Source organism: Taudactylus pleione, unplaced genomic scaffold (genome assembly GCF_031769625.1).
Source record: "Taudactylus pleione unplaced genomic scaffold, aTauple2 ptg000201l, whole genome shotgun sequence".
In the NCBI taxonomy this organism is placed as follows: Eukaryota; Metazoa; Chordata; class Amphibia; order Anura; family Myobatrachidae; genus Taudactylus; species Taudactylus pleione.
In genome coordinates this window covers 48,197,246-48,269,334 of record NW_028284603.1, presented here as the reverse complement: position 1 = coordinate 48,269,334, position 72,089 = coordinate 48,197,246, and the positions used below count along the sequence as shown (strand labels likewise).

Genomic DNA, 72,089 nt, shown 5'->3' with positions numbered 1-72,089 from the left:
ATTGCGTGTAAGGGGCACTACCACTACTGGGGGCATTGCGTGTAAGGGGCACTACTATTGTGGCCATTGTGTATAAGGGGCACAAATGGAAATAGCGGCTCCTACACTTCTGGAAGGAGTATTTAACTTTTTCCAGCAAAAGTTTATTTAAGGCAGAGCGAGTTTGAGTTAGAACATCAGGGGATAGGGAGGATTTATGAACAGATTCCAATTTGTGAATTTTTTGCAAAAGGGAGTCTATTTGGCCGAGACGTTGTTTCTTTAGGAAAGAGCCTAATTAAGTACATTTTCCCCTCAGGACACATTTGTGCGCCTCCCATATTGTAGGATTAGAGGTGTCAGGATTATCATTATACTCAATATAAACGTGTAATGCCTCTAAAAGCTGCACTCTACAATAGTCATCAGTCAGCAATGATTCATTAAAACACCACGATCTAAAGATAGGGCTAGAGGAAGTGAGAGAAAGGTCAACACTAATAGGGGCGTGATCTCTAGTAACACCAATCGAAGTAGCCTGGACCAGATGGAGGTGGCGATGGCTAATAAGTATATAGTCAATTCTAGAGTAGGATTGGTGGCAGCTAGTATAATGGGAGTAGTCCCTGTCAGAGGGGTGATACAACCTCCAGATATCGGACAGTTGGTGAGCATGCAGCAAGCGCCTTACCTTTCTCAGCGATCGATATGGGACGGAGGAGGAACCGGTTGAAGTATCTTGAGAGGGCCAAGTTGAAATCGCCTCCAACTATCAAAGTGCCCTGCTGAAGCTCATCCACCCTGTCCAGAACCCTCTCGAGGAAGAAGGGTTGACGATGATTAGGGGCGTAAATGTTGACAAAAGTAAAGAGATGATTGAAAATGGAACATTTGACCAATAAACCCCTCCCCTCCTCCAGGCAGTGTAATTCTGGGTTCACAATTGGCATATGTCTAGCAAACAAAATGGTGACACCTTTAGATTTAGACAAGGAGAAATTTTAATAAAATGCAGTAGGGTACCAGTGATTACTTAGCTTCATAGTAGTAGAAGAGTGATGAATGGGTCTCCTGTACAGGGCCCACATCTGCACCTTCAGAGTGAAAGGATCGAAGGGCTTTGGCCCATTTCTTGGGGACGTTGAATCAAACTATACGAATTAGAGCAGCCATGAGGGATGAGAACTATAGCATAGATTGTGTTCCAGAAGGCACTTAGATTGAAGCAGCAGAAACATTAATAGCAGAAAAGAAAAAGTAAGAAAAAGAGAAATGAAAAAAAGAGGAAATATAACAAGAGGAGAGAAGGGGGAAGTGTAATAGTAGGAGTATAAATCAATCACATACATAAACAATAATGTGGTAATATATAGAGCGAAAAAAACGCTACCGGACAAAAAAGAGAGCCACCAGGGCTCCCATGTCACAGGAAAAAATTTAGCGTCAGGGGGCACACAGGGGGGGGTAGTAACCCTAACATCCTATTTGAAAAAAAAGGAAAAAAATATACATTAAAATTAAAAAATAAACAAGGATATATACCATTCCGACATTATATGAAAATAGAGACATCTAACATAACATCTTCCAAAAAAAGGGAAGATATAAGGGAAAACCAATTACAAACTTCTTCCAGGGGAAGAGAAAAGAAACAGTGATGCTCGAATACACGGATAGAGGAGAACACCTAAAAAAAATAACCAGGTAAATACGGTCTTAGACATAAACAGACCTCAACTATGATATTCGTATATATATATATATATATATATATATATATAGAGAGAGAGAGAGAATTCATTTCAACATTAGAAATACAATAGTGAATAGGTAGAGCTGAGTAATATGATAATCCAGCTTCAGGTGGTATCAATGTCAGTAGTAGATTCATTTCTTTTTGGTTTCTTCTGTTGCTTCTGTATCGTATGCCATTGATCTCTCTTAGGCCGACCTTGAGTGATCAGAGATGGTGACAGAAAGGCTTGCCAATCCGGGAGAGCAACAGGATCCAGGCCCAAAGATAAACAAAAGTCTGGTAAATCTAATGGTGTTTGGAGAGATATAAGCTTGCCAGCATGAGATACTTGGAGAGAAAAAGGAAAACCCCATCTGTATTTGAGATCATGTTTGCGAAGAGATTCTGTTAAGGGCTTCACTAATCAAAATTGTTGAAGGGTACGCCAGGAGAGGTCTGGAAATATTTGCAGATTCGTTCCATTAAACTCCACTCCCTCCAGGGTAAGGACTTTGTGAAGTATATCCTCTTTTTGCGAAAAATAATGAAGTCTACATATAACATCTCTCGGGTATTTAGACGCTAGGCCCCTAGGACATAGTGCTCTATGTGCCCGGTCAAACTCGATGGGTTCACTGGGGTCCAGCTCGAGTAACTCTCCAAAGATTTTGTTCAAGGCGTCGAGCAGGCCAGAAGGTGGGACATCCTCTGAATGACCCTTATATATTGTTTCTATGCCCTCTGTTGTCAAGGTCATCGAGTTTAGATTGGAGGAGCTGCATGTTAGAGGACTGCTGGGAGACCAAGATGTGAAGGTGGGACAGTTGGTCGTTTACAGCATCCTTTTCCTCTTCGAGGACCACTACTCTGGATCCCAGCTGTTTGACATCTTCCTGCACTATAGAAATCTGGGATTGGAACGAGTATTGAATTCTTGACTCTAGAGCCTGAATGTCCTGTTTGGAGGGGAGTGAACTGACATGAGTCAGGACTTCTGTAATTTCGCTCCGTAGTTGTGACATCTGAACTTGAAAGTCACTGGGTGAGGGGGTTTGAGCCATATTAGTCGGAGTTGATGGGGGTCGAATCCAAGGTCAATGCAGAAGAGTCGGCAGACTGGGAAATAGAAAGATATGAATGGAGATTTGTTTGGGATGGAATAGGTTGTGGCGTCCTGGGGTTCTTTTTCTGGTTTTCCCATTAGGAAGAGATGGAAATGGATATTGCACGTTAATATATCATCATGAATGAGTGGATGGTAAGGGTCAAACTCCCCTGAGGATATGGTTACATAGCAAGCATGAAACAGAAGCTAGGAGTTAGCAGATTACATAGTGAAGTTATTCCTCTCCACCACCAGGGGGAGGCAGATCCACAGAGATGGAAATATAAGCCTTATAATTCAATAGCCGTTGCTAGGTACAGAAGGCTAGTTAGTAATAATTGCTGTACATATGAGCATAAGTGTTTGGGAGAGTGATAAAGAAACCCAGCAAACCAGGTATATATATATATATATTTCTACTTCAGGGTCCATAGGGGGTCCACAGGGTTGACCTTGGGGTATAGGTTGGGAACCAAATCCGGGCACCACGCAGTTAAAGCTTTTAGCTCCCAGGATGCACTGGGTCCACTCTCACTATAACCCCACCCCCAAGCCAGAGGCACCTCAGTTTAAGTTGGTGCCCGGCCGGAGTCGGGTCACCGTTAGCGCAGGGGGAGCTGATTAGCAGCCCCTAAGCTTATTTTATTTTTTTTAGGGACAAAGTTTTTTCATGGACTTTGGACTCTTCAGAGCGGCAGCGTCGGACTGTCCATAGGACGTCTAAGCTGCCGCTCCGTCACCCCGCTGGCGCTGAGACGCCAGTACAGATCTGGGGATCTCAGCGGGACCCCAGAGTCTGTACTAGCCGGACTCTGCGGGCGCCCAGGACTGCTGCCGGATCCACGGGGAGCAGGTAAGGTCGCGGATCACTGCTTGCGGTGATCCGCGCATTTCAAATGCAGTCCTGTGCCTCCGGTCTCAGGGGACAGACCGGAGGCGCCGGCAGTGGCGGCGGGCCCCCCATACCCCATGTGTCCACTAGACCACCAGGGACTTAACGATCGGTGCAGGGAGCCGGCGTCCCGGGGGTTAATAGCCGGCCAGGGGAGGCAGCCTTCCCTGTTACAGCGGCTCCTCCCCTCAGCTCAGCGCGCCTTTCAGTATCCATAGTCTGGCGTCGCTGAGCTGCTTCCTCCGCGGGCCACGCTTCCTCTGAGGTCTCCAGCGGCCATTTTATCTCTGTGGTGCAGCAGAAATCTCTCAGGATGGCAGTGAGTCCAGTCCCCCTGCGTACCTCACCATCAGGTCAGTGTACACAGCGCTGTAGCCTTCCCAGACACTGAATCTGGGCAGTTGAATGCAGTGTAATAGTGCAGTATATTATATGACATGTTTATGTATATATGTATATATCTGCATTGTATGTGACTTATGCTAGTGCTGACTGTACTTTATTCTCTCACCTGTCAGTGTATATCTATCCCTTTTCTTTATCTGCCCTAATACAGCTGTACTTAGGGTGGTTCTGAGACCTCACATTTATATACTTGTTAATATTTGTGTGGTTTGTCACATACTGTTGCGTGCTGCACGTTGCCATATTTTAGATGGAACTGTGTGTTGCATACGCTGAAAATGGGTCCCTGCAGCTAATTTTTGGCATCAGTCAGGACCAGTATAGTGCTGCTTAATATTTCCGCCAAGATTGGTCAGATATGTCTGACCAGGAGATAGAGCGTTATACTGCACCCATTTTTACTATCCTGCAAGTCATGTGCTGCAGGTGTTAGTGCGGAGGATTTGACTCATAAAGGGTTCTGTATGTGGCGTCATCTGGTGCCGGCCTCTTTCACGACCCCCTTGGGCGGTTTGTTTTCTCGGGATCCTCTCAATTGCGGATCGCCGGGCGGGCCCCATTGTTGTACCTCACTTGGGGTTACTTCACCATACTGCCCTTTTCATCTCAGGGTATCTCGCAGCTTCTTGCACTCTTCCCCTGTGACACAGACTACCGCTCCCTGCAGGGGTTTTTCGCAGTATATGAATTCCCCCTGGTGCCACAATAGTCTGTCATTCCCCTTGCAGGGATTACCACAACAGCCACCCTGGGTGGATGTCGTTTTCTACGAAACGCTAATTGGCGTGGTTGACACCCTGTGGTTACTTCCCAGTTGGCTCTGCCGTGAACTGGGTACTGTTCGGGGCTCTTTCCCTCTTACACGGGGGGAAGCCTATTTCAGGTATTATTATCCCTGCTTTAGGGCTGGTAGCAGGTCCATTCTGGTTAGAGTGAATGTTGACCTGCACCTGTATCATACACCCTCAGTATTGCGTGCCTTCGGGTTACCTGTTGCTGACTAGCGGGTGGATCGCATAGCGGGACTCTGGCTGTTGCCAGATAGGAGGTGTTACAACAGTGTTTGGCCTCCTGTCCCAAATTCCCTGAGGGTCATCACGAGCCCCTCCTGGGGGGGATGGGCGTGTTACTCGTCTGATTACAGACGTTACTACGCCTCCCATTCCTGCGTGGTCGGATTCTTCGGATCCGTAGGTGGTAACTCTGCCTGAAATCAGTATACTTGCTTTCAGGAGTTGTTACCCATCCTACCATGGCTATAGCATGGTTGGTTAATACTATTGCATATTGGGTTGATGCATTTGTAACGTTTTTTCCCCTCCAACACGTCGGGGGTTCAAATGTATTTGGTCGCTCACGTAATATATGCTGTTGTCATAGGTGGAAATGCCTATATTGGATACCAGTCTCCTAACTTTCAGAGTTCCGGCTGCGACTGTATCCTCCGTAATACCCTATGGCTGCGCTCTGGGAATGCAGAGGTGCAGATACCATCTTTAGGGTTGATATTGTTTGGTCCTGACCTTGACCAGATTGTAGTAACATTGGCAGTATTACTAACGACAAGTTTACTGCTTTCAGCTATGCCCACTACAAGGCCTCAGACTAAGTCTGTTAAGTCTTTTTTGTCCTCTGGGTCAGCCTAAAGGTCTGTTTCTTCGTAGACTGTCGGCATCTACAAGGGCCGACATATCCAGTACCGAGCAGGCCTGGACTGCCAGCCGATCCTGCTTCTGAACCTACGGATATCTCTTCAGTCTGACGGGACAGGCCTACAACTGGGAGATACCGATTTTCTCAGTTCGCCCGGTATTAGTGTCAAGTTGCCGCGGCTACGTGGGTAGGAGGGTACGCCCTCTTTACAAGGGCCTTACAGATCCAGAAAGCTATGCAGTTGTTGCGGTAAGCGGAGCTAATTAGGCCATCCCCACTATCTCAGTGAGGGACTGGTTGTTCTGTTTTCTTTCTGGTGCGGTGGCTGAATGGTCCTCTTTGGCCTATTCTCTGTCTCAATTCCCTGAACCAGTTCCTAAAGCTACCTGGGCTCAGGAGGAAATCCCTATGCTCCATCATACGATGTTTGGAACCTGGGGACTTTAGGGTATCACTGGATATACAGGACGCGTGCCTACGGGTACTTACAGAGACCTTTCCTCAGCATGGGCTGAGGTTTGCTGTATCACAGCAACACTTACAATTTTTCGGGCTCTGCCTGTTGGGACTGTCCTCAGCCCCACAGGGGTTTACCAGCGTTTTGGATTTTCTGACAGTTCTTCTGTTCAGTATATCCCAATGCTCCTGTACCTGGACGGCCTCCTGCTCTTAGCGGGATCACCGGGGTACTTTACGGCCAGGTCAGGATGACTGTGGATTCTTCAGGGTGCAGACGTTTAATCAACGGGGAAAAAGTCCTCCCTGCATCCCTCTCTGGGTATTCTTCATCTAGGATCCCTGCTGGATTCTCAGAATCTGAGAATTCTTCTGGCGTAAGACGGAATCTCCTCTCTTCCATTAGGAGTACATGGTTGTCTGCGCAGTCGACAGATGTCTTTACACTCTGGGATGCATGGTGGAATGGGCTCAGTTCCATTCCAGGCCTTTCCATAATTGGCTCATCTCCAGATGGAATGAGTTTTTTCTGTCGGATAACTGTTCAAACGATGATGCTCTCTCCGGAGGCAAGTCGGTCCCTGTCCGGGTGGCTATGGCCATCTCGTCCAGGGTTTTCTTTGCTAGGGACAGTGTCTGGATCGAATCCTTTTCAGTGCAGTTGGACGTCTGTCGATTCCACCCTGTCAATTAACTTACTCTGGCATAACTCTTGTTTCCCGGTGAACCTGAAAAGGTTCAGTCCGACAGGGTCAGGACAGTGGCTTCCTTTTTAGCAACACTGTTCGTTGGGTGGCAATGACAGGTATGTCACATATTCGGACATAGTCCGAGGGTCTCCTCCCGACCATCTCGGCAGCGTTCATTTCAGGAGCTCTCCATTGGGAAGCGGGAGTCCTCAGCCGTCACGACGTGCATCCCGGGGACTAGTCTCTTCCCCAAGAGAGGTTTCATCTCCTGGTGAGCAGGGGGGGCCCCCCTGAGGTGACCCTCATGGCCTTCTGACTTTATCACACTATGGTGTTACAGTTCAGCTCTGGGGATTCTGAAGCAAACTTCAGCGACTCTTTGTCGGTGAAGTGGTCCTTCCACTTTGTGTACCTGTGTTCTCCGGTCTCCCTTCTTCCTCGAGGTCTTTGGAAGTGTTTTCAATCGAGACGGAGATGCTTTCCTGCTGGTGGCTCCTGATTGCCCCAGATGTCAGGGGTACTTGGATCTTCGGAGTCTCTACATCGATACTCCATCCCTGATGCTTCACTGCCCGGACCTGTTGTCTCAGGGTCCTTGGTTTTGCCTTGGACCTGGGTCGTTTGTCTTTGACTGTGTCCTTACAGTGGTCTTACGGCTTCCCTGGCTTTGTCATCGTTGGAATGATTAGAGCACATGGATCAGCTTTTGCTGGGACCTACCACAAACTGTGGCAGCCATAAATCTTATGGTATTGTACCTGTCGATACAATCCTCCGGTGTCCAGGATTTCCAGATATTCTGGCATTCCTTCCGGCTGGCTTGGGTTTCACACTTGGCCTGGTCTTCCTGACAGTGCGGATCTCTACACTGTCAGTATGGTTAAGATATGGAATTGCTTCACTCTGGTATCCAGTTCATCCTTTGGAGTGTTTTCTTGATTATGCCTCCATTTGTCCTCCCTAGGGACTCCTTGGGAGTAAGTAGTGGTTCTTCGTTACCTCCGGGGACAGTCAATGGAACCGCTGGTTGTGATAGCCATTACATGGTCTATTGCTTAGGCTCTCTCTTTCTCTCAGGGTGTTTATATCAACCAGGAGAGTGTCTGAATTGGGAGTGTTCTCATGTGGCTCCCTCTTCTGGAGGGCATCATGTCAGGGTGGGAGTTGCTCTCGCCCTGTGTTTCTTCTTAGTGGTTTTCAGGTTCCATATTATTCTGGAACTTATGGTACGGCCATTTTGTCCCCAGTCCTCTCGGCTGGTGTGGCCTCATTGACTGTGGTCTGGCCTCTTTGGATTTATGTGATCCGTTCAGGTTCCTTACGGAAATCGGACTCCTTATTGGTGGTCTGAGATTTCTGGTTTTCACAGGAAAGGATGGCCGGCCTATAACCAAATGTTGGCTTGGATGGCCTCGTAGGTCTTCCTCAGGGGCCTACCCATGGGTAGGCCTTCCTGTTGTTGATGCTTGTTTTTTCTCGGGCCATGTGACCCTCGTGTGCGGCTCGCTGTGGCGCCTCGGCTGTTTTGCCTTACTAGGTGGCCACGTGGTCTTCTGTCCACACCTTTTTAAGGTTCTAGGCATTGGTTTCCTTTGCCTCTCAGGATGCTTCCTTTTTGGCGACGGATTCTCCTCTCAGCACAGGAGCGTCCCCACCCTTGGTTGAACTGCTTTGGGACATCCCCAAGGTCAACCCTGTGGACCCCCTATGGACCCTGAAGTAGAAAACAAGAGATATGGTAAGAACTTACCTTTGTTATCTCTGTTTCTACGAAGTCCATAGGGTTCACAGGGCGCCCGCCCTGACGCACCTGGCTTCATATGGGCTGTGTGGCTGGTCACCGGTTTTCCGTCTCCCATTTCGGTGAGTATGGTTATTGAGTGTTCCAGTTTTCTCTCTCTTTTTCTCTCCTCCTCCGGCCTTTGGCTACTTACAAACTGAGGTGCCTCTGGCTTGGGGGTGGGGTTATAGGGAGAGTGGACCCAGTGCATCCTGGGAGCTAAAAGCTTTAACTGCGTGGTGCCCGGATTTGGTTCCCAACCTATACCCCAAGGTCAACCCTGTGGACCCTATGGACTTCGTAGAAACAGAGATAACAAAGGTAAGTTCTTACCATATCTCTTGTTATATCACTGTAAATATAGCAAACTTGTCTGCAGATGAAACACAGGCCACCGAATCGCGCATGGGTCTTCTCACATGAGTCTGCTCTACAGGTGTCTAGGGAGTCCTCCAGGTATGGCTGTCTGGGCGGGAGGTCAGGGCCACGGCGCACCGCCAGAGAAGATCGGCGGCATCCGCCCCCGCAGGTGAAGTCAGCAGCGTCGGGCAGTCCCCAGTAGTAAGTGGCGTGGAGAGGGATCAGGCGGCAGCCACAGGGTAGGACTGTGCAGCTGTGGAGGGGAACGTCCGTCTCCGTCAGAAACGGCAAGGCGGGCGCTGCAATATATTGAGTCCCCGGCTTGTGGACAGGGGCTGGGCCGCAGCCTGCGGGGGCAACTATCGCGCACCCCCCAGCTCCGTGATCGCGTCTCCTCATCGGTAGAGGGTAACAGCAAGGGTGGGTAGGTATGTTAAGGTGCTTGGTGTCCTGCAAGGGGACAGAAAGCAGACTTTTTAGGGGTGGAAATACCGGTGCTTCCCCCAAAGATGTCTGCTTCGGCTGCTCGCTAGGCCACACCCCCTCATTTTTATACTTTTTTAAGAATAAGATTTACACAGCAAAGAACCTTTCCCTAATTGCTGGGAAACTAACTGTGAGAAAATATTTTGCAGCCCTCTGTTCATTTTCTTAATACAGCACTGCAAGAACAAATTTGGACACCCATGACCTAGAAACTTACCTCTAAAACGCATCTTTCCCTGAATATTGGAATACCAAGTTTCTGTATGTTATGTAATGTAATATCAGTATGGAGCCTAGAGTTAAAGGTAGATTTTGTCAAGTCAAAAAGGAAGATGGTAATGGAATCATTCAGACGTCTTCTTATTAATACTTTTTCAACAGAAATGACTCGACAATTTGAATATAGGCTGAAATACTTAAATTGATCATTTTGGGTGGGGGATTAAGTTGCCTATGTATTAATAATCGCGGCAGTGCTTCAATGATTATCAGTATGTATAGCGACAGACTTTTTAATTTTTAACAAAACTATCCCCTTATGCTCACAGTGTCAGTTTCCGGAGATAGGCTGAGGCTGCATAAGAGGGAATAGTAAAGCTGGCCACAGACATAGCGATGTGCTCACAGTCAGCCGATGTGTACGATTTCCCTTGAAACTCTCCCCGGCTGCTCTGCACATGATCTCCACACGTTCTGCACACAATTTGGTGTCCAGTGTTCTTATGATCTCTCTTGCATCCAGACTTTCACAGTGCATCGGGTCCTAGATTGTCAGTTCTGCCCTACTGCACGCCAGATCTGACGATGCGATGTGCGATCAGCGGGGACGCGCATCGTGATTGTGAGTGGGGACTCACAATTTACTCAGGATTTGGCCATATTTTGCACGATCTGTCATTCCAATGTGTCGGAATCAGCCAGATCGGGTAAAATATCGCTATGTGTGTGGCCAGCTTAAGATCCCTTGCCTGCAAGAATTTCTCCATAGGCATAAAGTGGTCTACACCAACTGAGGATAGCATAAACCAAGGTACATAGAGTTCAGACCATAGTGCTCTTTGATAATAATGGGGACTGCGGCCTACCGTGCTAATTAGCCTTTTGCAAGAGATCTCCTGCATTATGTTGTTAGAACATAGTGGAGATACATAAAATGATGCAGAGACTGCAGTTTCTGCATCATTTTATGAAACAAAAGCTTGATAAATACTGTAGGTCCTGAAATAGTTTCCAAATAAACTCAACATCCAGAAACATTTATTGAAGATAAAGTAATGAACACATCATAGCCCAGGCTTCAGTCACAATGCTGCTGATTTCTCTGGAGCTTGATGATCGAATGTCTTTCAAAATACTTCACTCGCTTGCTCCACAGTGGTCTCTACTGGACATGGGTTGGTCTATCTACTCTGCAGGACAATCCATGATTATATCAATGGAGTTTTGTGTTAAGTGGGGAATCTCTGAGAGCACAATGTACAGGACCTGTAAGTTATGGTTGCTGGTCACTTTGCTGGAACCCGTGCTTGTCACTGACAGCTGCTTTCTGCCCGCGGGGCTGTGCCCTGTAGCAAGCAATTGCCACTCACAGCTGAGCAGCACAAGGCCTGCCAGTGTATATTTATCCTCTGCCGCAGGTAACAAATTAAGGTTATGGTTTAGTACACTGTTCTGCTATTGGAAATACTTATCCTGATATGGCAAAAAAGGATGTGATATTTCTGGTTGTTTTCTCACAGTACTACTATCAGTATTTAAAGGTCTGAGCACTTATAACTACTAACTATAGCAATGTAAGAAATGGGAATCGGTATGAAATACAGATGGACAGGATGCCGGCTATCTGTACACTGACAGCGACATCCCGAAGGTTAGAATCCCGACAGAGGAATGGTGAGTACTGTTCCCCTGTTCTATTTACCCCCTAACCCTCCTTTCCTGTACCCTAATACTAACCCTCACTACCCTGCACCCTAACACTAACCCCCCTGGTAAGTGCCTAAACCTAACTCTCCCCCCTTAGTGCCTAACCCTAAACCCGCCAAGTGGTGCCCGAACCTAACCCCCCTGCCCGGCGCCTAAACTCCCCCCTCTCGCAGCCTAACGCTAACACCCCCGGGGTACCTAAACCTATGCCCCCCCTGCAGCTGATACTCACCTTTCCGCAGTGTCCTTACGATCGGGATACTCTGGTCGTCATCCCGAGTCTTGTCGGGATTTTGGCAGCGGTGTTGTCTCGGCGTTCGGTATTCCGATGCTGGGATTCCGGCAGACAGCATCTCTAAGAAATTAATTCTCTTTTGTACCACAGGCACATATTGGTGGTCTGCCATAGCTTTTGTAATGAAGATGCACCTACTCAAACCAAGTGGTGCTGATGAAGATAATGTAATGAATTGCCTGTGAGGATCATTGCTGCTTGGGAACACCCTTCCTAATTCAGCAAATTACATGCATGCCTTTACATAAAATGTATTGGACACTGAGAGAATATTAAATGCTGCTCCCATTAGAAGCTACCACAGCCTAGAATATCTGAGAAAACAACATTTTGTAAGTTGTGGTTGTGTTGTCTTGTAACTATATCATGTAACGGGCAATGCAGAAGGAATGCCATCTGGTGCACTTTGCACCTACAAAAGTAGGATTTTTACTCCAAACTTAGTAAATATCTGATGAAAATAGATGTTTATTAAACAACTGTTCAACAGTGGGACTGTAGCTCTTCTTAATAACTGTTAATGAAACGTTCACACAACAATCCTATAGCAATACTGGGGAACTACATTGATACACAATTTCACCAATTCCTGAGAACAAATACTGCTGACCTTTGTCTTTCATTCTGCTGGCAGTGATGTAGCCTAGTGTCAGCTGGCTTCTGGCAGGCACATAACAGCAACACAGGTTCCCAAAATCCACAGTTTGAAGAAGGAGCTCCTTTACCCACTGTATTGCCGCTTGTATGCCAGTATACAATAGTCCAGCTGCAGTGCCCAGTCAGTCCCATTGCTCAAAGGGCCTGATTCAGACCCGCTCGCGAGCGCTGAGCACTCGCAAGCGAGTCGATGGTGGCCCAGTGCGCATGCGCATGACGGAGCCGGCTCTGTCGTGCGCATGCGCGAGACCCAGATAGCGACGGGAAAGCCGTCGTTCCGGGTCTCGTACCAAAGGGGGCGTGCTGTCGATGGTGAGTGACAGCACGCCCCTTTGGTGGGCGTGCCGGGGGCATGGCTGCCCAGACGGAGGCATTCCCATGGGAACGCCTACCGTCTGGGGCCGGCCCCACTGACATCACAAGTGATGTCAGTGGGAGTGCTTTCGGCTCTGTTTGAGCCGAAAGCACTCCAGGGCTTGCGGCAGCGAGACCCTACCACAATGGTCTCGTCGCAAGCCCGATGGTAGCGATGGTCTTGACCATCGCGACCATCTTCCTGGCCGCTCGCTTCCTGGTCACCCACAGCTATACGAGCGGCCAGGAGGCCGCTCTAAAAATCAAGACAGACAGTCCTGATTCAGAGCGAGCGCTCTATCAGAGCGTCCGGCTCTGAATCAGGGCCAAAGTCCCTTAGGCCCCCTCTTTCCCATGCTGTGGTTTACTGTGTAGTAAATGGGAGCCAGTCTCTGTCATTGTTCAACACAATGAACACAAGGGTAACATTACTATTAGATGTTACTGTACCCTGCCTGAGTCATCTGGTTGCTGATTTTTGGCTGTTTTGCCCCACTCCAGTTGAACAGTGCTTGATGAGCAGCATTTGGGACAGTTTACTTCCAACATAGAACATATCTCTAAAACCTGAGCTGTTGGGGTGCCTTGAGGACCGTGTTTGGGAACCTCTGGTCTAGGCTCTTATTTAAAGAGAAATTGTCATGGAATTTACAATTTGCAATTATATGGGAAAATTAAATTCAACGCGATATAGAATAGCCGGGGGAGCTCCCGCGGCTATTCAATACACCGCGCTGTTTGGGCCTCCCTCTGGGGATGCGAGGAGAAATCCGACCAAAGTGCCCAGCACTTTGGTTAGAGAATGCCGGTTAATGCGCCTTAACACCCTTGTTAAGGCGCGATAACCGGCAATTCTCCAACCACACAGCGCACTGAATTGAAAAGCTCGGGGAGCTCGCTCCCGGCGCTATTCAATTCGCGTTGAATTCGATCGCCCCCACAGAATAATAAAAATACTCTGTTTTGTGTATTATTAGAAAAAGTGTTATACAGTTTTCTCTGTAGATCTCGCACTTTAGCCTGTTTGTCGTCCTCCTGCTTGTTAGGAGGGTGTCCAGATAACTAGGTCAGAGACACCTTCAAGTGTAACACATGAGGGTATATGCCTTGTGACAGAGTATATAACAGCACATTCTCTACTGATCGACTGCTTCCCACAGAACCCACATTGTTATCATTGTAGATAATCTATTATATGTAGCTTCAGAAGTTCCTGGCCACCTTACACACACACACACACACAGGCGTTTCCGACAAGAATGTATCAATGTTTGCCACACAACCTTAGCCAGTGTAAAGTAGGCAAATGTTAAATAATAATGAACCATAAGATATGTGACCAGTTAAATGAGCAAAGGAAAATAATTACTTCCTGACAACACAAAGGTGGGAATGGTACCATAGAAAACTACTGTGCATAAAAACATATAAGGCCTAAAGATGTGAATGAGCCCCAAAAATGTGAGCTATTAAGGGGTATATTTACTAAAAGTGCTGTTTTTTAGAAGTGGAGATGTAAAGTGCTGTTTTTTAGAAGTGGAGATGTTGCCCATAGCAACCAATCAGTTTCTAGCTATTATCTTCTATAAGGTGCTAGAGAAATGATAAGTAGAATCTGATTGGTTACTATGGACAACATCTCCACTTCTGAAAACCAGCACTTTAGTAAATATAACCCTAGGTGTCATTTATGAATGTGTACATTTCAAATACTCAGTGCAAATGCTGTTTCTTTTGTATTCTCAGTGAAATGTGGTCATATATACTGTATACACATAAGCCAATGTAATTGAAATGAAACCATACAAATGAGAGACAAGTATTGGGAGACTTTGGGTTGTGTTGATTTTATGTGACTTAATAAGGCTCCAACAATCAGTGTTTTAGGAGAATAAAAGAAAGACTGTAATTAAGGGGTTGATCCAAAAGTATGCAGTACTTCTGTAATACAGTATTTTTCTTTTGCTAACACAATTTTTTCCTCATGGACCATAAGCCCACAAAATGTCACACAGTGTCTCTGTGCTTTTTACCACGGTCGGAGACCCAGCAATTTCTACCAGGGTTGACCCTTTCACAAAGAGAAAAACCCGCGTTGATCTGCAAATTACCGGATAAAAGTGCTTTATCCGGTAATTTTGTTCTCTGTGAAAGGGGGGTAAGTTTTTCACCGGCAAACCAACCCGGCATTTAAATGCCGGGATATTTCTCACATTCTGGGCGGGATGCATCAATGAGAAAAATGGGGTCAAACCCCCGAAAATGCAGGTTTGATCACATTTCTCATATGCACCAAGCATTGGTTGCAGTGGGTACCCATAGAAGCCTATGGGCTTCTATCGGGAGTGAGCTGAGAGAGGGATCCAATCGGATCCCTCCCAGCACACACCGCGGAAGACCCTCCAACGCAAAGGGGCGATCTTACCGAAAGAGTGGTCCTTTGTGGTGATCGTCATGCATACCAGCGTTACCTGCTGGCATGCATGCGATGACCGTCGCAATGCATCACATCGTGAGTATGATGCATCAGGCATCGCTCCCTCTGTGCGAAAGTGGCATAATACCACTTTCAGACATACGACCTGGGAATTTCCCTGCTCAGACCTGGGTTTTTCACCTCAGCAAAAATCTGGGTTTTTACTCGAGACCCCCTTTCACACTACACCTGAGACCCGGGAATTTCCCAGGTCGACTCCTTTCAGACTAAGGGGTCTATTTACTAAGCAGTGTTAGGAGACAGAGTGAAAAGTGGTAAGTAAGTGATAAGGTGCCAGCCAATCAGCTCCCAACTGTCATCTCACAAGCTGTGTTTGAAAAATGACAGTTGGGAGCTGATTGGCTGGTACCTTATCACTTTTCACTCTGTCTCCTAACACTGCTTAGTAAATAGACCCCATAAGCAGGGTTTTTCAGTGTTAAGCCGCGATTACAACATTGTAATTGTACAGTCGTTCCTCTTCCCCTGCAGTGCCTACACTGAACAATATGTCGTTCAGTCTAGGCACACTCCCGAACATGCCCAATCTGTCGTTATCGGCAGATTGACCGGCATGTTCAGGCGATGATTGATGTCGAAAATGACTAGCGGGAGCGTGCGTCGCTGGTCGCTTTGGACATTTTAATGCCAGATTTATGCACGATTAATGAGCGATTGAACGATAATGTCATTATCGTTCAATCGCTCATTTATATCTGCAAGTGGATACGCGGCTTAATACACGGTTTTTAAATGTTTTCACTTTACTGGTCCACAATAATGAAGTTATGCTATAAATATAATAAAAGGCAAGATCATACATGCCTATTCTCCCGAGATGGCCGGGAGTCTCCCGAAAATCGTGTGGCTGCTGTCACCCCCGTATCCCAATACATAGACCCCCATTAATCTCGGCATTATGAAGAGGGGGCGGGGCCGCAATCACGCGGTCACTTCCCTGGCCCCACACCTAATACTACATCATCACCGTGTTACGCCCCTTTCTGCCATGCAACCCCCCTCGCAGTATACGCCTCATTCAGGGGGAGCTGAATGTCGGTGGGTATGGGCAAGATATTTGTCGCTCCACAAACATTTCTATTTTATTTATTTTTTTAAATGTCAATGTCTGGCACTGTTCTCACCACTGGCACTTGGCAATGTTCATCTGTACATACTGCACCCACTGGCACTGTTCTCCTCTGCATGTGGCCTCACATGCTCTCTGGATGCCATTGATGATGTCATCAGCATGCAGCAGCCAGCCCTGGCTGGCCAATGAGATCTTCAATTCCTTGATTGGAGCCTTTCAGACATACGTAAGAGACACCTTCAAGTGACATACGTATACCCTTTCAGACATACGTATGTCTGAAAGGGTATAAGTGAAATGTAAGTTCTCATTTTTCAAAGTTGGTCTGTGACCCGAATTGTGTGAAATGCCTACCCTCACAGTTGCAAAGTAGGGGTGTGCACCGGCCACTTTTCGTGTTTTGGTTTTGGATCTTTCTTCGTGTTTTGGATCTGGATTGGTTTTGCCAAAACCACCCTTCAGTGTTTTGGGTTCTGGGTTTTGTGTTTTGGATCTGTATTTTTTTGAAAAAAAGCATAAAAGCAGCTAAAATCACAGAATTTGTGGGTTTTTCTGCTCCTATGCTATTATTAACCTCAATAACCTTAATTTCTAGTCATTTCCAGTCTATTCTGAACAGCTCACAATATTGTTTTTATGTCCAAAAGGTTGCACCGAGGTAGCTGGATGACTATGCTAAGCGACACGAGTGGGCGGCATAAACACGTGGCCCATCTAGGAGTGACACTGCAGTGGCAGACAGGATGGCAGTTTGAAAAACTAGGCCTCAAACAGTACATAATGCAAAGAAAAAAAAAGAGGTACAAGATGGAATTGCCCTTGGGCCCTCCCACCCACCCTTATGTTGTATAAACAGGACATGCACACTTTACATGACTGTGGCTGAAATGATTGGTTCGTTTGGGCCCCCACAAAACAAGCTGGCAATCAATCTGTCCCTGCACAAACTGGCCCTACGGAGGCAAGATGTTGTCCTCATCCTCCTCATTCACCGATTCCTCACCCTCTTCAGTGTTGTGTACATCCTCATCCTCACAGAGTATTAATTCGTCCCCGCTGGAATCCACCACCACAGGTCCCTCTGTACGTTCTGGAGGCTGGTCTCCCTGGAAGAGTTGATAATTCATTTTTATGAACATCATCTTCTCCACATTTTGTGAAAGCAACCTCCTATGCCTTTCGCTGACAAGGTTCCCGGCTGCACTAAACACTCTTTCGGCGTACACACTGGAGGGGGGGCAACTCAGGTAAAATAGAGCCAGTTTGTACAGGGGCCTCCAAATTGCCTCATTTTCCTGCCAGTACATGTACGGACTGTCTGACATGCCTACTTGGATGCTGTCACCGATGTAATCCTTTAACAGACAGACGCACGTTTGTCGCTGCTGCTTTGAGGATGCAGGTGCAGCTACAGCCCACACAATTCACACACAAACACAGACAAAAAGATTATTTTATTTAGGTTGGAGCGCACTTTGGGGGTTACACCGCCCTTTAACAGACAGATGCACGCTTGTCGCTGCTGCTTTGAGGATGCAGGTGGAATCTAGACGGGATTTGGAACAGGGGACACACTACCTCCATCAATTGTCTAAATCCCACTGCACTAATGGCGGATACCGGACGCACGTCTAACACCAACATAGCAGTCAAGGCCTCAGTTATACGTTTTGATTCAGGGTGACTGCTGTCGTACTTCATTCTCCTCGCTAAGGACTGTTGGAGGGTCAGTTGTTTAGTAAAAGTAGTGGTGTTCCTACTTCCTCTCTGGGATGATGAACAACTCCCAGCAGCAGCAACAGCACTAGGAGGAAGTGGTTCTTGATCTTTCCCTATTTTATTTTTATCGGAGAAAGTTTGGCCTCCATTTATGTAATATTGATATATACGTGCGGCTAAGGCACACACAAACACAGAAAATAATTTTTTATTTTTGTTGGAGACTAGTGCACTTTGTGGGTTACACCACCCTTTAAGAAATGAGCCAGCCGGCCCTTTACTTATGGGACACAGGCGCACGCTTGGCGCTGCTCCTTTGTTGATGCACGTGCGGCTACTGCGCACACAATTCACAAAAAAATATATTTTTTTAATTTTTTTGGAGTGCACTTTGGGGGTTACAGCACCCTTTAACGGACAAACCAGCCGGCCCTTTACCTATGGGACACAGGCGCACGCTTGGCGCTGCTCCTTTGTTGATGCCCGTGCAGCCACAGTGCACACAATTCACAAACACAGAAAATATTTTTTTATTTGGTTTGGAGTGCACTTTGGGGGTTACAGCACCCTTTAACGGTCAAGCCAGCCGGCCCTTTACTTATGACACAGGCGCACGCTTGGCACTACTTTGTTGATGCATGTGCGGCTACTGCGCACACAATTCACAAACACAGAAAAAATATTTATTTTTTTTGCACTTTGGGGGGAGCACCCCCTGGACAACACTACAGCACCCCTTTAGGACTGGGACACTGCACAGGACTTTGGAGTGGACAACAGCAGCACAGCACAACACAGCCAGTCCCTATGTAGGAGTGGACACAGTCCCTATGGACAACAGCAGCACAGCACTACACTGCACTGCACTGCACTGCACTACACTACACTACACAGCCCAGCCAGCCCTAACTCCCACAATCCCTCTTCACTGTCCACAGCCGAGTGAGAAAATGGCGCTGATGCGGGTACCTTATATAGGATCCAAAACCCGCGAGACCCGAAAGGCGGAATTATGATGTTTTGCCTCGATTTCAGATCAGAGTCAGGCGGGAAAAGTCGAGCCGGCCTCGGATTGGGGGGGCTCGGATTTCAGAAATCCGAACCCGCTCACCCCTATTGCAAAGTATTTATGATATCTATTTCAAGTGACAGAATAGCCTGATGCATACTTGACTACTCCCCTGGGACCTGCGGGAGGCTCACGATTTTTCGGGTAACCCCCCGCGCTTCAGGAAAAGTAGACAGACACTTCTCCCGCATCCTGCCCACTTCTTAGTAAAGTGGGCAGAATGTGGAGAATTTTCCTATATAAATATCAACAAGGTTGGGGTGTGGAAAGTTAGGCAAACCTGCTTTATGGCTTCAGTTAACAAAGGCACCAGCATCTTCATCACCTGTCTCAGAAGCTGGCACATGGTGTATACAGTATATTTTATGTTCATATGAAGTTGCATTTTCCCATAATATATATTTTTATGCATGTTGTTTATGCAATATTTATTTAAAATATCTGTTTTTACATCCTTCCTCTCCAAGTTGTCTTTGAGCAGGTTACAGCATAATCCGACAGCACTAAAGCAAACGTCTGTGGCCTTGAAGTCTTTGAATAACTGGATCTTGAGTGCACTCTAGGACTGACACTGCCTCCATATGCTGCCAGCTAATTTTCCACACTTCTGAGTAACATGTGAATATCTGCAAAGAGAAAGCACGGCACAGCTTAATGCTGAATTATGAAAGATATGGATTACAGTCTCAGCCATGGTTTTATATTCAAAATTGCCATAGTTGCTTTTTTGTTTTCACTGCATTCAGGAACGTCAGTTATTCATGATGGTTTGCTATAAACGGCAAACTCATGCGTCTATTTACCAAGCCTTGGATGGAGATAAAGTGAACGGAGCTAAAGTACCAGCCAATCGGCTCCTAACTGCCATATCACAGGCTGTATTGAAAAATGACAGTAAGGAGCTGATTGGTTGGGACTTTATGTTCGTTCATTTCATTTCCATCCAAGGCTTAGTAAATAGGCCCCTTAGTCATTAAGTTTGTGGATCGGACAAGTGCTTAGATTAGGAATACTAAGGTTACTACTTGGGGTAAATTTAGATTTAGGATTTAGATTAATATTGGTGCTAAAGTGTATAAGAATTAACATTTAGATGATGTTTCAGTTTAGTACATATTTTTACACAATTTTTATTTGACTCCAATGATATTAGGATTACCTTGGTCAGACTATACTCACCTCATAAAGGGTATGGGTTTCTTGTCTTCCTAGTACACCGGTAAACTGCAATATATTCAAGGCTTGATTAAGCCTTTGGCAGGGGACCTGCCCACACTCCTCCAGTCCTAACCGATTTGTCAGCACCGCACCCACTAGTCTACGGCCTACCCCCCACTCGTCATTCTCCCCACCGTCACTCACAGTCTGTCACGCACCCACTCGTCTGGCCCTTAGAAAATGCATGTCTCTGAATATATTATATTGCTTTAGTTCCACTATTTTATTATTAGAAAGTGTGAGGCCCATATCTCTGCTCAATTTAGAAGCACTGGGTGAAGTGAGTAGATACTGACTATTGTGGGGTTCTCAAGGGCAAATGGGGGTGTTACAGGGAGAGGGAATACAGAGAAAAAGCATTTCCTGTTTTACTTTACAAAAATGAAATACATGGCAGCTCCAGTTTGGAACATTCTGTTGAGAGTAACAGAGTAAGGAACTAATGGTTATTGCATACCCTCCAACTGTACCATTTTAGCCAATACAGTACCGTTTTTTAATGGTCTGTACTGGCAAACAGGGGCTGTACCGATTGTACCGGGTGGGTACAATCTCCTGATTTCTTAAGCAGCGCTGCTGAGTGACAGCAGGCTCTTCTCCGTCCTCTGTGGTTCTCCACAGTCTGTCTTGACACTTGTGCCGGTAAACAGAACTTGGAGTATAACACTTATACTGCAAGTTTGAAACCCGCCAGCTGCCTCAAGACCCCCGTGGACACGCCCCTTTATCTGTGACCATGCCCCTTGAATCTGTGGCCACTCCCCTGTACAGAGTTCTTGCTGAAAAATGTTGGAGGGTATGTTATTGTAGGTGTCTATGTTCTCTTGAGATCTATAGCTATTCCCTTTGTTTTTTAAGAACCAGTGAAGTGATTAGACACACCCAGCCCCGTTCTGCATCACATGATTAGTAATGTGCTGTCAATGTTTGAATGGCCACGCCTACTATGCCAGCAGTACCCGGTAGTACACAGTAATACATTGCAGTGATGTAAGGGTGTGTCTTGCCTGCTTATAACTGGCTGCCAGTCAGCTGTCTGTTAGAATCAGCACCAAGTATCAGACATAATGGAGTGCTGGACAGTAATTGTTATAAATCATCCTTCAGTGCAACTGTACTTTAACATTCTACAGACTGTTTTTTTTTTTTTCTACTTTACTACAGTATATACTGTATCTTCTATATGTTCACTCAGGGCTGTAACTAGGGTAGTGCGACCTGCTCTCTCTGGCACAGGGCACCAGAAAGTCTAGTTACAGCTCTGTGTTCACTGGCTCTGAAGGCACTTAACTGTATTCCAAGTTTGATAAATGTTCATAAGAAGCTAAACCAAATCTACTGGCAGGTGTAACACGATGACATATACCTGCTGCAAAGTATGTAAGTACATATCTGGTACCTAGTATAATATGCTCAGTTATTATAACCGGTGCCTAATACACAATGTTGGGCTACATTTACAGTCAAATCTATTGGCTGGTATTTGCTATTTGTGTGGAATGTAGAAATAAAGTATATATAACACCACAAAGGGATGTGACAGCATGTAAGATTCTGTATGTCCTGTCTCAGGGGGTCATTCAGACCCGCTCGTGAGCGGCAGTACGCTCGCAAGCGGGTCGATGTCCCCCACTGCGCATGCGCACGACGGAGGGAGCTCCGTCGTGCGCATGCGCGAGACCCGGAGAGAAACGGGCTCTCCATCGCTCTGGGTCTCGCACCAAAGGGGGCGTGCTGTCGATGTTGATTGACAGCACGCCCCCTTTGGTGGGCGTGCCTGCCAGACGGAGGTGTTCCCATGGGAACGCCTACCATCTCAAGCCGGCCCCACTGACATCACTAGTGATGTCAGTGGGAGTGATTTTGGCTCTGATAGAGCCAAAATCACTCCAGGGCTTGCGGCAGCGAGACCCTACCGCAGGGTCTCCATCGCAAGCCCGATGGTCGCGATGGTCAAGACCATCATCATGGACGCTCGCATAAGCTGTGGGTGGTAACCCACAGCTATGCGAGCGTCCATGAGGACACTCCTAAAACAGGTAGGAGGGCCCTGATTCAGAGCGAGCGCTCTGGTCAGAGCGATCAGCTCTGAATCAGGCCCTCAATCATCTCCCCTGTCTGAAGCAGCTGATCAGCTCATGATAGATGGCCCTGCAAATGGGATCATAAAATTGTATTTCTGGGCTATGCAAGGCAGGATATGGGATATGGCACAGCAATATGGGATCACTTGTAAAGTGTACCATCATTTTAGAGACAATGGCCCTCATTCAGACCCACTCGCAAGCGGGCGCACGTACGTTAGGCGTACGTACAAAAATATTTAAATTCAATGGCTCGCTCGTATTTTCGTTCGCATCTAAAATTCCTCCCTAAACTCTGACGACCCCTCCTCTAACGAGCGTACGAAATAGCGAGCGTACATCCCCGAAATGGCTTGAAAGGAACGCACGCACACGTATAAACAGGAAGTGGCCTTGTCAGATGTCGATTACCTGCTCCTTTATTATGCCTACCTCCATCAATCGTATCATGCCAATCAATGTATCAATTAGCTTAATTGTTTGTTTTTTTTCAACACAATGCAAGAAACTTTACTCTTGTCCGTGTTTGTGTTTACCCGCAGAATACGTACGGATGAAACATTCGCTTTTATTGTTCAAAAAACATGTGAACCACAATTAAACAATAGTTCTATTGCTGTGGATCCCCGCATATTTCCCTGGGTTCATTTCTTTATTTAAATTTGCTTACGCATGTCACTGCATCAAGCCTATCATAACTCTCCAGAGATTTCTGGCCCTGTCGAACACATGACTCATACACTAACCAATAAAATTGCTCCTGTTAATTTCCAAAATACATTAGCCAATCAGAAAATTTTTACACACTTTATCAAAAATGATTTTTAAGAAAAACACCATTGCCATCATGAGAGCCTCCGCATTCACCAGGCGCGAGCTGCTGGTGCTTACGGAGGTCATGGATCGCCGGATCACCAGCCAACCTCAACCCATCACCAACCCGGCAGAAGCGCTCCGCGTATGCGGAGGCACGGTCCCGCCTGCGGTCCTTCGGCTCACGCCGCAACATCGGGCAGCTGGAGCGCAGGTGGTCCGACCTGCAACGGCGAACGCCCCGCTTGCTGGCATGCTTTCGCATGCAGATCCTGGAAAGTAAGTGTTATGTATTGTGGTTTTAATGTTTGTGTTTGTGGGGCAAACTGCGTGTGCATGTTTTCCTGTCTGTCCTATTTATTATTTGTACTCATATCTGCGTGTGCATGTTTTCCTGTCTGTCCTATTTATTATTTGTACTCATATCTGCGTGTGCATGTTTTCCTGTCTGTCCTATTTATTATTTGTACTCATATCTGCGTGTGCATGTTTTCCTGTCTGTCCTATTTATTATTTGTACTCATATCTGCGTGTGCATGTTTTCCCTCTATTTCTGATTTATTCATTCTACTCCTATTTGGCTTATTTTTTGGGTTGTTTTTTTTTTTTTAGTTTTGGTCCCCGGATTTGTCCATAAACTAACCGCAATTTCTTTGACATATTTTAGGGGGACAGCCAAGACTCCGCCGTCACCGTCCGTCCAGACGGCGTTCCCGGCCACTATCCCCAACCCCCAGCCAACACTCCACCCCAAATCTTTCCCCTATTCCCCACTCCTCCCCATCCTTCCCAGACCCTCTCCCGGAAATGTCGGGCCTCCTTCCCCTCCGTCCCACTTCCCCCTCTCCTCCACCCACCCCTCTTCCAATTACCCCCTCCCCGGAGTCCATCATAACTCCTCCCCATTCTTTGGGGAATGACGGATCCTCCGAGGAGGATCATGGAGGCATTTCCGGAGCTCCCGTTTTGGCTCCCGGTATGTTTTTATTTTGTTTTTTTTTAAAGCACAAACTGTTTGAATGTAATCATGTGTCGTGCCTTTCTTCGTGTTTTTGTGGCTTGACTTTTGGTGATTTTGCAGTTTGCCTTTACCTCTTCCTGGTGATTTCAACATACACATATCACACCTGTGGGAATTTGTACATAGGCCTTGTATTTTTGGCAGCACCCCCTTTTTTTTTTTTTTTTTAGGTTTAGGAGTGATTTCGTTGTGTTTTTGTTTTTTTAATGTGGATTCCCTATTGTTGTATTAACCCACACACTTTTCTCACCCACAGAGGAACAGAGGCGTCGGCAAGAGGTGGCGGATTGTGTTGGCCAGATGCGCCAACATGTAATTGGCATTCTGGTGGCCCTCGACCGGCTGTCTGGCCTCCTTCGCCAGTAGTTTTTTTATTTTTGTTAACGTTTCAAAATAAATTTATTCAGACAAATATACGTTCTGGCTCATTTTTTTAATCCAAAACCAAGATAGTTTAGCATGACATAAGTAGACTGTTCCTGCAAGGATTTCCCTTTTTTAAAAGTTAGATTGTGTTTTGTCTTTGTATGTCAAACAGACACAAGAAACACATAACAGTAACAATGTCATTTCCCTTTTTGGGTGTAGTGTCAATTACATATTTCTACATTTTACAGGTTCCTAGTTGGTGCGCAAGCTGCTTAGGCCAATCTTACAAATCCCAAGGTTGGGCCAGGCTTCCTTTTGGTGTGGGTTGGGAAGCTGAAAACATATTTCAGTTTAGCTCAACTGGCGTCAGTACTGGATTACCCCTTAGTCAAATGTAACTTGTGTTAACCTGGTTACACTTGCTGTTAACGTCCCAAAAAAGGAAGACCATTTCACTCTCCAAACATTTATTCACAACATAACAGAGAAAACAAAGTGGTCACTCCCAAAAAAAGAACACAGTGATAAATTCAAATACAACACATACCAAGAAATAATTAAATAAAAACAAAAAATCAAGAACTGGTTGACGAAGGACCATGCCAACATGATTCCACAAACATGGCGTTGCAATATGGGTTCCAGAATATAAGGACCAGATCCAGGTTTGGTAAGGGTAGCAGCAAGTAGTGAGCGTTGGAGTGCCAAAGATTATGTGAACAAACAGAAGATGGTGAGAAAAAAAACACAAAATTAGATGTTCGCAAACAAACACAAACACATTAGGTATAAACACTGTAGTTTTGTTACAACTTACCTAAAAAATCTGGCCACCACATCATCGCGTATGGCCCCCCCACATACTGACCTCCGACCAACCTCGGGGGGGCCATCCTCAGGTAAGGCATCCTCTGGCTGCATTGGGACACCACTCCTTATGGCAATGTTGTGAAATATCCCACACAGGACCACAATTTTAGACACCATATCCGGCACATACATGAGCTCGCCACCAGAGCGGTGGAGGCATCTGAATCGGCCTTTTAAAAGGCCGATACAGCGCTCCACCACTTGCCTGGTGGCTGTAAGTGCGGAATTATACGCACTTTGTGGCCCTGGTGTGGGAGCCAAATAAGGAGTGAGCAGCCAGGACATGCAAGGGTATCCACTGTCTCCTGTGAAAAAAAATAGACAACATCAGGAACACTGTGTATCAAGCTTAACATTGTTATGTACTAAAGGTCTCCACTTACCCAGAAGCCACGCATCACCAGCTTGTAGGTTGGTTAATTTCTGCCATATCCCTGATTGCCGGATGACGAAGGAGTCATGAGCACTTCCTGGTAATTTAGCATTCAGGGACAGGATCTGGAGGGAGGCATCACATACCACCATTACATTCAGGGAGTGATAGTGTTTACGGTTTCTAAATATTGCCTCCAGCCGTGCTGGAGGCTGAAGTGGTATGTGAGTACCATCCACAACCCCTATGATGTGTGGGAAGCCAGCTATTTGGTAAAAATTGGCCTTGGCCACACTAAGGGCACCCATATCCAAAGGCATTTTAATAAAATGATGGAGGTGCTTGAAAAGTGCCTCCATCACTGCCCTCAGGATCCGGGAAAAGGAGGATTGGGAGATGCCCGCCACTATTCCCACCGTTGTTTGAAATGATCCTGAGGCACAGAAATGTAACACCGCCATAAATTGCGTCAGTGGTGGTATTGCTGTTGGACTGTCAATTTGCCGCTCAAGATCACTTTCTATTAATGAGAGAGTGTCTATGATGATTTTGGGAGGTAGACGGTAGCATCTTAAAACCTCATCATCGGGCATTCCAAAAAGGGTGACACGTGTTCGAAATATCTGGGGCCTTGCATGCCTACGCCTGGGACGAGTTTGAGGTTGGTCGTCTTCCGGGAGCAGGGCCAGAACAATTCGCCCCAAATCTACCTGAAATTCAAAGTTTACAATGTAAGGCTTTTGAGCCACCCCAAAAGTAACATAAAACAACTTAGCTTTATGATACCATCCATAGCTGCTTACATGCCGGGGTATTGTCATGATACGTATAAACTGTAAAAAAGCCAAAAATGAGACATCAAAAATTTAGAGGGTGATTTTATGTTTGTCAAATTGGTGCAAGCCAACACATAAAATAGGCGAAACACACATTTGGCCATCGATGAAAACGACATTGCACACCGTACCTCAAATAGGGGTCAAATGGACCCCAAAAATGGAAGAGGGAAAAGCAAAACTGGTTTACATGATGAATAAGCCTCGAAAAATGCGTTAATTAGTTCGCAAATGCAAGTCACTACACCAACAGTCAAAAATGCGTTAATTAGTTCGCAAATGCAAGTCACTACACCAACAGTCAAAAATGCGTTAATTAGTTCGCAAATGCAAGAAAAATAATGGACTTACCAAAATCGAATATATAAGATTTCCAACAAAAAGGTCTTTGGGTCCGAAAGCCAAAACAAACTAAAATAGATGAAATTAGTGTAAAAAAAAATATATAAAACAAAAAACCAGAAGTAGACACCAATTGGCCACAAATTAGACTGCACAAAACTTACCAAATCAGGAAACGATGGCAAAAAATAAACCAAAAAAATGCGAACGGAAAACCAAAACAACTGTAGCAAAACAAAAAAAATACAAACACCGCCAAATCCTCCAACCGCAAACAACCAAATCCAACCAACTTAACCGCCAACAATCCAACAACGCAACCTCGACTCCACACACACCAAGCCATAAATAGTGTTTATTTTCCCGCACAAATTAAGGATGAATCATAGGGACGCACAATCAATGATGCGGCCGCAAACTAAGGACGCATGTATAAATACGTCACGAAATCACATTTAATTTCTGGTTGATTTCATTCTGGAAGCAGAGACATGGCTTCAGACCAGGGAAACAATGGCCAAAATTCCGGCGGTAAGGCCTTCATGCATTTTGTCTCAATGATTCTTTTAAAACATAATATTGTGCAAGTTGTGAAGTGGCTAAATCTGCATATTTACCCAAATAGGTGAGGAGGATGACATGGAAGAGACTGCTGGCCCCAGTCAACCCGCCAAAGCTGCCAAAAAAAAAAGGCAGCCACATTTCACAAGCAAGGAGATGGAGGTTTTGATCCAGAAGTGCGTTGACATCCTGCCCCAGGCAGCCAGGAATATGAGCCAAAGCCAGAAGTGGAGAATGTGGGAGGAGGTCGCCGTTGCTGTCAATAGGGTGGGTGATTATGTCCGTCTAGCCCGGGATGTCAAACGGCGGTAAGTAAACACTTTCCCATCCTATAAACAAACCCCATTGTAAAAAAAAGGATAATGGTTCCAATTTCATTCCACAGATGGGCAGACTTCAAATATCGTCTCAAGCAAAAACTTGCCGACAGGGCTAGGCATGCAAGGGGGACAGGTGGGGGTCCCACCCCTGTGTCATTGGAGTTGACAGACTTAGAAGAGCTGGCACAGGGGTGTGTGCAGGCTGTGGAGGTGTTTGGCGTGTCCAACATGGATACGGACATGCCAGACTTTGCGGCTCCTCATGTTGGCCAAGGTAAGTCTTGTGATGTCACCAACTCTGAAATGCTATTGTGCCAATATGTAGATTCTAATGTGAGTCTTTTCGCATTTTTCCTAACAGAGACAGAGGCGGATGAGTCTGCTCCAGAGGGGAGCCTTGGCCGCAGAATTTCTGCTGGCTCTGCAGGGGAGGAACCAGTACATCCGGCTGAGGACCCTGCAGAAGCCAGTCCAGGGCGTGCCCCCTCGCAGGCAGTGGGCCTCCTCACAGAACTCAATTTTAAATCGGATTTCCATACGGAGATTCTGCAGAGGATGGACGCCAGTCTGATACGGGTGGCTGAGGCCCTGGAGCAAAATGCTGCGGCCAACGTGACCATTGCTCAGGCCCTGGCGGAAAATACCAGGGCCAACATCCGCATCGCCGATGCCCTGGAGCAGCTCGTTCGCCAGCACATGGTGGAGCCGACCTCCCTTCCTGCCGGAACATCCGGATCCTCCACCTCTGGCACAACATCAGCCAATCCTCCAAATGTGCCTAGCCCTGTGCCTAGTCCAGAGGCCACAACATCTGCCTCTGGACAGGCCAGCCCGATGGCATCCCGGACCCGGTCTGGCGCCCACCCTCACCCAGCCAAACGGGCGAGAAAACGGTGACAGCAATGGCGACTTTTCCCACACTCCTTCTGTGCTTGGCTCATATTCCTTTCTGGTCAAAACTTCCCTCTCCTTTCTTGTGAAATTTTTTTAAATTTGGTATTTACGTTTATGTTACCAGTTATGGCTTTTTTTTTTTTTTTAACAAATATCTTTGCCACAAAAAAAAGGCAACAAAATATTAGGCCAATTTGTTTGTGTTTAAACAATAAATTTAAAACAAAAAACTGACATTGTATTGTGACATTATTGTACAAATGGGTTACATTTAATCCTGGCCCTAAAGGCAAAAACTGACCCTCTTAAAAAAAAAAAAAGGCCTCTTTAAGGAACGTTTAAAAAAATCACATAGCGATGCAAATTCCACAGTAAACCAAAAAAAAGGGGAGCTAATTAAAACATGATGACATTATTGTTACAATAGGCCATAACCAACAAATTGTGGCCAAAATAAAACACCAAAAATGTACGCTAATTGATTGTGTAATCATGACATTAGCAGCTCTGATTTCCACCTGCGTACGCTTTTGTGCTATCCCAATAAACTGCTTTCCAAACACATACCTAGCCGGTTTTCAATCCAACACTAATTACTTTACTGACCAGCCGCGATTAATCGCAGCACCATCCTTGAGTCCCGGGACGGAGGAGAAGGCCATCGCCAATGTGGTCGAGTAATCCTGACCCTAAGCTGTGCGAGCATTTTGAAGGGAAAGCGGATGTTCCAGTGACGTATGAGACGGTCCGAACACATTTGACGTTCGCATCTGCTAATGTATGTACGCCCCAAAAACGCCTCGCCACGCCTGCGTTTTTTCATCTCCACCCCCGTCAACACCCAAAAACGCCCTGTTCTGTCAATCACATTTGACATGTCACTTCCTGTACGCTATTTTAGGAACGAGAGAAAAAAAACTCGCAATCTGCCGTACGCACATGCGCAGTGTAACACCGACGCATGCGCGGTTAGTCAACATCGGAACGCAACGAGCGTACTGTTGTTAACGTGCGGCTCTGAATGAGGGCCAATGTGCAGAAGTATTCACTTCTAAAAACAAATGTTATTTTGTGGGATGATATATTTATAAGGTTTGTTCGGGATGGAGGTTGCACATGTCTCAGGCACCATAAGTGTTTCTGCAAGTGGAAACAAAACTTGTAACTGACAGTGGAAAATCTTACAATGAATTTCAACTAAGGGGCATATGTATCAAAGCTTGATGTGAGATAAAATTGAGAGATATACAGTATATCACCAACTAATCAGCTTCTAACTTACATTTTGCAGGCTGTGTTTAAGAAATGATAGTTTGGAGCTGATTGGTTGGTGATATATATTTCACAATTTTATCTCACATCAAGCTTTGATGCATATGCCCTGTAAATCCCTTGCCTTCCATTGGTGCAACTAATATATTGTGCATAAACGTGTTATGTCTGTTGGATATATCACCCCTGTCTGTAAGTTTTAGTGTTCTGTAGTTGATGAATTAATGTTCTCCATGATGAGAGGGAACCAGTGCAGCAAATTTCATTTCTGTGTCGCCCGTTCTTCCATCAAACCTTAGAGATAAAGAGGAGAAATTGCCCATAGCAACCAATCAGCTTCAGTCTAGCACAGTCTATGAAATGACAGAATCTGATTGGTTGCTAATGAGTAACTTCTCCACTTTACCTCTCTTGAAGGTTTGATACATCTCCTTTATCAGACTCTCACATAATTTCCTATCCATTTTTATACAGAAGTGTTTATATTGCTGTTATGTTGCATTTAAATTGCTCAAGCTGTTATAGGTGAATTAGCATCTGGTAACGGAGAGATAGGAGAGATATTTATGTCGTTATATAGCCAGATGCCATGTTGGTCTTACTGAATGATCAGCTGCCTAGGCTGAAAAAATTGGTCCGATGGTCCTATTATACCATTTTTATGTTGTTCGGGGCCATTCCAGTTCTCAGTCTCTGGATGGAGGTGATAATAGCCAATCTGTGGTTGTATCAGAGCCCTTCTAACAATACTGAGCACTGCTGGGCTCCGCTCTCCCGATGCTACATTTTAAAATCAATTCAAAACACATTAATTGGACATAGGAGAAGTACAATCAATGATGCGATTTCTAACTGCTAGAACCAGGGTGTATTGAGGTGTCTCAGCAAACAAGTTAAATTACTTTAATTAATACGTTATGGTTTGTAAACTTGATAATCAAATAGTGAAAACAATATTTGAAAAAATGCAGGGCGAATACTTCCTATAATAATTGAAAATGAAATTATATTTTTATAGCAATTGGAGCTAAATTTAATTTAAAGTACTAAATTATTTTTGTGTCTGCTCAACATATAATAAAAAGAAAAACATGCATGTTGATTTATTGTTTATGTTCTTTCAATTTAAACCTAGACCTGTCTGTACAGGAAAATAAAATACGCTGTATTTTTTCTCCTTTGTTCAGACTACCATATCCCTGCCATATTTATAATAAGAATTATTGGGGGAGATGTATCAAGCCTTGGAGAGAGAAAGTGGAGAAGTTGCCCGCAGCAACAATCAGCTTCTATCTATTACACCTTTTACACCAGAGCTAAAACCTGGGTTATCGCAGGGTTAACCGGGTAGCTCCTTGGTGTAAAAGGGGAGAGGGTTGGATCGGCGGGTCGAGTGACCCGACAATCCAACCCAGGTAACTAGCAGGGTTTAACACGGGAGTTACCCGCGAAACCCTGCATTGTGAGCAGCGCGCTCAGGGTCACGATGACCTGGAGTGTGCTGCTAGCCGGCCGATTGGTCAAGCTTCAGTGGTGCTTGGAGATGACGTAATCTCCAAGCGTCCATTTCAACGCCGAAAAAGCTGGTTCTATGCAGACCCGGCTCCGGTGTGAACGGCGCCGACTCGAGAATATCCTGGGTCGGCGCAGGGGAAATTCCGGGTCTGATCTGGGTTGTAACTCTGGGCCTGATTCAAACGCTCGCAAGCGCACAGCGCTCGCAAGTGGGTCAATGGTCCCCCACTGCGAATGCACCAGCTCCAGCGGGCGCATGCGCGACACCCGTCCAGCGATGGCAGCTCCGTCGCTACGGATCTCACTACAAGACGGGGCGACTGTCGATGTTGATTGACAGCTCGCCCCGTTTGTAGGCGGGGAGGGGGGGTGGCTGCACAAACGCAGGCGTTCCCTTAGGAACGCCTGGCGTTTGTGGGAGGCCCTACTGACATCAATCGTGATGTCAGTAGTGGACTTCCTGCTCTATTAGAGCAGCAAGTCCACTCGGGCTTGTGGGAGCCGAGACCCTACCACAGAGTCTCGTCGCAAGCCTGATGGTTGCGATAATCGTGACCATCTCCAGGCCGCTCGCACAAGCTGTGGGTGGTCACCCATAGCTTTGCGAGCGGCCTGGAGGAGGGAACAAAAATAAAATAAACGCCCTAATTCAGAGCGAGCGGCTCTGAATCAGGCCCTCTGTTCCAACTCTGGGTCAGACCCGGAATTTCGGTGTAAAAGGGGTATATCATTTATCTAGCACAGTCTATACAATGGCAAATATGAAGCTGTATGGTTGCTTTGGGCAACTTTTCCACTTTTATAGATTTATAAAGCCTTAAATAGAGAGGAAGTAAAGAAGTTGCCCAAAGCAACCAATCAGCTTCTGTCAGTTATCTAGCACAGTCTTTGAAATGACAGTTAGAAGCTGATTGGTCTCTTTGGACAACTCCTCTACTTTATCTCTCTCCAAGGATTGATACATCTCCCCTCCAATGAGCAATATACAGCACGTCATACAGTACCTGTTTTAGAGGCTTTCTTTGTTGGAAATCACATTCATCCAAGATGTCCTTCAAGTTTTTCTGACAGACTGTTCTTGCTATTTTTGTCCTTAGTAAGTATTTTATTCCTTTTACAACCTAAAAAGATATATTTACCAATGTGATGTTTTTATTAATTTTAAATAATAGAATGATTTATCCTATCAAGCGATACACTGGCATAGCAACATTAAGCTCTCACCTGTATCATGGCTTTCTGTATCTCCAGCTCTTTGAACAGAAACATATCATTGGACATGTTGTTATAAGCATAGATAGTTATCCTCGCTGCTTTCTTTACTTCCGGGTCATTAGCGCTGGCGTTTTTGGGAAATCCAGGATCTTCAGTGTAGGCACGGATGTCTAGTGAATAAATATACATTTGAAAATGCAGAAGAGATACTTAGCAGCTCATGCAAGAGCAGAAGAGATTTCTGGGTATTATACATAGCAGTACACAGAACTATTCTCCTTTTGGAGTGGCTTACTTGCCTGCTGTCCTTAAGAAGTGGTGCTTGAAAATGTTCCTGTGCCCATTAATAAATGAGGCTGTCTTTATATGTTGACTAGAACAGCCTATTCTGCACTAAGGGGGACAAATGAGGCTGAGACCGCAAGACTACACATGGGTGCTAGCTATGCCACCCCAAACCCTTATTCTCTAAAATGCCAGTGGGTAGAGGCACTGACTCAAATGCCTGTCCAGAAATTAGTATTACCTAGAAATGTTCTTTCATAGTGGCTAATTTGCATATTGTAAGTACAGAGTGTAGTTTGGAACCCAAGCCGTGTCATAGTTTTAGAGAGACGGGGGCTTCCCTAAACCTAAATACAATATTGCTCTTACCTACAGCACTAAACCAGATATAAGTTGGACACACATTCAACAATATTGGCTTCAGTATGAGAATATCATTGAACATGTAGATAATTGTTTGTGTACCTCTTCTTCCAGTGTGTATGTTCCTATCACCTCCTGTCTCTGTCCACCCCTTTGTATATGGGTATCTGTGTCTCTTAGTATGTGTGTCTGTGTCCTAATCTTTCATTCTGCTTCCCCATCTGTCTTTGTTTCCACCTCTCCCCGTCCTACCCCTCTCTTGTATTTGTTTCATGTTAATGTTTGTGCTCTAGGACTATATGTGTATATATGTAACTATGACATCACTTCCTGTTTCCTGGATGTCATGTATTTTTATATCTAAACAAAATCCTTCAGGATAATAAAATACTGCTTTATTTTGGTTAGGTGTCTATACATATGAGCGTTATGTTAGTATGAATATATTATTGTCCAAATAGTCCCGAGTTTATAGGTACAAGCGGGGCCTGTATTGACATTACTTCCGCAAAGTAGTGTCAATACAGGCCCCGCTTGTACCTATAAACTCGGGACTATTTGGACAATCCTGAAAGATCTTGTTTAGATATAAAAACACATGGCAGCCAGGAAACAGGAAGTGATGTTATAGTTGTTTACAATCAGTGCTTGTTTGTCTCCATTAAGGGGGTATAAATACCAGATACCCCACAGGAGCTTTTCATATCCCTTGAAGAAGTCCAATACAAGGATGAAACGCGTTGGATGCTCCTGCTCTCTACCTTCTTTCATGAACTTACCAGTTTTATGATCAGATAAGCCAATTCCATTCTCATTTACTTATACCTTTTAAATTATTTTTATTCCTGTACTTGCATATTTATTTATGTTTTTTTTGTATACTATCCTTCTGGCATTGGGATAGTTTGTTTATTGTTTTAAATAAAAAGTGTTTTATACATTTTATATACTAATCAATTTTTGCACATATTTATTATACACTGATATACAGTATATCAATTTATTGTGTACTAAGATTTCACATATTTATGCATTGCATTGTTACTTTTTGAAATATTGGGAATATTTAGTCACTTGGGGGCCTATTCATGATGTTAATTATCGGGGTCTGAACAATATATGCAGTCTTTCCTTCAAGGATTAACACAAAAAGATACTTAGGGCTACTAATTCGTAAGCAAGCCCCTTAACCTACAGTAACAATGAAAGGTTGCAAGTAACATGTGCAGCGACTCCATGATATGTAGTATGTGTCTTGGTGCGCCATCTACTGGATTGACATGTATACTGCAACTCCATGAGTCAAGATAAGGTGCCTGAGTAGTGCTTAATATATAGGTGGATTTTCCTGCTTAATAGATCTTGATTATATATGTATTTATATATACAAACACATATAACTGTTTGCATTTGGGGGTGTACAATATATAATATTGTAATGTTCCAAATATGCGCAATCAATGACTGCAGCCTAGGGGAGACTTCTAAGAGGTTCCTCACTTGTCCTCTAAAAAAACATACAAATAAACAAAGTCAAGTATCACCCTTTGGCGCTGCCACACAATGTCTCCTTATATTTCCAAAATGGAACCACAATGAGATCCTCTGTATGTAAATCTTCCAGGATTTATTCCTCAAGATGTGTGAAATTCCAATTCCGCTTCCTTTGCATCAATATCTCAAAAAAGAGAAACCAAACATAGTGCAATAATGATAATAAAATTACACTTTATAAGCGCCAAAGGGTGATACTTGACTTTGTTTAGGTGTACAATATATGTAAATATTGTGTGTATATATATATTTCTATACATATAGTCATTTTGGATTTGAGGAGTGTGTACAAATTGCAATCATTTTTTTTTTGTCTCTATAGTCCATAAACAGTCCCTAAAAGTATATGTGTCCCAAAAAAAAAATATTTACATACATCTAGTCATGTTTGGCTTGAGGAACCTGCACACTGCACGCGTCAAGCATCTTGTTTTTCCTTTATTGCTCCTCTCCCTGATGTCACATTGAGATAATACATACCCCAGATTCTTTGTAGGCGACTAAGCTATACAATATTGAAAACGCAATCCAAATTAATCCCATAGTTTTTGCCTGATGCCGGAACGAACAGACAGACCAACAAAAATTCTGTTTTTTGTTTTTTTTGTATCCATAGTTCATCCACCCATGGAGTACATTTTTCCCCAAAAAAATTCTATGTACAGACAAAACCATTGCAAATATATATATATATATATATATATATATATATATATATATATATATATATATATATATATATAGCGCAACAGAAGACAAGCAGCAATTCTCAAGCAGAGTAAGTTAGTAAATGCAGGTGCCCTCCACCTGGTCTGATGGGCCGGTAATACAAATACCACTCCAAAGGCAGCACTCAGTACAGACATAAATCAGACCAGTCCAAGGTGGAGACCAATGTTTCAATGTTATTCCCACATTTTCGTTGTCGATAATGTGTGAATAACATTGAAATGTTGGTCACTACCTTGGACTGTCTGATTTAGGTCTGCACTGAGAGCAGTCTTTGGAATGGTATTATAATATACAGTATATATAAATTTTATTTTTTACTATCTTACCAGTCAAGGCTTACAGAGCAGTGAGCATGTATGTGTTCAGCAGAGGAGGGTTACACACGCGCAATGCACAGAAGGGACTATAACTGGCGGTCAAAACTGTAATGTAAGGGGTAAATTTACTAAAGTGAGAGTTTTTAGAAGTGAGTTTTATAAGAGATGTTGCCCATAGGAACCAATCAGATTCTACTTAACATTTAACTAGCACCTTCTAGGAGATAATAGCTAGAATCTGATTGGTTGCTATGGGCAACATCTCTACTAAAACTAATTTCTAAAAACTCTCACTTTAGTAAATTTACCCCAGTCTCTTATTACTGTTGCCAGCCAGTCCCGTCAAAGAGCTGAGCATGGCTCAATTGTCCCTGCTTATTTTTCTGTTAAATTGCATTGATAAAATATTTTCTATCACTGAAATAAGCAGCAGTAGAAAATCTTTACTATCGTCCCAAATAGTAAATATACCTCTAAGGGGGGTGGGTGCGGGAGGTGGTGTTGGGGGGCGAACCAGTATCATGCGTAGGGCCCTTTGGGGCCTTAATTCATTACTGGGATGGGTTACTAGAAGTTTGATAAACTCTGTTCTATAGTCTAGGTTCTTGGCACCCTAGGCATTTCTTCAGCCTTACACCCCCCTCCCCCTTCCCCGCCCTCGATAGCTACACAAGCCCTTATACAGAGCCACAGTAGTGCCGGCAGTAGTGATCCCCCAATATAGTGCCCCTTATACAGTGCCCCCAGTAGTGGACCAATATGCAGTGCCCTTTATATAGTGCCCCCAGTAGTAACCCTCCCTTTGCAGTGCCTCCAGTAGTGGTCCCCCCCGATGTAGTGCTCCTAGTAGTAGTCTCCTCCCCAGCAGTGCCCCCATTAGTAATCCCCCCAAGTAGCAGCCCTCCCCCAGCAGTGCCTCTAGTAGTAGTCCCCCCAGCAATGTCCCCGGCAGTAATCCCTCCCTGTGCAATGCCCCCAGTAGTGGTCCCAACAGTGCAGTGCCCCCAGTAGCAGTCCCCACTAGCAGTAGCCCCCCCAACAGTAATTCCCCCATGTAGTTCCCCCAGTAGTAGTCCCCCCAGCAGTGCCCCCAGTAGCAGTGCCCCCAGTAGCAGTCCCCTCCCCCCAGCAGTACCCCTAGTAGTAATCCCCCTCTATGCAGTGTCCCCCAGTAGTGGTCCCACCAGTGTGCAGTGCCCCTAGTAGTACCCCCAGCAGTGCCCCCCAGTAGTGGTCCCACCAGCAGCACCCCCAGTAGTGCCCTTAGTAGTAGTAGCCCCCCCAGCAGTGCCCTTAGTAGTAGTCCTCCCAGCAGTGCCCTTAGTAGTAGTCCCCACCAGCATTGCCCTTAGTAGTAGTCCCCACCAGCATTGCCCTTAGTAGTAGTAGCCCCCCCAGCAGTGCCCTTAGTAGTAGTCCCCCCCAGCAGTGCCCTTAGTAGTAGTCCCCCCAGGAGTGCCCTTAGTAGTAGTAGTCCCCCCCAGCAGTGCACGTAGTAGTAGCCCCCCCAGGAGTGCCCTTAGTAGTAGTAGTCCCCCCCAGGAGTGCCCTTAGTAGTAGTAGTCCCCCCCCAGCAGTGCCCTTAGTAGTAGTAGTCCCCCCCCCAGCAGTGCCCTTAGTAGTAGTAGTCCCCCCCCAGCAGTGCCCTTAATAGTAGTCCCCCCCAGCAGTGCCCTTAGTAGTAGTAGTAGCCCCCCCAGCAGTGCTCTTAGTAGTAGTAGTAGTCCCCCCCAGCAGTGCCCTTAGTAGTAGTAGTAGCAGCCCCCCCAGCAGTGCCCTTAGTAGTAGTAGTAGCCCTCCCCAGCAGTGCCCTTAGTAGTAGTAGTAGCCCCCCCCCCCCAGCAGTGTCCCCCGGTCAGACACACGCACGCGGAAGAAAAAACTCCACTTACCTTAATCCACGCTTCGGCATCTGCTCCTCCTCCCAGGCCGGCCCGCTCTGCATGATGGGAAAGACGTCATGACTCCCATCACTCACTGCGGGAGCCGGAAGCAGCAGCCGATGAGAGTCTGACTGACTCTCATCGGCTGCTAAAACAATCACACAGCTGCCGGCGCCGGCGGCTGTGTGTTTGTTACTAATAGTGTAGTGCGGACGGCACTTAGGTTCCGTCCACACTACTGCCCTGCAGGGCTGGTGCTCTTAGGCAGCTGCCTAAGTTTGCCTAGTGGTAGCGCTGGCCCTGCCAAAATATAATATTCAGTTTTGCGGAAAAAAAAGAAGCTTTGGCTATATTTAGTATCTTATTGCTGTGTAGTATGTTGCTATACAAGGAGGACATCTGGGTTTTGACTAAACCTAAGCAATAACTGTAGTACTAACTTACTATATTGTACAAAATAACCAAATTACTGCAGAGAAGCGTTATAACAAAATAATTCTACACAAAGATTTTCTTTAATTAAATAAATTGCAAATTGCAGGCATATTTAATGTTAGCCAACATTTAAACAAATGTGTATCTTGATGATCATTTTTCCCTATTGTATATTATACATGCTGTACACTGGGAACTGGGATGAAAATGAAGTGATAATGACAACAGAGGCGCAGAGTAAAAATGTTATGTTGGCAGATTCTCCAGTTTGTGGGGCCAGGGCATCTGTGGGTAATGCCATGCTTGTTGGTTGGAGTTACAATCATTTCCCATAGCACTACGTTGCCATAGCACTACGTTGCCAGCCAGCAGGCTGCGTGATCATTGCCAAAGTGGAACATTTATGTAATAGCCAGTCATTCACCAATATAATTTTGGCATTATAAGCTGAGCAAATGGTAATATACATAAGAAAAATCCAAGAAAATAAATAACAACAAACTTTGACATTACCCTCATCCATAGAGCAATGCTTAATGTTACAGGCACCATTCCCCAACACTGATAAATGATGCCCTTTTTGAGTGTTAGGACAGTTGAGGTTTATGAAATAAGAGTGTTTAGATTGATGGTGCCAATAGTACACATTACCCACCTTACAGGACCTGGGTAGCTAAAACTGCAGCCTGGCTATGCCAAGCAAGAAGACTTCTGGGCAGTTACCCTTCCTTTTGTGACTATGAGGAAACATGTAATGCTATTTCTAGTTTTGGAGTACAGACATACGAACTACGTTCATAGTATCCACTATTATGTACTAAGCATGTATCTGCTGCCATACAAGCAGCATACAAACAGTAGTGATTTGTAAGTCATGTTATGCAGTCCAGTGTTAAAGGTCACCGTCCAGCCAAATAATTCAATGAATCCGAGTAAGTTAAATGAATTTGTGAGAGACTTGTTCACTTCAAAATGCATCTATTTATATTTCTATTCTGTCATTTGAAATATTCTGTCATTTCACAATGAGCCATAAGAGGAATTTCACGTATACATTTATAGGAACAAATGCAATGGCAAATATTTACTAGGATATCTTCATCACCCTCACTTATAAGTGAGGACATAACAAATCATATATAAAATCATGTAAAAAAAACAGAACAAGTACATACAATCTTAACAAAGACGGCATGGAAGTCAGACAGATGGTAGATAAGGCCCTGTACAGGGTAATACTACAATAATCTTAGCCTAGTAGCATATCAGTATGGAACAGGGTGTTTCACTCGCTATTGGCCCCAAAGATTTTCTTATAACTTTTAAAGTAATTGACGTTTCAGAGGTGGGGCTGCAGCGCAGTCCAAAATTCAAATAGGGGAACCACACCAACTGGCATCCTCACTGGCATCCTCACTGGCAGTTGGTGTGGCTCCCCTATTTGAATTTTGGACTGCGCTGCTGGCTAGGATGGGGAACAGTTGTCCTTCACTTCGCGCATGCATAAATAGCTGGCCTGGATGCTAATGGTGACCACTTTCAACACTTGCTATGACTTCCTTATGTTTCTCATAGACCAAGGTATGTCTGTGTCACATTTCACTAAATGACGTCAATTACTTTAAAAGTTATAAGAAAAACTTTGGGGCCAATAGCGAGCTAAACACCCTGTAGTTGGAGATACCTAGAGGGAGTAACATCCCATGCAGTATAAAAGGCTATATAGTGAAAATATTGAAGGTTGGGGAAGAGTTTGAATGGGTAGGGCATTCTATAAGTGGGGAGCAGTTAGGGAAGAGTTCTAGAGGCAGGTATCAGAGGTGGTTAATCACAAAGGAGGCAAGGAACAAGTCAGGGATACAACTAAAAGAGCAGGAGGGAGATAATATTGTGATGAGGTCAGAAATATATGAGGAAAAGGGGGAGATGTATCATGCCTTGGAGAGAGATAAAGTGATGAAGTTGCCCAAAGCAACCAATCAACTAGATGACTGACAGTTAGAAGCTGATTTGTTGCTTCGGGAAACTTCTCCACTTTCTCTCTCCCAAAGGCTTGAATCATCTTCCCCAATGCATTGGTAAGTATTTTTAAACAGGTTGTGGAGATTATGGGGAGTCACTGTGTGGTGCAGAGTTTTTCTGCAGAGGGCATTCTTACAGCGGAACTTAAGATGAATTGTAGACAGGTGAGGGGATGGTTACATAGGAGGTGGCAATAGTCCAGGCTAGATATAATGAGGGTCAAGGGTTTTGGTATTGAGTCAGAAGAAAGGGGTGTGTCTTGGCAATGTTTTAAAGGAGGAGGTGACAAGTTTGTGTGAGGGACTAGGTGTGTGGCGTAAAGTTGAAGACAGAGTCATGAATGACATGAGGTCAATGTGCATGAGTAACTGGAAGCTGGTTGAAGGTGGCAAAACGGGTTGGTTGACTGCGTAAATATTAAGGGATTGATGGTTTATTTGAGTGAAGACACAATAAATGAGTAGCGTAGGTAAAGTCAACCATTGGAGCAAGAGTTTCTCCAGTGGAGCTAAGTGGTATGGGAGAACTTTTGCATGTGGTGGACCCAATTAGCATTCCACTGCTGAGGTCTGCATCACCGAAGACAATGTGTGGCAGCTGGAGCCACCTGATATAGGGCTATGGTGAGTGTAGTGCTGTAGAAGGAGACTGCTATGTCAGGAGAGTGCAATAACAGCATAGAGCAAAAGTTCCCATACTCAATCCTCAAGGCACCCTAACAGTCCATGGTTTGAGGATATCCATGCTTCACCACAGGTGACTTAATTAGTACCTCAGTTAATTTAATTTAACCACCTGTGCTCAACCATGGATATCTCTAAAACCTGAACTGTTGGGGTGCCTTGGGGAACGTATTTGGGAACCTCTGGGATAGAGAAATTGTAGCAGTATGGATGACATCTAGGTGTTGCTGTGCACTCACAAATTTAGGTGCTGGATGGATGCTGAAGGCAAGGTGAGGCAGAAAGGAAATTACATTGTGGTCTCACAGGAAGGTCGAGTTGGAGAAGTTGGAGATGGAGCCTAGGAATTAGAACACAAGATCCAGGGAATATCCATCAGTAGATATTCACTGAGATAACTGAAAGATATGTAAACATGTGGGATTTAGGATAGCAGGGGGTGTTCTTTAGGAATTCCATGACTTTACAGAGCAATTAGAAAGAAAAACAGTATTTGATTTTTTTTTTTATGAGATTGTGGGGTCTATTTACTAAACAGTGTTAGGAGACAGAGGGCTTTATTTACTACAATCCGCATTGGTAATGCAGATTGCAGTGTGATATTACCGACTGAATTCGCATTACGAATTCAGGCAATATCACAGGGATTTACTACAAATCCCTTGCAGGGACAGAGCTTGCGTGAAAGCTCTATCCCTGCGAATCCCCTCCGCACATTAGTCACGGTATTTTCGCAAAAAATACCATGACAAGTGTCCCGTGCATGCGTCGACCGGCCGCCGCTGCTACCCCCCGCCGCTAAGCCCCGCCCCCATCGCCAAGCCCCGCCCCCCATGATTGCGGACCGCCCGCGACCTCCCCTACCCCCCGCAATCCCCCCTCTCCTTTAATTACACTTACCTGCATGATCCGGGCTCCGGTGATGTCCTCCATGTCCTCGTGTCAGCTGACATCCCATACTGCACTGGGACCCTGTAAGGTGACGACCAGGCCGCAGTGCAGCATGGGAGACCAGCTGACTGGAGAGAGGACATCACCGGAGCCCCGAACTCCGGTCCCTGGAGTCAGGTAAGGTTGTTGTTTTTTTACTGTGAATCAGCATGTGGTCTGTTTTGACCACACAGCTGATTACTGGGGCTGGCTCCGGGCTCTGCTCTCCCCGTCAGAGCGGAGCAGGAGTCCGGTAACCAGGGGAGACCCTGGATAACGCCACCTCCAGGTGGCGTTATTATCACAGGTCTTTCCCCGGTATATTTTCACATTTTATTTTTAGTAACTTTGGCCAGATCACATTTCCCATTACAATTATGGGAAATGTGATCTGCTTACTAAAAATAAGTTATACTTAGGGGTTGGAGTAGAATTTTACGAATTCTACTCCAATTGCTCTGTAGGTGATACAGGTTGAGTCTCCGATATCCAAAATGCCTGGGACCAAGGGTATTTTGGATAATGGAATATTCCGTATTTTGGAATATTTGCATATCATAATGAAATATCTTGGGAATGGGACCCAAATATACACACAGAATGCATTTATGTGTTATATACACCTTATACACACAGCCTGCAGGTAATTTTATACAATATTTTCAATAATTTTGTGGCTCAAACAAAGTTTGTGTACATACATAAAATTCAGTTATGTTTCATATACACCTTATACACACAGCCTGAAGGTAATTTTATACAATATTTTTAATCATTTGTGCCTTAGACAAAATTTGTGTACAGTGAACCATCAAAAATCAAAGGTTTCATTATCTCAGTCAAGCCAAAAAAAATCTGCATTTCAGAATATTCCGTATTTAGGAATATTTGGATATAGGAGACTGAACCTGTACTAAAATAATGTGAAAAGGGTGTGAAAACACCCTTTTCACTTTATTTTAGTAAAAATAATGTTAATAAATAGAGCCCAGAGTGAGAAGTGATAAGGTTCCAGCCAATCAGCTCCCAAATGTCATTTTTCAAACACAGCCTGTGAGATGGCAAGTAGGAGTGGATTGGCTGGCACCTTATCACTTTTCACTCTGTCTCCTAACACTGCTTAGTAAATAGACCCATGTGTTTTTCAATTAATTATTTATGGGAAAAAAGTTTCACTGTAATAAGTATAGCTCTATGCAGCATCTATCCTAATATATTCTTCATTTGATAAGTGGATTGAAACAGAAAAGGAAAAAAGCAAAATAACTAGCACAGCTCTGAGACTTTATCACATTTATGACATGTAGTAAATGAAAAAAGTCATTATGTTCTCTGCAAGAATATGAAAGCTGAGATAACTTTGCAGATGCTTTGGCATGGCTATGCAAACCGTGGCGGTTTGTCAGGATGTCACAACACTATCTCTGTAACCGAATGCCTGATTATGTAGCTATCTCTCAGTACTGTAGCCATTATTTCTAAATGCACATGGAGATTAGCCAAACGTTTAACATCACGGAAGCTACAGTATTATTGGAAACAAGTAAAGAAATTTCCTGGAACTAAGTTTTCAGTGTGCATTAAATAATAACAGACAATTTTACATTTTAAGTCATATCTACTTCAAAAGGACATTATTATTATTATTTTTCCTGAATTATTGTTACTTGCTTCAATTCAGTTTTCTTTCCCTATCAGTAATGAACGGTATGAGAGACGCAGTGGCATCACTAGTGGGTGCACTGGTGCGCAGAAAAAGAGCAGCTTATGAAACCAAATGTACTAGAGAGTGGTCCAAACCCTCCACCAAAATATTGCACACAGAGACGTAAGAAAAGAAAGTACAAGTGCACAACTCCAACATTACTAATTTTATATAATACATTCATAATGCAATAGAATTTTGCAATACATAGAGGTTTTAGCATAATCATGGCCATGGTTATGGGCCTACCCACCACGCCCAGGTAACCTCTGAGGGTAGGTCCCTAACCTACTAGGGTTGAAATCTAGAGCACAGGACACCCCCAAACAGGCCCAGCTGAACCACCCCAGGGCATCACTCTAATGAGAGAAGGTGAAGTGTAAGAAAGTGTAAAATAGATAATGGAATATTTTGTATTTATATCTTTATATTTTAATACTCCTGTTCATCATTTCATTAGATCCCATCTTGTATGTGTATTAATATACATCATGAACTGATTCTGCTACAAAATATTTAACCGGGACACAAGATATGAAGCAGAACCGTAATACCTGACAGAAAGCAGAGGTCTGGTTTAAGATACTGCACAAGAACGTATGCCTGTCAAAGTTTTCCATTTGAAATGTATCCAAGAGGACATTGCATCATGGGATCTGTAGTTCATTTAAAATGCGGTTCTGATTGGGCATTGCTATGACAACGTGTCGCATGTAGACATTGAGATTCCTACAGCAAACGGGTCATGGGACTTGTAGGCTGGAGGATGTCTAGAGATCAGCTGCGCTGGGAACAATTAAACAATTAAGGAAGGGGATTTAAGGATACAAACAATGAGACATGGCATTCCAATGTTCGGCTTACCTTGAGAAAGACCCGATGGAGGTTCGGAACACGTGGGTGCCGAGGTGATAGTGCAGATGCTCTGGCTTGTACGGGAGTCAGGACGGATGAGTGTTTACCCAGGACTGCAGCCGGGAGACTCCATGCTGTTTAAATGCCACACTAAGAACTGTCCATTGTCAATTCTGCCCACAGCCGGTAAAAATCTTGCTTCAAGCCATTGAAGGAAAGCTTGTGATTAGAGCTATTGGATACCATGCGTTTTAAGCTACAACTTTTATATCAATATTTTAATAATTTCATATTTTACTGTGTTCAAATTTATTATGGCATTACACTATATGTGCCTTTTTCTCTTTTCTATGCGTAATACGTATGGAGGAGAGTACTAATGAGGAGATTTTCCCCCTGACATAAATATAAGAACTCACAAATCATTGAGCCATTGGATTCTTCTAGAGCCATTTATTACATGATTGTATCCATTTCTTTATATATTTGTAAGGGCTATTGTCATCCACACTGTGTCTGGAGAGGCTGGGGGCTGCCCAGCAGCTCCTGGAGTGCTGGGCAAGCCCCTAGCATGACGAGACCGGTGGCGTGACACACTGTCATGCACCCAAAATGTCATTCAACATGGCTTTGTGGGCATGAGACTATAGCTGAGGAAGTGAAAGGATGAGTAGGGGCACTGGGTGACACCAATCCCATTGATGCCACTGGCGATACATTGTTGATTACTAATGAGCACCTGACAATTTCCAGGTGCATTTAACTAGAGTCAAAGCTTTTATTGACTTTGGTTTTCAAAACAAGGACCTTATAGACAGGCAGGTGATGAGTGGGCGGAGGTATCACTCCTGCAGCCAATCAGTAATGAGATGTTAACAGCAGCAGAGAGTGTGTAAGTTTGAAGAGGGATAGGGAAAGGTTAGGTCTAGACTGTACAGGGCTGATGGCCCTGTGACGTCACACCCACGTGACTCGGCCTGAAAGGGGGAGGGGCGGGGATGGTAACGGGGGACCAAAACTGTCCCCTCGCAGGCTCGCTACTCTTCGGGCACGGTGGCTCGCTGCGCTCGCCACAAATATATATTCCCCCTCTATGCCCTAGTGGATGGTAACGCAGGAGCGGTCCAGCCTCCTGCAGCGGTCACGTGGTGTCTACGTCACAGAGGTCCTTTCTCCAACTTGGAAATAGCAGCAACCGATAGGGAAAGTCAACAAGCAGCCAATCTGAGCATGTAAACATGATGTGAGGTAACCAGGGCCGTAGCTAGGGTAGTGCGGCTGTCGCCATCGCACAGGACACCACAGGTCAGGGGGTGCTGTATGGGCCTGTCAAATTTCTGTTTATTATCATTCTTGCTTGTAGCTTCCTCTTATTTTATCCCCAGCATCTCCTGGCCTCTCTCTTCCCCATGAAGCCATGGCCCTTTTTTGGGTGCATTGTGTCCCTTTGAAAAATGAGGGGGGCGCCAATGCTCTTTCTGGCACAGGGCACCAAAAAGTCTAGTTACGGCTCTGGAGGTAACTGCCAAAACATTGCTGGGAAATTCTACTATCAAACACTCTCTGTATATAATAAAATTATATATTCAACTTATTTTTCATGATAATGTTGTCACTTGATGACAATGTACTGCTACAGTCCATTAATATGTAAATTTACCTTTATGAAATAAGCAATATAGCTCCCAGCCATGTTACTATATTCAAATACGTGCAGAGTTATGTATGTTTATACTATTTGATGCTTAGGCCTTATAACCTATGCTTGTATGTGTCTCTGAACATTTAGTAGAAAACAGAAGGGAGACTTGCTGGTTTATTTGTGCTGCAGAATATGCACTTTGTTTAGGCCTTAACGCGCATCCTAGGGATGGGAATCACACACTGATGTTTAGCAAACATGGATGGCTACAGATACAGGTGGCACTGACCAAATTGGTGCCCTAGTGAAGATATTAGAAGGTGCCTCTAACACTGCAGCCAGCCCCATCACCAAGCATTGTGTTCAGACAGAAACTACTACATAGCTTTATAATATCTTTGAGATTTTTATTTTCAAATAAACCAGCACTAAATGCCCAAACTACAGGACAGTAATATAAATATCACGGAATTAAACACGGACATATAAATATAATATAATCACCGTGATATCATGTGAATAACTCTTACAAATCCTGGCACAAAATAATAAGTGTTACTATTCCTCTCCCCAGTTCACATGTTTATGCCACACATTCCTGCCTCCAGATCATTAAGGTACGCCACATATTAGTTGTCACAGTTCATATATTTATGTCACACATTAGTGCCTCAGTCCACTTAATTGTACATCACATTACTAACATTCACATGATGTCACAATCCTGGCTAGTTTTTACCTTTGCTTTGAGACTTACCTCTGCCAGCTGCTCCATGGATCTGTGTTTGTAATTCTTCTGTTAGATCTGCTCTGGCTGAATCATGCTAGCTGTGACAACTCTGTGTGTGCAGACTGCTCTCCTCCCCACACTGATTAAATCACCTGGACTCTGCTCTGTCTGTGAGCATTGCTAGTCTTAATTGGAATCACAGGTGTGGTCCTGATTCTCAAGGGCTGCAAAGATGATTACTCCCTCTGCATGTTGTGCCTTGCTCCACTCAGAATTCCACTGCCAGACTACCTGTCTGTATCCACCAATTGCTGCCAGACTCTAGGTATATAGATCCTCATCTGATAGCACTCTGTGCTTGAACATCTTGTTACGTTCCGTGGTGTACAACTTGTGCTATAGCTGTACCTCTGTGTACCAGGATGTCCCAGGCTCCTGCTGGTTCCTAGACCAGTGCTATACGTAAGCCTGCTGCGTTCAGCTATCCACGCTACCAGCCTCTCACCTACGGCTCCCAGGCCGCTCCAAGTAGCTTCCACGCTACCAGCTTCTCCACACGGCTCCCAGGCTGCAACCAAGTAGCTTCCACGCTACCATCTCACACCCACGGCTCCCAGGCCGCACCAAGTAGCTTCCACGCTACCATCTCTCACCTACGGCTCCAAGTAGCTTCCATGCTACCAGCTTCTCCACACGGCTCCCAGGCTGCACCAAGTAGCTTCCATGCTACCATCTCTCACCCACTGCTCCCAGGCCGCACCAAGTAGCTTCCACGCTACCATCTCTCACCTACGGCTCCCAGGCCACTCGAATTAGCTTCCACGCTACCAGCTTCTCCACACGGCTCCCAGACCGCACCAAGTAGCTTCCACGCTACCAGCATCTACCCACGGCTATCCAGCCGCTCCACATAGCCACCCAGCTACCAGCGTCTACCCACAGCTATCCAGCCGCTCCACGTAGCTACCCAGCTACCAGCATCTACCCACGGCTATCCAGCCACTCCACGTAGCCACCCAGCTACCAGCGTCTACCCACGGCCAAACGGACGCTTCACGTAGCCACCCAGATACCAGCGTCCATCCACGGCTATCCTGCCGCTCCACGTAGCTACCCAGATACCAGCGTCTACCCACGGATATCCAGCCGCTCCACGTAGCCACCCAGCTACCAACGTCTACCCACGGCTTCCCAAGCCACAACAAGTAGCTTCCATGCTACCATACATCTGCAAGCCCATCTACTAGTAACCCGACCAGCTCAGTCAGCCTTCCTGCCGGTCCCAGTCCGGTTCCTCCAAGTCCACTCATCTCACGGCTCATTAGCTGCACCAAGTAGCTTCCGTGCTACCATCCCTCTGCAAGCTCATCTACTGGTACCCCGACCAGCTCAGTCAGCCTACCTGCCGGTCCCAGTCCGGTCCCTCCAAGTTCCTTCTGGTCTCATTCCAACGTCTCAACTTTCCAGTTCCAGTCACTCATCACCAAATGCAGTTCTCACTGCTACCCACTTCTTATAACAAAAGAGCTATTCATGTTAACCATGGTTCCAGTCCAGCCGGCCTTCAGTGATTCCAGTTCATCACCTGATACAGGTAACTCACTAGCACCAACTGTGACACATGAATAGTCCACAATGTGATGCCCCATTGGTGGCTGGTGCTGACATGGACATGTTGCTGGAAGAAGTCACATGATCTGCTGATGGCTTCTCCATCTGTCTCCTCACTGGTGGTGATGTGGTGGAGAGATGCACAGGAGAAACTGCCCAAATCACTGCTTTTTTGTCAGTATCGAAAAAAATCCAATGACTGTAGTAACAGAGCCGGTTCTAGACCAAGTAGAGCCCAAGGTGGAAAATCCCTTTGCTTTCCTCCTTGAAAAAAAAATCCATATAGCTTTTTGTGTGTACTAAATAAAAATACATGTTACCTAAATGGTGGTTTCTCCGCAATGGGGAAGCTCTGAACAGAGGCGTCACTAGGGTTGTTGTGACCCAGAGCTGTAGCTCATGGTGTAAAAAAAAATAATCAGGACCAATGTGTGCAGCTCTGCTCTCTCTCCCCCTACCAGTACTCAGCACTGCAGTGCTTCTCCCAGAATGATGTCATGCCCTGCATTCTGGGAAGAGAAGAGAGGATGGACTGGGTCAAAATACTGCCACCGACAGTCTGCCTGCACGTCCCCTCCTCCGTGGCGGGGGTGGTAGTGGGGATCAGACTGGTGGGTGGGGGGCTGAGGGCTTGAATGTGGTAGCGGCGTGCAGGGGTGTGTGTGGGCATGAGTGCAGCTTTTGGTGTCACCCCCTTGGAGGGTGACACACGCTTCGGCTCACACCCCCCTAGTGACGCCACTGCCTCTGAAGAAATTAATCCTCCCTGGGCAGATGGAGTCTTCAGTCGGTCTTTACTATTCATGTAGGAAACCTCATGGTCCGGGAGATGCCTATTTGTGTAGGAAATTTGGTGTATAACCAATATTATCATCATACAACAAAGGTTCAACCAGACTCGTACCCCCAGTGCCACCTCCCCTGTGACCCCTCAAGCCTCCTGTGTTCCATCTAGTCTTGTGGTCCCTGTGTTACTTCCAGCCTCATGCTCCCTGTGATACTTTCAGTATTGTGCTCCCTGTCACCTCATGTTTTTCCAGCCACATGCCCTTCTGCGTCACTCCAGCCACCTACCCCATGTTACTCCAGCCTCATACCTCCAAGTCACCTCCTTCCCTGTGTTGTTTCAGGCACATGCCCAATGTTTTACTCCAGCCTCATGCCCCTTGTGACTTTCCAGCCACATCCTCCCATGGTGTCTCTTCAGTAGCCTAATCCATGTGTCTCTCCAATAGCCTCATCCCCCCATGTGTCTCTCCAACATCCTCAATTCCCCAGCATCTCTCCAGCTGCCTTATTCCCCCTGTCTCTTGCCAGCAGCTTCATCACTCCCCTTGTTTAACAACAGAAGCCTCATTACCCCTGTGGCTCTACAGCAGATTTATTCCCATTGTGGCTATACAGCAGCCTCATCCTTATTGTGGCTCCCCAGCAGACTCATTCCACCCCCACTCTCCCTGCATTTCTACAGTAGGCCTCATCCCACTCCCCATGTCTCTCTGGCTCCAGCTCCCTCATGTTACTCCAGCTCTCTCCAATGTCACTCCAGACCCGCATTTGTTACTCCAGTCCCCCAAGTGTCACTCTAGCTCCCCCTTGTGTCACAAAATCCAGTTCCCATTGGGTTACTTCAGCTCTGGTCCCAACCCCCATGCCACTCTAGCTCCCCATGTGTTACTCTAGCTCCCCCATGTTATTCCAGCTCCCTCATGTCAGTCCAGTTCCCCGTGTCACTCCAGCTCCTCCCGATGTCAGTCCAGCCCCCAATGTGACACTCCAGCTCTCCCCTGTGTCACTTCAGTTCTCCAAAATCACTCTAGTCCCACCTGCCACGTCAATCAGACTCCCTCTTGTGTCACTCCAGTCCCACCCGTGCCACTCCAATCCAGGCGCTAACTTACCTTCTTGGTCTCTTTGCAGCTCTTTTGCTGTGCACTGCTGACCTTCAGCAGTGCGACGTCATGTCACGCATGCTGTGCTGCTGGGTGATGAAGAGAAAGGGCCCCTCCTTTCTACCTGTGCCCAGCTGCTTTCTGCAGCGGCACAGGCACTGAATCCCCCTTGTTGCTATGCCTGGGAGGTGGAATGAAGCAGGGACTGAGGGACTGCGGCAGTGCCCCTCCAGGCTACAGCTTTCCGGGCGATGGCCCTGTCAGTCTACCCCTTGAGCCACCCCTGGCGAGAGCATACTTTTGCTGGTGACTCCTCCTGTCAATGTGTGCTAGGTGATGTGGAGGTATTTTGCATATGCCCAGGGTCAACTCTGGATACAGGTCTATGGGAGAAATATGAGGTACAAATGGACAAGTGGAGAAGTCGCCATTGCAACCAATCAGCTCCAAACTAGCATTTATAAAGTTCATTCTAAAAAATGAAAGATGGGAGCTGTTCGGTTGCTATGGGCACCTTCAACACTTGTCCACTCTTTAGAAGGCGTAATAAATCTGTGGTGTATATAGTTCTCATTGCTGTGTATGTATTCCGTTGGAAGGTTACAACAGATCTTATTATATGCTTGTATTAGCTGCGTATGAATTCTGGGTCTTTGGTATCCTGCTGTTTACAGTAAAGAAGCATGCTCACTCACTGTGTCCAAGTTATTAAGAAACCCTTGTTAAAGTATAAGTCACAGACTTAATAATATCTATCCCTATTTTATCACAAAAGCCAGTTGTAATTCAATTGAAAACATGTTATTTGTAATTAATAAGCGGATCTCTAATTTTTAAGTTACAATATGTTTATTCATAACTTGAATTACTATGCATCATTTATATCATATTGCTTTAGCCACAAAACATCAATGTTTTTGCAATCATTAGCTTCTTGCCATCGACGGTCATGAGTTGATAGCAACATTGATTGTAACATCAGTGTTAGGAGTTTGATGTCCCATCCATAATGTAGGACAGTGGGTGGGGTGGGATTTAGCTACTTTAGCCAGAACAGATAAAATGTTTTAACATGGCATAACATGTTAGATTACAACATGGAAGATTAACAAAAAAGTTTGTACAATAGTGAAGACTGTCACGAATTTATGAAACAGCACCACCTACTGTCCTTCCAGTGTACTGTAGCTTCCAATGCTATTATGTGCTTTCTAACTTGTTACATCTGCTTTCTCCTTCCCCATCTACTGCCATGTGCAACAACAAGGTGGTAATGCAAGGAATTAACACTCATAGTTTGTTTCACACTTTAGTAATAGAGGACCCCTCACCACAGAGGAAACCACAGTATATTACAAGACAGCATTACCAATAACTGGAACACTGAGTGTCAAAACCTTTTTCTTTTTAGTTTTACTTGTCTTTTTTGTAACTTGCAGTGCATGGAATTAGTATTAATATTATAGCTACACATCATAGACCAAACAAAGTACTATTGAACTACAACTACTTTGCTACTGATGGTCTGACAACTAGTAGTTGTTACTAAAGAAAGTACCCCAGCAACAGACATGGAGCCAGCGATTACCCCCGATGCAGACACAGATATATGTGCACCTCTATATAATGAGTACACTTTCTCTCAATACTGAGTGTAATCCAACTATAAATTTGTGTAATACTGATCCTCGTTGCTTCTTTTGTAGTCCCTATCGCAGTGGAGTGTTCGCTCACGCGCACTGTGATGCATATGCATGCACTGAGCGCAAAAATCGACCAATTGCGTGCGTAATTGCAGTTGCCATTGCTGCTGAATCAGGCCCTATGTACAAAGGTCCCATTAATAAAATTTCTTCCATCATTTTAAAATAGTTACCAGCAGCGGCTCCTGCTCTCTTACCTGAGGGGGGCTGCCGCTATTGCTGCTGACCTGGATCCTGGCAGGAGAAGTCCTGTTGGGCTGCCCGAAAGGCAGAGCACCGGCTTCCACTGGAAGCCGCTCTCTGCTGATCACAGCCCGCGCTGGCAATCCCAGGGGCAGGAGACACCTCCCCATGGCTGTCGGTCTTCAGCGTGACTGGCAGGTGGCGCTTCCAGTAGGAAGCCACCGCCAGTCACAGTATAGCCAGTGCAGTCATGGACTGCACTAGCTCACTAAACAGTGGAGGATTTTACTGGGGAAGGGGGGCTGCAGCCTCACAGCCCCTAGGTAAGATCCGCCACTGATAGTTACTAAAAACGTTGCGGCAAAGTTGAACATCTAAACGTGAGGTATGTTATTGTCTTGGCAGATCTTGAAGCACTACAATCCCGTCATGTCATACTTGCTGGATTAGGTTTTGACATAAAGGTCAGAAAATAGATGAGTTGCATATAACATACAAATAAAGAGAATGTTGTAGTTTGTCATTAATTGTAAGTTGCAGGGACACAAAATTTCCTTGGCATATTTTTAAATCCTGGGACTATCCCTGGAAATTAGGGACGGTTGGTGACTATGGGGCATATTTATCACACTGCACATCTCAGATGCGGATGGATATTATAAATTCGCCCAAAATCGCAATGTGATATTTGAATACAGCGCAAGGATGTATGAAATATCAGATGCAGGGACAGCGCTTGGGAGAATCTCTGCAAATCTCTCCCCCTGCACTTCTCAGGGTATTTATCACAAAAAATTCCAGCTGCTGGATTGCCTTTTAAGTTATTGCCGCTTTAAATATATTGGGTAACTCCCCAAATTGAACCTGTGCCTGCATTTCACAGGGCTACAGAGTTGGATGGTCGTGTCCTGGCTGAACTTGCAGTGTGAAAATAAAGCTGACCAGCATTTGTGGGCTACATGCAAAAGCAGCCAGTATTTACCCTGCATGCAATAAATACATTAGTAAATGTATTTGCACCTCTTAAATTGCAACATGGTTTGTCTAGATGCAAAGTTACTGTCATTTGTTTTGCTTTGCTCCCATCTCTGAATCAACCCCAATGTGTTTACAGTGCAGTGAATGTATTTATGCATAACATAGGGTTAACATCACCGACTTCCTCATTCACACACAGAAGATGTTTGTAGAAAAATCTATTAGAAGGACATTAATAATTTAAAATAGTTGTACATATGCATTTGTAGGTCTAAAAGCCAAAAGGCGAGACTTATATGAAGGAGGTAACAATAACACTGTGAATTACGTATGTAAAAGACCAGCTTATCAGATCAGTAGATAACTGATATAAAGTTGTAGCTGTGAAAGGAGATATTTTCCATCACATTGTAGACATCCATCATAATCTCATTAAAGTTAATTTACTTCAATGAAAAATTGTAACCTCACAGCACATATGCTCTTTAGTGATGTCACGGACCTGAGTTAATGCATTCACATTACCAGTTTTATGTAGGCTTGCCAACATTTAGCTCCCTACTTCTGGGAGGGAGCTGTCGGGCTTGCACGGCTGGGGGCGTGATGCCGTCAAAGCGGGCGGAGCATGGGGGCGTGGCAGCGTGATCGCATCATCGTGGCTCCGCCCCCCTTTACAATGCCATGATTAATGGCATTGTGCAGCCGGGGGTGGAGCCACGATGATGCGATTCAGCGCGAATAGCGTCACCGGCCCCCCTGCTGCCGGGGTTTCTCCTTACAAGCGCAGGGGGGTGCAGACACATCGCCGGGGGTCGAGAGGATTGCCTGCCTTCCCGGGAGGTCGGGAGCGGCACCCGATTTTCGGGAGGGTAGGCAAGTATGGTTTTATGGGTATGCGCATGGCTTTGACAATGGCATAGCCAGATAATGGAAGGAGGAGGAGCCAAGATGGATAAATAGGTGCCCCAGCTACCCCCTCAACCCCAGCAAGTGGGTCTCCTCTCCTACATGGTGTGCCATCTTCCCAGTGATATCTTCAGAAACATGGTGCCATGCAGTGACAGCAAAGGCGCTGGCACTGTGCTAGAGCCTTTGCTATAGTTTGTGAATGTGCCATCTTCCTGAATATTACTGGGAAGATTCCGCCACATTGCCGGAGATGGTAGGGTGTGGAGAGGCTGGAAGGACTGCTGCTCGGAGATCAGTCTGCTGCACATGGACCTCCTCGGGCCTTTTGGCTCCCTGATCTGTGTAGCATGACCACCTCTTCTTCTCATGCACATTATGAAATTAATCTTCCTGATTTGGAAAGGCCAAAAGACCAGGAATTGAGCATGCACCTCATAGGCAAACGCAGGGGGGGGCATCCAGTCACCCGGAAACCCCGATCTCCCAGCTAGCAAATCATGACCACAGTAGCAGTAGTATATAATACGATTTTACTAGAGCTATGGCCACAACATGCAGTATAAGAGATGGAATGAAGCTGTTGCACATGACCAGTGGTAGCAGCTTCTCCTACCAAGACTGCTGCTGTGTGCGAATCTGAGTGCTCAATCAGCGCACTGGACCAGAGAGCAAATGCCAGCAAGAAGAGACAGGCGTCTTAACATGCGCTGGGAGAATGTGTTCTTAGAAATCTCAGTTCTGTCTCTAACTGGTTATCTTATGTATATGTGTATGTATATATATATATATATATATATATATATATATATATATATATATATAAAAAATACAAGGATTGCACACTAATCTACGGATATATCAAGAAAGAGGTGCTTGGTAATGGTATGTAATATTGCAGTATATCCAAAAAGGAAAAACCAGCACACAATGCATAATATGCAAAATAGAAAGGTTGTATTAGACATATACAAATGGCTTCAGTAAGTACCCTGGGTCACATATTTCAAGTGCATAAAGGTAATACATTACAAAAACTGGTAAGAAGCCATGGTGGTATGGAGATAGCCCGAAGGCCGTTTCGGTGCACACAGCACCTTCGTCACGGGGCACAGAATATTATGGGATGTTTAACCTTTTCAGCTCTTACAGGTTAGTCTTACAGCTGCATCTAATGGCTTACTGTGATTGCTTATCCTGTATATGTCCAAAGTGTTACATACACTTTGTATGAGGCAGACTATAGCTTTTTAAGTGCTAATTATGCCCTCTTCATGGACTGGCAATACTCATTCTAAAATCATGCATTTGGAAAGCCCCATCTAGAAATCCTGCGTTTGCCCCTTCACCTTGTCATGTCGTTGGTGGACAATGAGGAGCACCTGTGCAAATGCAGAAGCAGTGCAGGTCTGCAATTTAGATAATTTGTAAATGAGAACTATTGCATGACGCTGCAGGTGGCCTATCTTGGCCATCATTTAGCCAAATATGGGTTTATGAGTTAAGGCCCCCATACATCAGCCATCGATTGTGGCAATTCTGCAATTTGCAATTGATTGTGTATAAAAATCTGCAATGTACGGGCTTCACAGATCGCAGATTGCAACCAAAAAGTGATTGGAATTGTTAAATCAGATAGTCCAATATGTTGGATTTCACAGATGGATTGGGGCTGTGGATTGCTAGTGTATGGGCATGATCAGCAGATTTGCAGACCGTTACTAATAAAATGATGGGCCTTTCAAGATTGGCAGATCTGTGTTTGCTGCAATCGATCTGCAAATCACTGAAAAAGATCTGTAATGTAAATCTTCAAATTGTTCAATTGTAGTCTTCAGATTGCTGATGTATGGGGGCCTTAATACATAGTTATTTGTGAATGTAAAGGTGCATACACACAACGATTTTTTGAACGATTATCTTTAACGATATCGTTTATCGTTCAATCGTAAAAATCGTTCACTTTCTGAGTTAAAATGATGAACGATTATCGTTCATGCGCGTTCACGTTTGTAGTTTGTAGTTCAGTCAGACTGACCAACTGAACGATTTTCATTAAGGGAATATGCAAAAATCGTTTGTAGTTCAAAAAAATCGTTCATTACACTTTAAAAAGTCTGACAGAAAATCGTTCATAAAATGGTTCATAAAATCGTTGGTAACAAAATCGTTGTGTGTGTATGCAGCTTTATTAGTTGCTCTTTTATATCAGGGAGCTTGCAATTTAATAGCTGTATGTACAAGAATTAAGATAATGATTATAATATTTAGTGTAACATATTTAACAATGTACTGTATTTCCTGTTAGAGTACTAGATATTGATAGAAAAAAAAATAATATTTTAGATAATAAAAACTGAACAAATTTTTAGAAAATGTAATCTAAAATACAATATAATTTAATACAAAAGGGCATTTTACCCAAAGAAAAGCTCTATGCAGTTCCCTTTAATTCATTCCTCACAGCTGTTTATGTCCTGCAATTCGGACATACAGTATGGTAAATGTACTAAACAACAGTTTTAGAAAACGGGTGTATTTTTTGTGTTTTTTCCAGCGCTTTTGAAAACCTAAAATTTACTAATGGCAGAACTGATGGAAACCACCTGATTAGAATACGCCACTAAACACATCACCTTCCCAGTTTTTATATATGAAGAATAGGAACGACCACATTTATCAAGCTACAGTTTTACAAACCGCCTTCCAGACTAGCGAACAAAATGAGGTAGGTTATGACAAGTGAGATAACTCACACCGCATACTTTTTGGGCTATCTGGCCAATCAGAACGTGATGAATTATAATACATTTATACACTATGTAGACAAAAGTTATTGGACACGCCCGCGCAAATGAAAAACTGTGCTCCTGCAACAGACAAGTTTGTGAAAGTATAAAATGAGAAGTATATAGATGTTCTCGATAACTCTGCGCTCCCTACATTGTGGCAGTTTTACGGAAACAACAAATGTTTCATTGTTAACAGGATGACAATACCACCTGTCATGTTTCCAGGACGACACTGGACTGGTATACAGAAAATTTGGTTACCCCGGATGGACTGGCCAGCTCAGAGTCCAGATCTTTACCCCATTGAGAACCTCTGGGACGAATTGGAGCTACGGATGCGTTCTAGGCTGACTCGATCTTCTTCAGTCTCACAGTTGGTCACTGTACTTACGGCGGAATGGCAAAACATACTGCCTACTGCTGTCCAGGAACTTGTGGACAGATTACCTAGAAGGGTGTCTGCAGTAATCACTGCACGTTGTGGTCCTACAAAGTACTGACGACAATAATATCTTGTTCATTCTATTCGCTGTCAGTGTCCAATCACTTTGTCTACATGGTGTATTTAAGGTAATCATTGTGTATATTTTATGAATAAGGAGGCAAAAAAGCTATTGTAGGGGGGATTAGTGTTTCATTTTATTAAGACAGCAATATTATTTAACAATTATACTAGGGATGTGCAGGCTCGGATAGGTTCGAGTTTGCACGTTGAGTTCGGATTTTTCCCTCCAAAAAAACGGAACTCAGAAAGAGGCAAAACGTTATCTTGCGTGGACGAACATCATCATTCCTGGACAAAAGATTTTTTGGAGGGAAAAATCAGAACTCAACGTGCAAACTCGAACCTATCCGAGCCTGCACATCCCTAAATTATACTAAAGGAGCATTGTTCGTTAATTAATTAATTGTCAACTGGTGTAATAAAATATATTAGTATGCCAGGGTCATCATTTATTATTTTATGGCTATATAAATGGTGTACACATCATAAAATGTGCTCAGTCATAAAACCATTTTTCTTTTAACCAATTAATATTGCAGTGTGTGGAGTGGTCATTTGGATACTTGGGACAAAGGGCCTGATTCAGAGCCGCTCGCGAGCGCACAGCGCTCGCAAGCAGCTCGATGTTTGGCCACTACGCATGCGCCGCATCCAGCGAGCGCATGCGCGAGCCCCGCTGAGCGACTGAAGTTCAGTCGCTATGGGACTCGCTACAAGACGGGGCGGCTGTTGATGGTGAGTGACAGCTCGCCCCGTTTTGTAGGCGGGTAGGGGGAGTGGCTACACAAATGCAGCCATTCCCTTAGGAACGCCTGGCGTTTGTGGGAGGACCTACTGACATCACTACTGATGTCAGTAGTGGACTTCCTGCTCTATTAGAGCAGGAAGTCCACTCGGTCTGGCGGCAGCCTAGACCCTACCACAGGGTCTTGTCGCAAGGCCGATGGTAGCGATAATCGCGATGGTCTCCAGGCCACTCGCACAAGCTGTGGGAGGTCTCCCACAGCTTTGCGAGCGGCAGGAGAAAAAGAAAAAGCCCACAGACCCTGCGAGCTGCCTGCTGCAGCGAGTGGGTCTGAGTCAGGGCCAAAGTTGGCGAATATTGGAAGAGCAAAACACATTTCTCATATCAGGCCCCTCTGAAATCCAAATAGTGGAAAGCAGTGGATTATTCTATGAAAACAGAATTCAGGACCTACCTAAAGTGACGTATTGATCCAACATTAATAACAGCTTCCACGTTCTGAATAAATGTGCAGATACTTATTTTATTCATTTCTGGATTGATTTTACTGATCTCTTCCTATTTCTAGTACTAGTTGTAAGAATTTAAAGTTTGCCCCCCCTCCCCCCCCGAAAAAAGAAGTACTGAGTACCGCTGAGCACCACTAAATAAAAAGTACTGGTTGAGAGGTGTGTTTTACCCACTTGCCTGGCATGGTTGCATCTTTTGCGATCACTCTTTGCAGTGCGTTAACTGGCATAGGGGGAATTCAGTTAGACGTGATGAAGCGAAAACTTTTCTTGCCAAAGTTTTTTGCACACTTTGGGTGTTTTGGTGCGATAGTTTCGCATATTATCTATGCGCACTCCTGTTTTCCGCCCCTGTTCTATTACAAAAGACGTGAAAACGCATTTGCATGAAAACTGTTTCTGGAGTGGCCTGCGAAAAGTACAGCACATTTTGGGGAAATCTGTCTGTACCCCATAAAAAGGCTATATGACATAGGAAATAAATATAGAAGTGTATTCGTGACCCTAATAAAAGTATTTGGGTTCTTAAATTGTGTCAAATGGCTGTTATATGCATATTTGTATAACATTGGAAAAATGATAAAAAGCTATTGTTTTGGACAAAATAAATGTTGCAGTTAAATTAGGGGTACATTAAAATGGGTGCAAGTATTAAACGTGCACTTTTAAAAATACAGCAGGGGCAGCCATCCATTTTTCAACCCTTTTAATTTTTCAACCCCAAAAATTACGTCATTATTGGGCAAATGAAGCTAATAAAACATTTTTTTTTTGCCTAATTTGCCATTAGGGGTGTGTCCAAAGGGTTCTGAACCAACATTTTTAACCAAAAATAGGGATTTTGCACAACTTTTCACCTGCTCTGAGATAGTGAAAACTTTTCACCATCTTTTGTGTATGGAGAATTCGAATGTGCGAAAACTTCGGCAATAGAATTGCGCTATATACCTTTTTGTGTGAAAAGTTTGCACCTGCGAATACGTTTCACAAAACCGAGGCTTTTCACAGCTAATTGAATCCGACCCATAGTCACAAACGATGCGACCTGTTAGGAACGCACAGTGAGTGACTGCTGGAAGATAATCCTTGCACCCTCCCCCAGTAGCAAATAAATCTGACAATAAAACAGGACCTGGGGGACACATATGAAGGCTTGGAGGGCCACATGTGGCCCAGTACTATTATTCATAACCACCTAAATTAGAGAATGATAACCCAGGGATATATTGCTGCTAGAAGGGTGTAGCTAAGCAATGGAACAACCAAACGTAGATATACTCTTGCTTTTTTACTAATATTTAATGATTCCATTCAAAAATTATTTTTTTCAATAACTCAGGCCAGGAAATTGCATTTGCCAAATGGGATAAACAGAACCATATATTCTGAGTGGCAAGGATTTAGGTTGGCAGGTGTGAGAAGTTACTAACCTGAGCCAATGCTACATCTCTTATAAATCTTACTCTCATATCAATGCTGTTTGCAAACGTATTTTATCTTGATTTATATATGATTTCTAAGTTATTCTATTACATTGCAATAAAGTAAAAACAAATCAAGACAATAGGTTTGCCATCCCCATACTTAATGAACAAGTATTCATAACTGACTTTACAGTTATCTAGCAAACAACCTGTAACTAACGCGGCTTATTACAATGCGTCTGTAGAGGTAAGTAGGAAATGTGATCTGTTGCAGATGTATAGATAGTATAGTAATATGCTTACCACCGACTGCCCCACCATGGCTGCTCATGCCTAAGAATAACAGGATTACAAACATCCATGGAGCAGACATGTTGTCTTCTTCATAGAGGAGAGGATGATGAGACTGTTGCACTCATGGGAGTTACTAATAAAAGTCTCTTACAGGAAGATGAGTATATTAGTGTGTGGAAACTTTCTGGTTAGTGACAGATCTGTACTGTACTCTTCCTGTTGCTATCAATCGCCAGCTTTGCTAACCACTCAGACCACCAATACAGACTGCTAAAGATATATTTATACTAAATGTACTTTTCTGGATAGAAAAAAACTATTATTACACTTAGTTATCATGCATAGTTCAAATAAAGCTTAAATCTAGACCTTTCCAGAAGGCTTTAATTAAGAGAGGAATTTGACACTTTTTTATTATTACCCCAGGTAATAATAATAATAATGTAACTTGCACATTTTAGATATTATTTGCATAGGCGAAACTAGACATTTGGTAATGGGTGGTCCCAGTTCCAACCCATTGCCAGAACTTATGTTGCCTTGGAAGTTTGCCACTGTATTTTGTGATAATTATTTAGGCAGCAAAGCTTTCTAACCGTATCCCTATTAATGTTCACGCCTCACCAGGGGCAGGCCAGGTCACTGTGGTGCGTACCGAGCTTTCGGCGAGCGTGCTCCTGAAAATGGTGCATGGCCAACCGGGTAGGGGGCGTATCCTTGTGACATGTCCCTAATTTGTCAATTTTGTGGGTATATATATATATTAGGGGTGTGCACCGGCCACTTTTCACGTTTTCGTTTTGGATCTGGATTTTTCTTCGTGTTTTCTATTTGGATTGGTTTTACCAAAACCACCCTTCCGTGTTTTGTGTTTTGGATCGGTATTTTTTTGGAAAAAAGAATAAAAACAGCTAAAATCACAGAATTTTTTTTTTAAGTTCCTACGCTATTATTAACCTCAATAACATTCATTTCCACTCATTTCCAGTCTATTCTGAACACCTCACACCTTACAATATTGTTTTTAGGCCAAAAGGTTGCTCCGAGGTAGCTGGATGACTATGCTTAGCGACACAAGTGGGCGGCACAAACACGTGGCCCATCTAGAAGTGGCACTGCAGTGGCAGACAGGATGGCAATTTGTAAAACTAGGCCCAAAACAGTACATACTGCAAAGAACAAAAAGAGGTGCAAGACGGAATTGTCCTTGGGCCCTCCCACCCACCCTTATGTTGTATAAACAGGACATGCATACTTTAACAAACCAATAATTTCAGCGACAGGGTCTGCCACACGACTGTGGCTGAAATGATTGGTTCGTTTGGGCCCCCACAAAACAAGCTGGCAATTAATCTGACCCTACACAAACTGGCTCTACAGAGGCAAGATGTCGTCCTCATCCACCGATTCCTCATCCTCTTCAGTGTTGTGTACATCCTCATCCTCACAGAGTATTAATTCGTCCACGCTGGAATCCACCACCACAGGTCCCTCTGAACTTTCTGGAGGCTGGTCTTCCTGGAAGAATTGATCATTCATTTTGATGAACATCATCTTCTCCACATTTTGTGGAAGCAACCTCCTACGCCTTACGCTGACAAGGTTCCCGGCTGCACTAAAAACTCTTTCGGAGTACACACTGGAGGGGGGGCAACTTAGGTAAAATAGAGCCAGTTTGTACAGGGGTCTCCAAATTGCCTCTTTTTCCTGCCAGTACAGGTACGGACTGTCTGACATGCCTACTTGGATACTGTCACCGATGTAATCCTCCACCATTCTGTCAATGGTGACAGTATCATTTGCAGTGACAGTAGACATGTCAGAAATTGTTGGCAGGTCCTCCAGTCCGGACCAGATGTCCAAACTTGGTCCTGCCTGCCCTAAATCACCGCCAGTGGGTAGCTTAGGATATCTAATTTGTGTCCTGGCAGCCCCAGTTGCGGGAGAAAATGAAGGAGCTGTTGATGTCTCACGTTCCGATTCAGCTGACAGTGGGCCCGATTCAGACCCGCTCGCGAGCGCTGAGCACTCGCAAGCGGGTCGATGGTGCCCTAGTGCGCATGCGCACGACGGAGGCTGCTCCGTCGTGCGCATGCGCGAGACCCGGCTAGCGACGGGGAAGCCGTCGCTCCGGGTCTCGCACCAAAGGGGGCGTGCTGTTGATGTTGATTGACAGCACGCCCCTTTGGTGGGCGTGGCTGCCAGACGAACGCCTACCGTCTGGGTCCGGCCCCACTGACATCACTAGTGATGTCAGTGGGAGTGATTTTGGCTCTGATAGAGCCAAAATCACTCCAGGGCTTGCGGTCACCGAGATCCTACCACAGGGTCTCGTCACAAGCCCGATGGTTGCGATGGTCTTGACCATCAGAGCGTCCGGCTCTGAATCAGGCCCAGTGTTTTTACCAGCAGGTCTTTGCAACAGATTGACCACCCTGGAATCCTGGCAAAGCAAATGAAGGGCTTCATCCACTCTGAAGCATATAGAGGGTTGAGTTCCACTGCGTCACAAGCTTCAGGTGATGGCAGGGCAGGTTCAAGTGTGTTTTGCTAGCGCTCCAGTCTTCGGCACGAAGTCGCTAAATGGTGAAAGTGGGCAGAAATTTTTTGGGCCACCCAAAGCGTCTCCTGCACGCCCCTGTCGTTTTTCAGGAAATTCTGCACCACCAAATTTATTGTGTGAGCAAAACATGGGATGTGCTGGCATTTGCCCAGATATAATGCCCGCACAATATTGGCGGCGTTGTCAGATATCACAAATCCCCAGGACAGTCTAAGTGGTGTAAGCCGTTGGGCGATGATTTCCCTCAGTTTCTCTAAGAGGTTGTCGGCGGTGTGCCTCTTACTGAAAACGGTGAAACACAGCGTAGCCTGCCTTGAGATGAGCTGGCGTTTCTATGATGCTGCTACTGGTGACGCTGCTGTTGTTGCTGCATAAGGCGATAAATCTACCCAGTGGGCTGTCACAGTCATATAGTCCTTAGTCTGCCCTGTTCCACTTGTCCACATGTCCGTGGTTAAGTGGACATTGGGTACAACCACAGTTTTTAGGACACTGAGGACACTTTTTCTGACATCTCTGTACATTCTCGGTATCGCCTGCCTAGTGAAGTGGAATCTAGATGGGATTTGGTACTGGGGACACACTACCTCCATCAATTGTCTAAATCACACTGCACTAATGGCAGATACCGGATGCACGTCTAACACCAACATATCTGTCAAGGCCTCAGTTATCCGCTTTGCAACAGGATGACTGCTGTCGTACTTCATCCTCCTCATAATGGACTGTTGGATGGTCAATTGCTTAGTAAAAGAAGTAGTGGTGTTGCAACTTCCTCTCTGGGATGATGAACAACTCCCAGCAGCAACAGCGGCAGCAGTAGGCGTAGCAATGCAGGATCCTCCGGAGGAATCCCGGATAGGAGAGGAGTCAGTCATGCCAGTGAGATGGCCTGCAGGACTACTTTCGATACTGACTGAGGAGAAAAATATGAGATATGGTAAGAACTTACCTTTGTTATCTCTATTTCTACGAAGTCCATAGGGTTCCACAAGATACCTTGGGGTATAGGTGATGACGTCAGGCATCAGGCACCATAGAGTTAAGTTTTCAGCCTCCCAGGATGGACTAGAGTCCCCTTCCTATACCCCACCCCCGAGCCAAGGCATCTCAGTTACGTACCAAGCCATAGGCCAGAGGAGGAGAAGGAAGAGAGAGAAAAAAGATCTGGACACACACAAGAATCACATTCTCACCAGAGGAAGACGGAAAAACCGGTGACCAGAGCAAAGGCCATCTGCAGCACAGGTGCGACAGGGCGGGAGTCCTGTGGAACCCTATGGACTTCGTAGAAATAGAGATAACAAAGGTAAGTTCTTACCATATCTCATATTTTCTACTTCAGGGTCCATAGGGTATCCACAGGATACCTTGGGGATGTCCCAAAGCAGTATCCTTCAAGGGTGGGGACGCTCCTGTGCTGAAAGGAGAATCCGCCACCCAAAGGAAGCATCCTGAGAGGCAAAGGTGTCAAACGTGTAATACCTCACAAAGGTATGGACAGAGGACCACGTGGCAGCCTTGCAGATCTGGACTGCAGAGGCACCACGTCGAGCTGCCCACGAAGGACCCACAGACCTAGTGGAATAAGCCCTCACAGAGGATGGAACCGGCAGGCCTTCATGAAGATAAGCTTCTGAAATTGCCATACGGATCCAACCTGCCAAAGTTTGCTTTGAAGCAGGCCAACCCTTTTTACGGAAGCCATAGAGGACAAACAAGGTGTCTGACTTCCTAAACGAAGAAGTGCGGTCAACATAAATCCTTAAGGCCCGCACAGCATCCAAAGTGGCTTCACCCACTGATAGGTCAGGTGAGTTAAAAGCCGGCACAATGATTTCCTCGTTGATATGAAAACGGGAAACAACTTTGGGAAGAAAGTCAGGACGAGTGCGCAGCACCGCCCTGTTCCCATGAAAAATCAAGAAAGGGGGTCTACAAGAGAGAGCCCAGTGGTTCAAATGGCGGTCCCTGGAGAGCCCTCAGGACCACAGCTAAATCCCAAGGCGCCACCGGTGGAACAAATGGCGGCTGAATTCGAAGAACACCTTGCATAAAAGTGCGCACATCAGGGATTGTAGCAATCCTACGATGGAACCAGACAGGGCAGATACCTGCACCTTCAAAGAAGCAAGGCGAAGCCCATGGTCTAGTCCCGCCTGTAGGAAGGCTAGCACTCTAGACAGACAGATCTCCCGAGGTGCATAACCTCTCGGTCGACACCATTGGAAGAACGTATGCCAAACACGATGGTATATTCTTGCAGAAGACGGTTTCCGAGCTCTCAGCATAGTACGTACTACAGAGCTGGAAAACCCCCTGGACCTTAACATGGCCGCCTCAACAGCCACGCCGTCAAAGACAGCCGAGTGAAGACAAGGACCCTGTGACAGTAGGTCCGGTTGTAGCGGCAACCACAGAGGGATGTCCAAGGACAGACCCTGAAGGTCTGAGAACCAGTGCCGTCTGGGCCACGCGGGAGCTATCAACAGGAGCGTCCCTCCTTCCTGTTTGAATTTCCGGATTACCCGTGGAAGAAGGGAAAATGGAGGAAAGAGATAAGCAAACAGGAACGTCCACCGGACGGACAGAGCATCCACCAGAGACGCCTTTTCGTCTCTTGTGCGAGACCCGTACACCGGCAAATTGTTGTTGTGCCGTGAAGCCATGAGGTCGATCTCTGTAAGACCCCACCTGTCCACCAGAAGTTGAAAGACGTCCTGGTGCAGAGACCATTACCCCGGATGAACGTCCTGGCGACTGAGAAAGTCGGCCTCCCAGTTGAGGACTCCCAGGATGAATACCGCTGATATGGCCAGGAGATTGCGCTCCGCCCAGAGCAGGATGCGGGACACCTCTACGAGCGCTGCCCGACTTTGGCTTCCTCCTTGCCGATTTATGTAGGCCACGGTGGTGGCGTTGTCCAACTGGACCTGCACGGGATGACCCTGGAGAACCCGATGGGCCTGCTGGAGAGCATTGAAAACGGCGTGGAGTTCCAAGATGTTTATCGGAAGCTCCTTTTCCACCTGAGTCCATCTGCCCTGGAACAAGTGTGGACCCGAGACCGCTCCCCAGCCCCGAAGACTGGCATCCGTCATCAATAGGACCCAGTTCACCACCCAAAACGGACGACCCTTGTTGAGATGTGTCATCTGCATCCACCAGGCAAGGGACAGGCGAACCTCCGGAGTGAGCACCATCGTCTGGGACTTGAGACTCTGAGGCAGTCCATTCCATTTGGACAGGATCAATTGCTGCAGAGGTCTGGAGTGAAACTGGGCATATTCCACCATGTTGAATACGGACACCATGGAGCCCAGTAACCTCATTGCCGAGTGAAGAGACACACGGCGACTCTGCAGACAACTGCGCACCATCAACAGCAAGGCAGAGATCTTTTTCCCCGTCACAATGATTCTCTGCTGACTGGAGTCCAACAAGGCTCCAAGGTGCAGAATCCTCTGAGACGGGATCAGGGTGGACTTTTGCCAGTTTATCAACCAGCCGTTGCAGTACTGCAATCGTCAGGTCCAAATGGTGTAGAAGGAGATCCTGCCACCAGAAGGAGATCCTGCCGGAGATCCTGCCACCAACAGAAGGTCGTCTAGGTACGGCAACATGCAGACTTCCTGCAGCCGCAGGGAAGCCGCCATGACCGCCATAACCTTGGTGAACACACGTGGTGCTGTCGCCAGGCCAAAAGGTAATGCCCAGAACTGGAAGTGATCGTTGCGGATTGCAAACCTGAGGAACTGTTGATGGCGCGAAAGAATAGGGACATGCAGGTAAGCGTTCTGTATGTCCAACGACACCATGTAATCCCCAGGTTCCAGCGCCAGAATGATGGACCGTAGGGTCTCCATCCGAAACCTCGGCACCCGCAAGGACTTGTTGAGTGCTTTGAGGTTGAGGATCGGACGGTATGACCCATTGGGTTTCTGCACCAAAAACAGATTGGAATAGAAACCCAGGCCCCTCTGGGAGAAAGGAACAGGCACTATAACTCCAGCCTGGAGCATAGTGTGCAAAACCTTCCGCAGTTCCGTGGCTTTGTTCCGGTCTGATGGAAGACCCGTGGTGAAGAATCGGGATGGGGGCCTGTGCCGAAAGGAGAGGGCAGACCCATGAGAAACCACCTCGTGAACCCAACTGTCTGTCGTGGTTACCGACCAACACTGGGCGAACCGTAGCAGGCAGCCTCCCACTCTGGGATCCCCCAAAAGGAGGCCCGGACCGTCAGGCCGCAGGTTTGTCATCGGACTTAGGGCCCGGACATCTGGTACTCCAGGCCTGCTTACGGGGCTTGGACGATTTCTTGGGGCCAGCCTGTCGGGGAAAGGACTGTGCTTTAGGCCTACCCTGGGCCCTGTAAGGCCGAAAGGACGACGTACCTGAACTGGAAGGAACTGCAGCAGACGGGAGACATGCCGACTTGGCTGCCGCCAGCGTGGCTACAATTTTGTCCAGATCCAGACCAAATAGGACTTCTCCATTAAAAGGCAAAGCTTCCAAACCCTTTTTGGAATCAGCGTCCGCCTTCCAAGATCGCAACCATAAGGTGCGACGAGCTGCCACAGCTGCCGAAGAAACCCGAGAAGTCAGGGTACTGATATCTAAAGCCGCTTCATTAATGTAAGTGGCCGAATCCCGGAGATTGCCTATCAACTCGGTCTGTTCAGCCGAACAGTCGGAATCGAAAGATGCCTCCAAACTATCAGCCCAGCGCTCCAGAGCCCTGGCTACCCAACAAATGGCCATAGCCGGCCTGGCTGCCCCCACCGCAAGGGAATAAACGGACTTCAGGCAGATTTCCACCTTACGGTCCATGGCATCCTTTAAGGAGGACATGGAGGGCATGGGCAACGTGGCACTTCGGACCAGGCGTGTCACATGATAATCCACCTGTGGCGGGGATTCCCACTTAGCAAAATAATTGTCCGCAAACGGATAAGCCACTGCTAAACGTTTTTGAGGCTGATACCGTTTGCCAGGATGTTTCCACGCTTCCTCTAAGTGGTCCATCAGTTGACCCGAAAGAGGAAACACTGTGGCGTCACCCTTAACATCCTTGAAAAAGGCATATTTGGATTTTGATATCGGAGGTTCATCATCCTCAATAACTAAAGCTGTGCGGACTGCACGAATAAGGCCAGGTATATAAACCTTAGACTTAGCGTCCGACTCTTTAGTACGGAGAGGTTCTTGGTCCGAAAGATCCAGAATCTCCCCATCATCGGTCGTCCCCTTGTCATCGTCATAAGGAGTGGACAGAGACACCATGGCCGCTTGTGAGGCCGCAACACAGACTCCCCTTGTAACACGTCTGACAAATGCTGCACAGAACTTGTCAGAGAATTAACCCACGCAGACTCCTGAGAGACCTGAGGAGGGGAAATAGGGAGACTGTGGGGTACCATCAGTTGTCTTGGGAACCCCTGCATGGGTGACGACATCACTGACTGCTGGGACAATCCCATCTGAGGGAACGCAGGTTGCGGAGCTAACTGGGCCACTAGGGCTGTAAGCGCTTTAGCGAAACAAGCCCAGGGCGGTTCCTATACCAGAGCCGTAACAGTAATTGGCTGCGTCAATAAAAAACACTGCCGACATAGCCCCTCCGCGCTACCCTCCCCCTCCGCTATAGGTACCTTGCACGTAGTACACAGAAGCTGGAGAGGAAAATCACTCAGACATGATGGCAAGTATGTGACCCCTCTCACTGATGCTCGTTAGTATAGTGGGAGAACTGCCCTGCAATCACCGCACCGCAAGGGCTTTAACAGAAGAAGAGCAGGGACAGTGAAAAGGCTGACAGTAGAAAGTGAAAGTATAGGCAGCAGACGCTAGCAGCAGTCACATACAATTCAAAGAAATCAATCCCTTCACTATCAGCGCTGATCCTCAACTACGCAGACACAGGGCCTGGTAGGACACAGCGCTGCATACACAGACCTGTTCCAATGGAGGAGAGGTATGCCGGGGGACCCAGACCATGATGCCACCGATCAGCAGCTTCCAGCAGCGTTCACCATGCTTCCATAAAGATGGCCACCGAGGAGCAGAGAGGAGGCTGGCCTGGGGGAGGAGCACTGCCACAGGGCCAATCGGCAGGTGCAGAGAGGGCTGTGTGCAGCGGGGGAGGTGCCGGCTGTGTACAGGGAAGGCGCGCTCCCCTGGCATGCAATTAACCCCTGGGACACCGCAGCACTACCGCTTAGCTGCGGTCCGCTGTCCCAGGGGGGTAGTGGAAGCGCAGGTCCGTAACCTGGCTCCACGCTGCAGCCAGTCCCCAGGGAGCCCCCTGCCTGGGGACTCCGGACCATGTTCCAGTGGGGACTCACTGCGGGACCCTGCTGCTTACCTGCTGTCCCCCTTAAATCCGGCCATGGTCCCAAACATCTGGGGTCACCGCTAGCTGTGACCCCAGATGCCTACCAGCATCCCCGGATCAGTACCGGCGTTCTGGTACCGGCGGGGGTGTAGGGAAGACAGCATGGACGTCAAGAATGACTGTCCATGCTGTACCTCCAGATGTGCAGCCACAGCTGCCTTTTAGAAAACTTCAGGGGCTATCCTTAGCCCCCCCTCTAAACAGGTGCATCCGACTCCAAGCCGGGCACCAACGAAACTGAGATGCCTTGGCTCGGGGGTTGGGGTATAGGAGGGGGACCCTAGTGCATCCTGGGAGGCTGAAAACTTAACTCTATGGTGCCCGATGCCTGACGTCATCACCTATACCCCAAGGTATCCTGTGGATACCCTATGGACCCTGAAGTAGAAATTGACGAGGAGGGAGTTGACGGTGTGGATTGCAGGCGCTTGGATACAACAGGACAAAGGGATTTAGATGTCCCTGGACTGCTTATGGTCTTAGCCACAGTTTCTGAACGTATAAGGGAGGATGTTCCTAGGCGGTTAACATCCTTACCCCTACACCTTTACATACGCAACATATGGCAAGACAGTAGTTGTCCTGATTTGGACTGAAATATTTCCAGACCAAAGAGGTGGAATGTTTGGTCTTCTGCCCAGGCATGACCGTCATGGGCTTTTTTATCCCACGGACAAAAACTGTCTCCTCCAGTGCCTGATTTAAACAATTCACCTCACCATCAGAATCCTCCTCGTCAACTTCCTCCTCAGCGCCAGCTACACCAATATCCTCATCCTGTTGTACTTCAACAGTGACATCTTCAATTTGAATATCAGCAAGTGGACTGTGGGTGCTCCTTCCAGCACTTGCAGAGGGCGTCCAGTGTTGGGAAGGTCAGGCATTGCAATGACCGCCACACTTGGACTCTCCTTGGGGATTTGTGATATCTTCTTAGAATTAGAACGCACAGTTCTTTGCTGTGCTTTTGCCAGCTTAACTCGTTTAATTTTTCTAGTGGGAGGAGGAGGGTTTCCATCGTCATGTGAAGCTGAACCACTAGGCATGAACATAGGGAAGGACCTTAGCCGTTCCTTGCCACTCCGTGTCGTAAATGGCATATTGGCTAGTTTACGTTTCTCCTCAGACGATTTCAATTTATTTTTTAAGGTCATTTGACTGAACTTTCGCTTTTTGGATTTTACATGCCCTCTACTATGACATTGGGCATTGGCCTTGGCAGATGACGTTGATGGCATTTCATCATCTATGTCATGACTAGTGGCAGCAGCTTCAGCACTAGGAGGAAGTGGTTCTTGATCTTCCCCTATTTTATCCTCCACTATTTTTATGGAGTGCATTATTTTTATGGAGTGAATAACCCCTGTAAAAGTTTTTTTTTGAAGGGCAGCATACCCCTGCACCACACAGGACAGCACCTGTACAAAATTGAAGAAGGGCAGTGGTCTACACCACAACACACAGGACAGCACCTGTAAAAATGATTTTTATTTTTGGGCAGTGTAGCCCTGTACCACACAGGACAGCACCTCTAAAAATTGAAGAAGGGCAGCGGCCTACACCACAACACACAGGACAGCACCTGTAAAAATGATTTGTATTTTTGGGCAGCGTAGCCCTGCACCACACAGGAGAGCACCTGTAAAAATTATTTTCATTTTATATTTTTGGGCAGCGTAGCCCTGCACCACACAGGACAGTACCTGTAAAAATTATTTGTATTTTTGGGCAGCAGCCCCTTGATATGAGCATAGCACCCCTGCGCACCTACCTACGCCGATGACAGGTGTGGCTAACAGGGAACGCACACAGAAAATATATATATATATATATATATTTTTTTTTTTAAAAACAGGTGGTGTTAGGTGAAGAGAGCATCCCTGAACACAGCCAGCCAGTCAGCCAGCCCCTATATGGACAACAGTAGCCAGCCAGCCCCTATGTATATGGACAAGAGTAGCCAGCCAGCGTCAGCAACAGCTCCCAGCTCAGGCTTGCCTACCCTCCCAATTTGGTTGGGAGCCTCCCGAATATCGGGTGCCGCTTCCGACAATCCGGAGAGGCAGGCAAGCCTGCCGGCTGCCGCCTGACCACCCCCCCAACTACTACAAGAAACCCCCGTAGTGGGGGGCCTGACGACGCGATTCGCGCTGAATCGCATCATCGTAGCTCCGCCCCCTGCTTCACAATGCCAATATTTTCGGCATTGTGAAGAGGGGGTGGAGCCACGATGACACGATCGCGTGGCTACACCCCTAAAACCGCGTCATTGCCCGGCCACGCCCCCCGCTGTGCACAGACATTCAACTCCCTCCCGGAAGGAGGGAACTGAATGTCGGCATGTATGTCCCAGCTGCCTCCCTCTTCACAGTAGCCAGCCAGCCCAGTATTGTAATGTATATAATTATATAAGTAGTGTAATACTAAGTTTATTATTTTTATTTATTATCACAACAGTACAGTAGCCAATAGCTCCCAGCTCCCTCCCTCTGCCAGCCCCTATGGACAGGACAACAGTCAGCCCCTATATGGCGGCAGCTGGAATGAAAAATGGCGGCGATCGCGGGACCTTTTATAGAATCCAAAACCGCCAGAATCCGACAGCTGGATGATGACGTTTTG

General features: G+C 45.8%; 1 protein-coding gene across 1 annotated transcript; it reads right to left on the bottom strand.

The window, feature by feature from the left end:
- Positions 1 to 19,526: 19,526 nt before the first annotated feature.
- On the bottom strand, positions 19,527 to 60,621 carry CST7 (cystatin F). Its single transcript, XM_088477597.1, has 4 exons — positions 60,520 to 60,621; positions 32,842 to 33,002; positions 32,622 to 32,738; positions 19,527 to 19,755 (listed from the first exon to the last, which is right to left on the bottom strand). The coding sequence occupies exons 1-4, from the start codon at positions 60,587 to 60,589 to the stop codon at positions 19,633 to 19,635; spliced, it is 471 nt and encodes a 156-aa protein (XP_088333723.1). The 5' UTR covers positions 60,590 to 60,621; the 3' UTR covers positions 19,527 to 19,632.
- Between the last annotated feature and the right edge of the window lie 11,468 nt (positions 60,622 to 72,089).

Coding starts and splice junctions, on each gene's coding strand:
- CST7 (XM_088477597.1), bottom strand. CDS start 60,589: ATGTCTGCTCCATGGATGTTTGTAATCCTGTTATTCTTAGGCATGAGC. Junction 32,739..32,841: donor TACAGAAAGCCATGATACAG/GTGAGAGCTTAA, acceptor ATATCTTTTTAG/GTTGTAAAAGGAATAAAATA. Junction 19,756..32,621: donor AAAGAAAGCCTCTAAAACAG/GTACTGTATGAC, acceptor TTCTCTTTGCAG/ATATTCACATGTTACTCAGA.